At 36.2% G+C, this 72089-nt stretch overlaps 2 protein-coding genes and 1 pseudogene across 2 annotated transcripts; 1 reads left to right on the top strand and 2 right to left on the bottom strand.

The window, feature by feature from the left end:
- Positions 1-2229: 2229 nt before the first annotated feature.
- On the bottom strand, positions 2230-9172 carry LOC126765090 (putative nuclease HARBI1). Its single transcript, XM_050482705.1, has 3 exons — positions 6877-9172; positions 6669-6813; positions 2230-2757 (listed from the first exon to the last, which is right to left on the bottom strand). Exons 1-3 carry the CDS (start codon positions 7042-7044, stop codon positions 2372-2374), a joined length of 699 nt encoding a protein of 232 aa, XP_050338662.1. The 5' UTR covers positions 7045-9172; the 3' UTR covers positions 2230-2371.
- A 13029-nt stretch (positions 9173-22201) lies between these two features.
- On the bottom strand, positions 22202-51417 carry LOC126765166 (uncharacterized). Its single transcript, XM_050482746.1, has 4 exons — positions 50681-51417; positions 50463-50582; positions 49949-50310; positions 22202-22225 (listed from the first exon to the last, which is right to left on the bottom strand). The coding sequence occupies exons 1-4, from the start codon at positions 51147-51149 to the stop codon at positions 22202-22204; spliced, it is 975 nt and encodes a 324-aa protein (XP_050338703.1). The 5' UTR covers positions 51150-51417.
- LOC126765625 (small nucleolar RNA U3) lies at positions 34914-35116 on the top strand (annotated as a pseudogene).
- Positions 51418-72089: the final 20672 nt, after the last annotated feature.

Raw genomic sequence — 72089 nt, 5'->3', positions numbered from 1 at the left:
ATTAGTAAGAAGCGTCCTGGATTTTGGGTTCGTTAGCCCTCAGAATCCAAATAAACTGCAATATAAACTCTATCAGGACAACGACCCCAAACACAAATCGCTCCTTTGCAGGACCTGGCTGCTGTATAACTGCAGCAAAGTGATCGACACTCCTGCCCAGAGTCCTGACCTAAACCCCATCGAAAATTTGTGGTCTTTACTAAAGAAGAAGGTGGCTAAACGGGGACCAACAAATAAAAACGCATTAATAAAAGCAATTAAAGAGGAATGGAAGAAAATACCGGAGTATTATGACATAAACGGTCTTATACATTCCATGCCTCGTCGCCTGAATGCAGTCTTGGATGCCAAGGGACGCCACACCAAATATTAGAACCATAAATGTTATACTTTATAAGTTTTCGTTACAAGATTAACTAATGTTTACATTTTGCAAAGAATTAGTTGACAACCTAATATTTGCATACTTTTTGTTTTTGTTGTTTTCTTGTTATGTTTTATGCTGAAATATGTTTTTTTTAATCATAGTTGTAGCTAATAATCACTGTTATTATAATTTAAAAGCAAAAACTGAAATAAATCCATTTTTTCTTATGAAAAATAAACTTGAAGTTTTATTTCAATGACGTTTTCAATTTTGCAAAGAATTACTTGACAAACTGTATGTGACGCAAGTCAAATATCTGGGACTGACTATGAGAGAAAGAATGTGTTTTACTCCACACTTGGTTAGGGTTAAGGAGCGCATACTGGCAGTCATAGGCAAAGTACGACGCATCTTGAGGAGTGATTGGGGTCTTGGGCGTCACGCGTTCCGTACCATATACCGTAGCTTGTTTGTGGCTTGTGCTACTTATGGAGCTGCTGTATGGTGGGAGACAGTAGTGGCGGTCTCGGGTCGTCAAAAACTCCTCTCGATGTAGCGTTGTATGATGCTTGCATCTCTGCCTGTATGTCGTACTGTTTCGACGGGGGCCTTGCATGTTTTGTTAGGAGCACCCCCTCTTGACCTGGGGGGTTACTCTGTAAGGCATTGCGCAAGTGAAAAAGTTCGTAAATGACAAAAAGCAACTCTGTAAGGCGACAAGCGCATTGGAAATTGCGTTTTGCGCATTTATTTTTACCCCTTCGCAATGGCAGCACTCTTTATTGCGTAAACGACTGTCAAATCTGTGCGTTTAACGTATTTTTGATTCGATATCAAACAGGCAAGCGCCACGGACAAAAAATGTAAGTTTATAAGACATATTTGTAGTTTTAATTAAAAAAAAGATTTATTTAACAGGGAACATTTTAAAAATAAACAAACAAACCCAACACAGTTCGAAATTTTAATCAATTACATGAAAACACATTCGGAACTTTCCAAAGGACAACTGAAAACTGTGGACGCGAAAAATGCTGCAAATAATTTATGGAAAGAGTTGGTATGTGACCTTAATGCTGCGGGGCCACCATCGCGGGATGTTTTAAAATGGAAAAAGGTAAAAAAGATTAATTATAATTGATTTTTAAAACACATATTACTTAATTATTTAAAGGTTTGGTCGGATTATAAAACTCATTTGAAAGCAAAAATGCGTCGGAATAAAATAAGTATTTCTGGAACTGGTGGTGGTCCTCCAAGTCATTGCTCCTTAACACCGTTGGAGGAGCAGGTTAGTGAGCTTCTGGCAATGGAAATATCCGTCAGTGGAATAAGCGGCACCTCAGAATTTGGTGCAGCACAGTTAACACAACCAAGTGGGTCAGACATTACAACCGACGAATTCCGACAGAATGAACCAACGCCAGTGGATGAAATGCCACATTGTTCACATCAGAGAGTCGCTCCGCAAAAGAAAGATAGCCTTTTAAATAAGCAGGTGGATAACCAAATCGCTTATCACAAAGGTTCATTAAAAGTGTTGTCTGAAATTAATGTAAACCTAAAAGTGATTTCAAAATGCATGAAAAAAAACATAAAATGAGTAAAAAAAAATATACATTGGCTGTTGAAAAATTCGAACACAAAAAAAGGATTGATTTGGACAAAACAAAACTAAAATTTGCAACATTAGAACTAAAAAAGCAAATGCTAGAAATTGAACGGCCCGCCCAATAAAAATATTGTATTTTAGTTATTGACACTGAAGTCTGTTACTTATTTTTTAATACTTACTGATAATTATTTATTGAATTAAAAATGTATTTTTTGTTTATGTGATAGTTTTTTCTTTTTATTACATATATAATACTGACATATATAGATATAGTATTTATACACATGTACAAGAGACTAAAGCTTTATATCATTAATGTGGATTTTAATCAAATAAATGTGAAAATATGAAAAATTAAAAAGTTTACTTTATTGAATAGTGTTATATGTTTATAAACTAATCATACTGTTTTTTATTTGATCTCTTAAACGTTTAGCAATATTGGTTTCATTCGCATTTCCTATGGTTTCAGTATAACTAGTATCGACTTCTTCAACTTCTACTGCTATATTTACAGGTGATTCCACATTAAAAAGAGTGCAAATATTATGAAGTGCACAACATACGTTTAAAATTTTCACCACTTTTTCTGGGGCATAATGCAGTTCTCTAGCAGCTAAAAGGCATCGGAACCGCGCTTTTAATACTCCAAATACTCGTTCGATAAGGGATCTGGCTTTTGAAAATTTGTAGTTGTAGTAACTTTCAGCAGAGTTTTCAGCAGCATTTCTATATGGAGTTAAAAGCCATGGCTCAAGCAGATAACCAGAATCGCCTATGAGAAAAAAATTAAGGCTACGTTTATGACTGAGCGGATTCGCGTCGCGCGATGCGATGAAAATCGCTACTAGCGATCAAATACATAAATCCATTCGGAGGTGTTTATCGTGCAGCGATTCAGCGAAAAGCGGTCTCAGCGAAAATGGAGCGACTGCTAGCGACGAAAATCAGCGATCAAAGTTTTTGATTCAGTTGAGCGAATCGCGTTAAACACGATGGATAAATTTATTGAAAAAGTGCGAAATAAAGAATGTTTGTGGAATCTGCGTCATCCAGATTATCATAATAGAAACAAAATCAGAAAAGCTTGGGAAGAAGTAGAAAAAGAATGCGGTTTGGAAGGTAAGTAATAGTATTATTTTATTTTTATGTAATAAACAACCTATACTTAAGTGAATATAACATTTTTTTGAACAAAATATTCCTTCAAAATATTGATTCGTATAGTCGTAGCAGCTTCAGAGCTTCTATTATACTGCCTCTGCCTATTCATATTTATGGGAATAGTTTGCTGAACTTGCATTAAGGTTTGCATACAAACTCCCTCTTTATCAATTATAATATTGTGTAGCAAACAAATAGTTTTAACAAAACATTTGGAGTAAATTTCTGTCTGCTATTTTTATCAATTCTTCATTTGTTTTGCGATTCAAATGTTTGGTAACCAGAGACGTCCAAAGGGCGGCACATACTTCTCTAGTGGAAAAAAGTGTTTTTTGAAAAACACTGCCAGAAATTCCGGATATGTTTGCGATAAGAAAAAGCCAAAGATCGGAATGAATTTTCCCGATTTGCTAAAAACCTGAAAATAAATTTAAGAAAAACGAAATTATTCTTTTTACATGTGTTTCAGCTGGCTCTGGTGCAAAAAAATGGAAAAACTTGAAAGACACCTATCGTAGAGAACATCGTAAGGAAACTGTGGTGGCTTCAGGCAGCGCTGCAATGCCGCATTCAAAATGGACACATTTTAAGGATATGTGTTTTTTTACAAGATATTATGGAATCGCGCTCCATGTCAGGTAACTTGATTAATGAAACAAGTTGTGATGAATTGGTGGAACTTAATGATGAAGATAAATCGGAAACTCCTGAATCCATAAAATTGATGCAGCCTACACCTAAAAAATTAAAGAAAAAACTTACAGAAAGCTCGGCGTTTTTGGAGTTGAAGGAAAAGAAGCTTAAGCTTCTAGAAAAAAGCAGCGATGAGGAGGATGATGATTATCATTTTCTTATGAGTTTCAAAAAGTACATGAAAAATATGGATGAAAAAAAAATAAAATTTCGCATAAAAATGCAGGAGGTTCTGTACGACATTATGTACGGCAGAGATAATCAGGAATCGGCTACGCCAGTTTCTTTTATTAGTTTCCCAAATAATATGTTCGCTGAATTCTTTAGGTCCAATTACTCTTCAAAATCTCCACAAAATGTTCCGCAACAGCACAAGTTATGTCCGATTTCTGTCATTAATGCACCTACCATTTCCGAAGCAGACGTCTTAAATCAGTTAAATATGTTAGAACAATCATACAATTACGGCCCAGATATGATTCCCTCATGCTTTCTTAAGAAATGTGCCAAATATATATACCAACCCCTAACAAAACTATTTAACTCATCTCTTAAGCAAGGCTTATTTCCATCCATATGGAAAAAGTCATTTATAATTCCTTTGCATAAGAGTGGATTTAGGTCATCTATTGAAAACTATAGGGGAATAGCAAAGTTGTCAGCAATGCCTAAACTTTTTGAAGCAATTATAAGAGACGACATAACCTTCCGGATCTCTCCAATAATTTCTTGTTCTCAGCACGGTTTTCGTATAGGAAAATCTACAGTAACTAATTTTCTTGAATTTGTATCAAACGTATCAGCGGGATTTAGGGAGAATAAGAATACTGATGTTATATACACAGATTTTAGTAAAGCTTTTGATAAAGTAAACCATTCAATTCTTTTGAATAAACTTGATCTTCTTGGTTTTCAACCAATATTTCTAAAATGGGTTGCTTCTTATCTTAGTAATAGAATTCAACGAGTCATATTTAAAGATACTTTTTCTGACATAATCAATGTTCCTTCAGGCGTTCCCCCAGGTAGCCATCTTGGTCCAATTCTGTTCTTGTTATTTATTAACGACATATCATCTGTTGTTAAGTTTTCAAAAGTTTTATTATATGCTGACGATGTAAAACTTTTTAAAACGTATACTTCAAACAGTGAAAGATGTCAGTTGCAAACAGACTTAAACAACCTAGTTTCTTGGTGTGATAGAAATGACATGCCATTGAACCTTAAAAAAGTGTAAAACGATGTGCTTTTCACGTAGAGCTGTAGACCCTACCTCATACGCAATACAAAACTTTAGGTTGGAGCAAGTATGCAGTTTTGTTGATCTGGGAGTAACTATGGACCCCAAACTCAATTTTAATCTTCACGTATCTTCCACGGTTTTTAAAGCTAAAGGCGCTCTTAGTTTTGTTAAACGCTGGTCTAAAGAATTTAGAGATCCGCTTACCACAAAAATTCTTTTTACATCTCTGGTGAGGCCTATATTGGAGTATGCTTCTGTGGTTTGGAACCCTAGTAACCAAGTCCATTCGGATAAATTAGAGTCCGTTCAAAAACATTTTTTACTTTTTGCCTTAAATCATTTGCATTGGGATTCCAGTTTAAATCTTCCCCTTTACATTAACCGTTTAAAACTTATAAATCTCCCGACACTCGCTAGTCGTAGGGAGATGCTTGGTATAATATTTCTTGTAAAACTCATGAATGGGTCAGTCTGTAGCCCATCTCTCTTATCTGATATTAATTTTAACGTTCCCGCTCGCCCTACCAGGCAGTTTAGACCCTTGCTTTTAAAATTTTCTAGAACAAATTTTGAGTCAAACGAACCATTCCGCCGTATATGTCATGATTTCAATTTTCATTCCAGCACATTTGATCTAACAGACTCACTCTTTACCATTAAAAAAATTATTTTATCTACTCTTAACAAGTAACATTTAATAATTATAAACTTTAATCTAATTCTTAATTTCTGTTGGAAACGCTTAAGATCGCAACGCTTAAAGCTCTCTTGCCTTTTATTCAAACCGCTCGTTCATTTTTCGGGAGGAGGGTAAATGGGATTATTATTATTAAAAATATTGAAACGCAGGATTCAAACAGGTTCATTTTTCCAAATGCGCAAAAATTTAATTAAGCTAGTTAATATTAATGTGTGTAATATTATATTAAATACATACTTACATATGTAAGTGAACAAATATAAATATTGAAATTGAATAAAAATTTATGGAATGGATACATAATAAATATTGTATATTACTTACCTTTTGGTCAATGCGAGCCTTTCTACAGCATCAATTGGTGTTTTCTGAGTATAGTATTTTTTTCTATATGTTTGAATAGATTATTCAAGATATAATTCAACGTGTCAATTCTCATTCGGTAATACTCCATAAATTTCTCAGGATATTGTAGAAGGCGGGTGTGTAAATGATGGAACTCTCCATGGCTTTTGCGTTCTTTGCAAATTGGATGCACTTGGAATCTTTTCTGTTTACAAAATCTTAAAATCTGCTGACGCACTAAAAGACTACTTTCTGTAAGCAAAATTTTACGAACACGTGCACACATGTTTTTTTTTAATGAAAAGTAAAAGAAACTACGAACGGATTTGACGTTATAAATTTTCAATCGCTTCTGATTTCGCTGTACTGTAAACACTCAATCGCTAGCGATTACGATGGCGAAACCGCTGGTAGCGATAGAGCGATTTTCATCGCATCGCGCGACGCGAATCCGCCCGGTCATAAACGTAGCCTAAGTTAGCAAAATAATTGATGCATATAATAGCTAACAAGTAAAATTAACGAATTTGTATATGCTCACCTAGAATGCGAATTCCTATTTCTCCATTCACATAGTTGGTTTGTAAATATGGGCGCTCGCTTGACAAATTCCACACATGTGAATCATGACACGCCCCAGCAAATCGACCGTTAACGGCTTTGATCATCATCTTATGATCACATATCTAGGTTTTGGAAACAATATTTATAAAAAAAAACAAAGATAAATTAAAAAACAATTGCCTTACCACCATAGCGTTTATACTATGTTTTAATTTCCTATTAAAATATAAATGTTCATTTACTGCCGGTCGTATCATTTGGATGTGAGTACCATCCACCACTCCAATTACTCCTGGAATTCCAGACACTGAGTAAAAGGCTCGTTTCGCTTCATTTTTCTCCTCTGAAGTCATTGTAAAAGTTATGTCTTTTGGACACAGCACTTTCTCAATCGCTTTGTAAACTTCAAACACACAACGGGAAACAGTTTGTTGAGCTAGTCCTGTGTGGTGATCTTGTCCAATTTGCTATTGATACCCTCCCTGCGCCAAAAATTTTAAAGTGGCCGCTAATTTCACAATTTCGGGTATTCCTGTCGACCTGCGTGGAGTTTTTAGCTCACTACTTATGCTGTCCAACACATATTTGAATGATTCCTTACTTAGGCGAAAGTTTTGCACGAAACTATTTACGAGTAAAAGCACAAACAAGTTTAAAAAATTGCATTACACTTTATCATTCAAACTTGCCTTTTTTCACTAAGACTCATCACATTGGACTTGTCTCTAATCATTTTCCGCTCCACTCGTTCATTTCGTTCGTTCGTTTCCTCCCACAACACAACGCAATCCATATTCACATTTTTTTTTTATTTAAAATTACTTATATATATTTATAAAACTCTTCAAATTTAGTTTTATGTTTCTCTGTCATTTTTCTACACTTCTTCACTTTTCTGTTATTGATTTTGTTTTCATTCTCCTTCGTTTCGGTCTGTAATGTCAACTATACTAGAAATTTGTCAACGTGAAAACAGTGCAACACTGTTTACAATGCGAAAGTGTTACAGAGTACCGATTTCCCTTCGCAACGCAATTCACTTTCGCAACGCATTGCTATTCGTAACGCCTTACAGAGTAACCCCCCTGATTGTTATACAGCGTGCTGTTGCTTTCAGGTTAAGAAGGGGTTTGAGTGTTTCCTTGCTGCAGTGTGATTGGATCTCCGATGATGATGTGGAGAGGGAGGGATATCTAGGGAGCAAGAGGCTTCTAGATGATAGGGTTAGGTGTAGGTGGCAAGAACGTTGGGACAATTGTCCCATTGGCCGAGTGACGTACGAGTACATTCGGGATGTTGGGTTTGTTGCGGATAACCCAGACTTCAGTTTTTGTCTGAGTCTGGGTTTTTTGTTTACGGGGCATGGGCCTCTGAATGCATTTTTGCATCAGAGGCACCTATCTGATCGGTCCGGTTGTTTTTGTGGGGCGCGGGTAGAAGATTGGGTGCATGTTATTGCAGAATGCCCGATGTACTCTGACATTAGGGATTTGGGAGGTATGGGGATTAGCTGGACTAATGGGCACTTAGATGTTAGTGGTGTGATCTCCACTAGTCGGAATACCGAATTATTAGGGATGTATGCGCGTGAGGTTTTTAAGCGGCGAAGGCGTTTAACTGTGAATTAGGGTTAGTTTTTGATATGAGTGTTGTGTGTCAGTGGGGTCCAACCTCACCTTCTTTGTTGGCCACCAGTCCAGGGCAGTATGGAAGCTCAACTGGTAGTAGTTTCGGCTACGAGGTCTGACCGGAGACTTAATTCTGGTACCACGGGGAGCAGGAGCCCTTGGAGGTAACTCCAACCTGTTCATGCGGATTGGCCCCTCGGGCAGTATTGTGGTGGTTGTGGTTTGTACCCAAATGCGGGTAGAACTGACGTTTTGTTGGTTCGATGTGGAGTTGCATTGCAACCGGGTGCCGGACCCAAAGCACGGCAGAGGTTTTAGATGGGCCTCGAATCCCACCAAGGTGGTTAGTGTGTCCATTCCACACTGCCAATTGTCCATTCCACACTGCCAAGGGCGCTGATCAACGCTTTGATTTGATCCGTGTACTTTTGAGTACCGTGGAGTAAGGCTGTCGTCAGCAGGTGCCCACGTTAAACATTCCGGTTGTTGTCAACAGTGACGTGGGAGCCAAGTCGCGAGTGCGACGACTGTTTGTTTGACAACAGGAGATATTTCGTCCTGCTATCATTCACTGCCAGACCTATTTGCTTTGCTTCCTTGTCCAGTCTGGGCAAATCAGAACTACTGGCGCGGGTGTTGAGGCCCATGATATCAATATCATCAGTATACGCCAGCAGCTGTACACTCTTATAAAAGATTGTACCTGCTCGATTAAGTTCTGCAGCTTGAATTATTTTTTTCAGCAACAGATTGAAAAAGTCGCACGATAGGGAGGCGCCTTGTGTGAAACTTCGTTTGGTATCGAACGACTCGGAGAGGTCCTTCCCGATCCTGACGTAGCTTTTGGTGTTGCTCAACGTCAGTTCACACAGCAGGATACCAAATTCAGACATTGCTGCATAAAGGCAGCTCCTTTTCGCGTTTTGAAATCGACGAAGAGGTGGTGTGAGTCGATTCTCCTTTGGCAGGTCTTTTCCAAAATTTGGCGCATGGTGAATATCTGGTCGGTTGTTGATTTACAAGCCACACTGATAAGGTCCAATCAGTTTGTTGACGGTGGGCTTTAATCTTTCACATGATACGCTCGATAGACCCTTATATACGATGTTGAGGAGGCTTATCCCACGGTAGTTGGTGCATATTATGGGGTCTCCCGTTTTGTGGATTGGGCAGAGCACACTTAAGATCCAATCGTTGGGCATGCTTTCGTCTGACCATATTTCACAAAGAAGCTGATGCATGCTCCTTATCAGTTCTTCGCCGCCATGTTTGAAAAGCTCGGACGGCAATCTTTCGGCCTCCACCGTTTTGTTTTTCTTCTGACGTGTAATTGCTATTCGAACTCCTTCATGGTCGGGCAATGGAACGTCTGCTCCATCGTCATCGATTGGGGAATCGGGTTCGCCTTCTCCTGGAGTTGTACTTTCATTGCCATTCAGCAGGCTCGAGAAGTGTTCCCCCCATAATTTTAGCATGCTTTGGGCATCGGTTGCTAGATCACCTTTGGAGGTTCTACAAGAGTATGCTCCGGTCCTGAAACTTTCTGTTAGCCACCGCATCACTGAGTCGATGTTAGAACCTCGGAGCGCATGCACATCTAAAACACTGCAGACGTGTCTTCCGTCTATCACAACATGATCGATCTGGTTGGTGCTTTTTCGATTCAGAGACAGTCAGGTGGCTTGATGAATTTTCTTATGCTGGAATTTAGTACTACAGATAATCATATTTCCGGCTCCGGCGAAGTCGATCAGCCTCAACCATATTTGGGGATATTTCGTCGTCCACCCTGGCGTTAAAGTCGCCAAGCACGATTTTGATAACGTGGCGGAGGCAGCTCTCATAGGTGAGCTCCAAGCGCTGATAGAAGGCATCTGTGATCACATCGTCCTTCTCTTCGGTCGGGGCGTGGCCGCAAATCAGCGATATGTTGAAGAACTTCGCTTTGATGTGGACTTTGGCTAGACGTTCATCCAACGGTGTGAATGACAGTACTTGGCGACGGATTCTCTCTCCCACCACGAATCGCACACCAAGTTTGCGCTCCTTTATATGGCCACTGTAGTAAATGATACAAGGACGTACCCGCCTGAGTCCTTATCCCGTCCATCGCATTTCTCGGACGGAGGTGATGTCAGCCTTCACTCTAACGAGGACATCAACCAGCTGAGCATAGGTACCTTTCCAATTAAGGGACCGGACATTCCAGGTGCATGCCCTTAAATCGTGGTCCTTATTTCGTTTGCCATGGTCGTCATCAAAAGGGGGTTCTCTCATCCGAGACTGGTTACGATTTTTCATTGGTAATGTTTTTTACGTGGCTGGTCCCAAACCCAGCGCACAACCCTGCGGAGGGGATGTTTCGCCTTGCCACTTTAGCTCGCCTTCAAACGGATGTTCTTAGGCTACCCAGAGGATACTTGGTCAAAGACCGGAAGTCGTGAGCTATTTGAGCCATATGTAAAAGAATCGTTTCTGGGCACTGCCAAGTGAACGGCGATCAGAGAACTTTCCTCACTAGCGTGAACTTCTACACATGACTCCATCCTTCTAGGCCTAGTTTGATAATTATTACTTTGGTTCGGTTAGTTTTAAATGATTTTGTTATTTCTTCTTCTAATATTTTTCATATCGAAGGTTCGAACGTCTTTGGATTATATTTCTCCTGTGATTGTATAAAATAGCTCTTATCTCGTCTCGTCTAATAATCTATATTGTGAAAATCTATTATACATTTGGAGTATGCTAGCACTTTCGTTCAAATGAGTACGATAACTTCTGTATTTTTTTTTACTGGATTATCCCTAAGATCTACATTTGTAGGTATATTTGTATATTGAGGATTTGGCCTCATCGAATTCGTACAGCTCAATAAGTTTATAACTAGAGCGTAAAAAGAAATCGAAGAGTTCTCTTAAATTACTAACCTTAATATTTCTGCATCGATTGAAGGTTTGAGAGTCCAATTATCAGTAGATGGGGTGTATCTTCCTATATCGCCGCCTATTTTTTCATTTACTACGATTAGTGCAACGAACCCCTCCAAATGGGGCTTATTGTTACATTGGAAAAAACCTTTTTTGATGGCGTTGATCAAAGCGAGGAAATAGTCACTTTTCGACCCGACGAATGGTTTTAAATTACGAAAGTGACTTATAACTTTATTAACACTAAGAACGAGCTGTTGCGAATGCTGGTTGTGTGGCTTTGGCTGTGTATCTGCTCTTGTTGTTGCATTTGCTGCTGTATCTGTTACTGCTGCATGATATTATGATCAGCTCTATTTGGGCAAGCTCAGCTTAATCTATTGTGTTCCGGTTTCTATAGAATCGCTTTTGTCAACTGTTCATAAGTTAATTCAAAATTTTAAATATTTACAATAAATGAATTCAAAAATCGGAGATTGCCTGGAAATTGAAGTGCGGTGAGATGATTGTGTGGCTAAAAGTTTATCAGGAGATGTAAGACAACCTATTACCATTTTTTCTTATTGGACTTTGACCAGCAAAAGGGAATCTGGAAAAGCCACAACCATATTAAGTTTTTACCTGTATTACTTCGGCCTAAAAGTTTACACCGAAATCAATAAATGTTTCATAAGGTAGTTGCAACATAGTTATTTTTACTAACTATTGACTCATGATACGACAAATAAACTTATTCATTATAAGCCAACAATAAAGGCAGTTGGAAACAATGGAGCAAATGTGCGCCGAATTAAAGAAAGAGAGCTTTGTTCAAAACCGAAAATCAGAACTTAAAAGCCAAAAATTTAAATTCTATAAATAATGAAACAAATGCCGAAATTTATGCAACAGATGAGAGAAAGCTTGCACGCGAAACAGATTGGATCTTGAAAAAAGGGCCTAGCAAATAAAGGAAAGCTGAATTATCTCATCAACTTGTGGTTCCAGCTACATCAAAAACCATACAAGAAGTCGCAAGAAATCAAATATAAAAGAAAATCTCACGATCTTCACCAAAAATGATATCGAGCGAGTGTGATTACAAAAAACTTTTAATTTTACGAACAATGAGGCAAAAAAAGGATTTAATATCAAGCTTCTAAATAATAATGATGGTTATAGAAAGTTAACCAAACTTCTATCTACACAGAATTTACCATGGTTTTTTTATGAAAATTAGCAATCTCGACCAATTGAGGTAATCGCCAAACATTTACATAATTCAAATGAGCCAGAGGTTATAATATCAGACCTTTATAAAAAGGGATTCAAAACTATAAACGTAGTCAACAAACTAAAGTGGAAAACGAAAGAGCCGTTAGATATGTATCTTCTTACTTTCAATGCAACAGAAAATATAAAAACCATAATACATTCAGTTGTTGTCACCTCTGCGAATGGTAGGCACCTTGTCGCGGTGCAGGGGCTTAAATTGCAATACATTACGGCATCTTCCAACTGTCATGGGTGATGCTGCAGAGCATCTCTCCTGACAGTTGGCAGAAGCTGCATGTGTGCGGCGACCAAGAGCTACAGCCTCCTTATCCAGGGTGTTATGCGACTCCCGTGCCCATTGGATGATTTGCAGCCAGGAGATAAATTAATAATCTTACCAAAAAAATATGTAAACGGAGGGATTTGTTGCATTATTCAAAACCACTTGCAAAAAATGTGAAACAATGAAAATTTAATAAATTTATGAAATTTAAAGGTATTTGATGAAACGTTTTGTAATGTTAAGCATCATAGTATTATTTTCAATGGAAAATTAATAAACATTTATTGATTAAGAGCCAAACAGCTTAAAACCTTTTATTGGGTATTGAAAGGTCAAAAGTCAGTTGTTTGAACATACAATAAAAAGATTGATATAGTTTCTCTATATATTAATTAACCACTATATAGTAATTTTTATTCGTACTTAATGTTGAGTATTTTAATTTAAATGCCCAAAAAATATTATTTTGTCCAGTCTGGCCATAATGGAAAATGTTATAAAAAACACTAATTTTGAAGCGCTCTCACACTGGAATAAGTTGGGCATCCCTTTATCCTTGCTATTGCTCTGCTACGGCTCTAGCTAAAGCTAGAGCAAAACGAAATACTACGGCTCTAGCTTTTCATACCCTGGTTGGATTTACAGACTATTAAAATTGGAGATTTTTAAAATGCATGTTCTAAACCTTATAGCGAGATTCTGTAACCAGTCTCTAGCCTCTATTTGAGACATTTTGAGGTAAAGTCTCAATTTGTGACTAGTTACTATTCACTAAACAGTCTCTAGCATTAGTCTCAAAATATTGCCTCAAATTTGAGACCTGATAGTTAGCAAGTCACAAAACTAAAAACAACTCTTGTCTGCCATCTTGAATTTACTGGATAGAGATCATCATATATATTAATCGATTGTCGTTTTTTTATATTTTGTAAGCAGCTCAAACACGAAAGGGTTAAAAATAAATCAATTTTACATGAATTTCGGAAATATTATGAAGCAAAGTCAACATTTATTTATATTTTTATTGATAATTATGTTTTTTGACTATGTTATAGAAAATTTAATATTTGTTATAGACATATTTATTTTGATTGAAGTGTAAAAACATCTCTGAATAATGAAATGTAATAGATTTTGTGACTGTCACTTACAGAATAGCAAAATCGTCTCAAGTTTCAAAAATTGTCACTAACTTAAAATCTCAAATTTAGAGACTTGAGACTGTATTACAGTACAAAATCGCACGGTTAATTATGATAGTGAATTTTGACAGTCAGCTGTTTGAAGACTTTTTTGGCGCCACAAAAAATTACCTATATTACCTTAGCCTAAAAGTATTCCAAAAATTTAGATCAATAATTATTTACAAGGCAACTGAGTTATAGGTTGCCAAGTATTGCTTATTTTATATTTATATCTTTAATTGTTTATATGAATATAATTATAAGCAAACTTTAAAATCAATTATGCCAATTATCAAGACACCACCTCCAGGAGCGGGCAAATTAAATAAAACTGCCAAAAAAGAGCGTTCACAATCGAAGAACTAACAAAAAAGCTAGAGGAAATGGAAGAAATGTGTAAAAAACTTTCACTGGAAGTAAATACTTTAAAAGCCGAAAATATAAAGCTTAAGTCCACTGATGTAAAGAAAATTCAGAACTTGGAAAATAATGTTGAATTCTCAACGGATGAGGAAGAACTAGCTAGTGAAACAGAATGGATTCTAAAACAAAGACCAGCCAAAAAACGAAAAGTGGAGTGTTCTCCTGATCTTCAGGAAAAAGCAGATAACGCCATATCAAAACCGCTTAACCCAAAAAATAGTTCGCGGCCTCCACCAATTATGGTGTCTGGAGATGCCACAGGCAGTAGTTATCAACAGCTATATGCTATTGCAAAATCAGAAGCAGAAGAGAACAATTTTACCATTAATGACTTAAAAGAACAAGGACTAAACGCACTGAGTGCTCTCAATCGTCTTCAATGGAAAACTAAAACTCTACATGTTTTTGGTAACATTCGATCCCACGGAGAACATAAAAAAGATTTGCGAAACCAAAACTATATTGAACTCAATTGTTTCTATTGAACCGGTAAAACTGCCTAAGGTGATACCACAATGCAAACATTGCCAGTCATTTGGCCACACACAAAACTATTGTGACAAACAACCAAGATGCGCTAAGTGCGCCGGTAAGCATAAAACATCTGAATGTTCGAAACCAGAGAAACAGCGGCCTAAATGATGTAACTGTGGCGAAGCACATCCAGCCAACTATCGAGGGTGCCTTGTTGCCAAAGAATTACAGAAAATACGAGCTAACACTATTGGTCACAAAAAAGGGGATGGTCTAGCCCAAAAAGTAGAAAGTTCTGTAGACTTTAGAACAAAAAACAATGAACATCAACAACATGAAGGTCCTAAAGTTACAGCTGAAACAACAAAAAAATTTACTTTTGCTCATGTTCTAAAAGCAAATAATAATGATAATGTATCATCTAAAAGCATTTTATCACAGATCTTACAGAAACTCAATAAACAAGACGAATTTAACACTTCCTTACAAAATCACTTATGCAAGCTTGAAAAATATCTTTTTAATACCAAAGATGACTAAATCTTTAAAAAATCTTCTATGGAACTCAAATGGTTTAATCAAACATAAGAATGAAATCTAAATTGTATTAAACTCGGAAAATGTTGACGTATGTATGATATCGGAGACACATTTTACGTCACAAACCTATTTTAAAATTAAAAATTATGAAACTTACCATACAATTCATCCTAGCAATTGCGCCCGTGGCGGAAGCTCAATACTAATTAAAAATACGATTAAACATTTTGAGGAAGAAAACTGATAAGTTTCAAGCTACAACAGTGACTATTTACGGAGTTAAAAGTCCACTCTCACTTACCTCTGTTTACAGTCCTCCAAGGCATCTAATCCAATTTGAAGAGTACCAACACTTAATAAACAGACACAGGTATAGATTCATAATGGGTGGAGATTTTAACGAAAAGAACACGCACTGGGGTTCAAGGTTTATGACTACAAAGGGAAGAGAGCTCTATAAAGCACTGCAGTCAACCGGAAGTTACGCATTCTCGACGAACTTACCATCATATTGGCCAACAGATAATCAAAAGATTCCAGATCTGATAGATTTTTTCATTGTCGGCAAAATATCCCGGAACTATTTGTCGATCAATCAGGGTTATGACCTTAATTCGGATCATTCCCCAATCTATTTAAACCATAGTGAAACCAGTTAGAATCTGAAAGATTACACTTTACAACGAGTATGCAACACGCAGCTTGGAAAAGTACACCGGAATTAAAGAAAATTGCTATAAACTCTCAATATTCTAAAGATATAAGAGAAATAATTAAATTAAAGAGAAAGATTCTTAAGATCTTAATCGGAAAATTAAGAGGTTTAAAAATGATACTTTCGCAAAATATCTTCGGTCCCTAAGCAATGGAAGAAATTCTGACTACTCTCTTTGGAAAAGCTCTAAAAGAATACAAACACTAGAAACTCAAGTATGTCCCATTAAAATAAGTGCTGATAGCTGGGCCAGAGACGATTCAAAAAAAGCAGAAGTATTTTCGGATTATTTAGCCAAAATATTCTCCCCATATGAAACACACGTAGATTATCCTACTGCTTCCAGTCAAGAAAGCGAAGAAATCTCAAGTTGCACAAACAGTGAGCTAAGTGAGGAAATCAAAAATCTGAAAAACAAAAAATTCCGCGGTTACGACCTGATTACTGCCGAGGTCCTAAATCAGCTTCCTCACATAAGTATAGTAAAAATTCCCAACATTATTAGCGCGGCTTTTCATCTTAAATACCTGTCAACTTATTGGAAAATTGCTGAAATTATCATGATTCCAAAGCCAGGAAAACCAGGATATGTTGTATCTTCTTACAGACCCATATCACTTCTACCGATAAAATCGAAGCCTTTTGAGAAAATTCTCATAAAACGTATCAATAAAATCATTGAACAAAAACCATAATTTCAGCGCATCAGTTTGAGTTTCGAGCCAACCATTCTACGATTGATCACATCCACAAGATTATACACATAATTGAAAAAGTCTTTGAGGAAAAAAAATCTGTTCTGCCGTGTTTTTGGATGTTGCAAAAGCGTTCGATAAAGTTTATCACAAAGGACTGCTTTCGAAACTGAAACTGATTTTACCGAAACAGCATTATGACATCATAAAATCGTACCTACTTATCAGATCGCTACTTTCGCGTTAAACAAGGAGACAAATATTCTATTCTTAGGGAAATAAAAGCAGGAGTTCCACAAGGTAGTGTGTTGGGCCCTCTTCTTATATTCTATTCACGCACGACCTGCCAGTAGACTGCAATTATACAACAGCCACATTTGCAGATGATACCGCGTTGCTTGCTGTTGGTAGAAGTGAACACGAGTCCACTACTAATCTCCAAAAAGCTGTAAATAAAGTCGTACAATGGGCAAAGAAATGGCAGATAAAACGGAATGAAGCTAAGTCTGTACACATTGTTTTCACATACAACAAGATACAGCCCTTACCAATTTTCATAGACGGTGTACGAATACCGTACTTTAATTCCGCTAAATACTTAGGAATGACCCTTGGCACTAAGCAGTGCACAACTCTGGGGATGTACTAACGCAAACAATAAGAAAGTCATCCAACAATTTCAAAACAAAGTACTAAGCCTAATTGTCAAAGCGCCTTGGTATTGTAGATGTTCTGATATAGAGCGTGATCTAGGCGTAAACTCGGTTAAAGCCGAAATATTAAAAATTGCAACAGCACATAGTGCAAGATTGCTACAGAATTGTAACTAAGAAGTAGCTATGTTAACTTCTAGAGATGAACCACCAAGACGACTCAAACGCCTCAAACCCAGCGATCTTTCAAATTAGCCAATACTCTCATAGTAGTTTTGTGATTTTGTAATTATATGTTTAAGTCATATTCAAGTTGTTTGTTAGTCCTTTCTTTTATTTGAACTAGTTGCAATGTATAAACATAATAAAAAAAAATTATGTTAGTGAAGAGATTTTAAAATAACATTTTTTGCGCTAATTATATCTATATATAAATGTTTGAATGAGATGTAAAGCCTTGCTATCAATTAACCACTATATAGTAATTTTTATTCGTACTTAATGTTGGGTACTTTAATTTAAATACCCAAAAATTATTATTTTGTCCAGTCTGGCCATAATGGAAAATGTTATAAAACCGCTAATTTTGAAGCGCTCACATACTGGATTAAGTTGGACATCCCTTTATCCCTGCTATTGCTCTGCTACAGCTCTAGCTAAAGTTAGAGTAAAACGAAATACTACGGCTTTAGCTTTTCATACCCTGGTTGGATTTCCAGACTATAAAAATTGGATATTTTTAAAATGCATATTCTAAACCTTAATTATGATAGTGAAGAGATTTCATAATAACTTTTTTTGCGTTAATTATATCTATAAATAAATGTTTGAATGAGATGTAAAGCCTTGCTATCAATATATTCATCTATATATATAAAATTAAGTGGCAAAACTTCCTGTTCGCATACTCCTAGACCGCTTGCCCGATTTCAATGAAATTTTCAGGGGTGATTGGGGTCTGTTTGAAGGGTGCACATAAGAAATTTAATGTGTGTATCATTGCACGTTTTGCAAAAAACAAAAAAAAAATGATACATCCCGCCTATACAAATTCTCTTGAAATAATGGTTTGCCGCAAGATTGGCAGTCCTGTCAAATGCCTTTTACTAATAAACAGAAACAACTGGCGGATGTTTACAATTAATAAAAAACATTGACATCGCATGTTGATCGATTTTGCCTGACATTCGTTCTTTCTATGGATGACTGTCAAGCTAACAAGACATACAGAACGTAAGTGTTCCGAATGCACTGAGTGTATCAAAAAAAAAAGGTTTCAACGTTGTGTGTATTTTTCTCAGATTTCAACGTGATTAACGTCGTTAATTCTGCGTCGCTTGAAAATGCGCGGTGTGTGTAAAAAAAGTGTTTCAACATTGTGTGTTTTTTCCAGATTTAATTCCATCGATTTGCTACAATTATTCGAACCGATTTTGTGTTTTTCTGCTGACCGTGCAACACACACAAAGCAAGTGAGTATTTTTATTGTTTCGTAAGTGCTTCCATGCGGTTCGCAAATTCACTGTTGGTGGGTCTTATTGCATATGCGTGTGTGGGTAAAATACATAGTTTAAGATGTAGTTTTAGGTTAATTTTTCCATTTTTATTTATGTACTTCAAATATGCATATTTTTATTTATATACTTCAAATATGCATACTCTAGCATGACCACCGGGGACAACACTAACTACCTTTTTCGAGTTGTGTGAAAACGATGAATTTGCAAGAACATTGCTATATTCCGAAATACCACAATATTTCACTTGGCATCCATCATAGAAAACATTTCAACGACGAAAGCAAGGGGAGCGTGTTGACGGTTATCCAAATATCCGTAAAACCGATGCCATAAGACGCATTTACACCATCCATACGAACAACGCCGAATGTTTTTATTTGCGTCTGCTATTAGTCAACGTGCGCGGACCAAGATCATTTGATGAATTGAAGACTGTTGATGGTCAGTTGTGTGCGACGTATCGTGAAGCATGTCAGCGATTGCATTTGTTAGAAGAAGGTATGCTTTGGGACACCGCACTTCATGACGCATCACTCACATCTCATCCAAAACAAATACGCGTACTATTCGCCATAATAATATCTACATGCCTTCCGTCAAATCCGCAATAACTGTGGAATAAGTACAAAGACTGCATGACCGAGGACTTATTAACTTGGGTAAAATTTAGAATAGCATCCCCGGATTTCGCGCCGCGCTCCAAAAAAAATAACCATGGCAACCCTTTTCTTATTGTGCAAATGCAGAGAATTGTAACTAAAATAAAATAATTAAAATAAAACTTTATTTACAATAAATATTAAAAAAAATAATATACAGAAACGTTATAGTGAAGTGTTAGTAAGTGAAAAGTGCATAATATAACTGAAAAAGTTACTCACAATATAGAAATTACCAACGTAAAAGTTATCAATTTTTCAACTTTAAATGCAAATATCTTTAAAACTATAAGTCAGCGGCAACTATATATATATATTTATTTTATTCCCGAAATCCGGGGATGCTATTCTAAATCCCAGCCATTCATTTTGTTGGATTCTACTTTCTTGATGCGCCCGGTGGTACAGGGAAAACGTTTCTGATCTCTTTGATTCTTGCTACTATACGGTCACAGCAGAAAATTGCGCTGGCAATTGCTTTGTCAGGCATCGCTGCTACTCTACTTGATGGCGGCTGAACAGCACATTCTGCGTTGAAATTACCGTTGAACATCCAAGTCCTTGAAACACCAACGTGCAACATATCGATGAATTCAACAATGGCAAAAGTTTTGCGAGGAGCTGGAATAGTTCTATGGGATGAGTGCCCAATGGCTAACAAAAAGTCATTAGAAGCATTCAACAGAACAATGCAAGATTTACGCCAAAAGCAACAAATTTTTGGCGGAGCATTAGTCTTATTATCCGGCGATTTTCGGCAAACTTTGACAGTTATTCCTCGATCAACTCCTGCCGACGAAATAAAAGTATGTTTAAAATCGTCAGTTTTGTGGAGACATGTTCAAAGGCTGACTCTTACCATCAACATGCGAGTCCAATTGCAAAATGATCGATCCGCAGCGGCGTTTTCGAAGCAGTTGTTGGACATTGGCGAAGGCAAAATACCAATCGATGATACCGGTTTGATCACATTGCCGAACAACTTTTGTACACTTTTACAATCGAAAGAAGAATTGATTGAAAGTGTATTTCCGAATATTGTTCAACACTATCAACGCCACGATAATTTAAGTGAACGCGCAATATTGCCACCGAAAAATGTACACGCCAACGAAATCAATTTTGCCATTCAAGAAAAACTGCCAGGAGAAGCTACAACATATATGTACATCGATTGATAGCGTTTTAAATCAAGATGAAGTAGTCAATTATCCAGCTGAATTCTTGAATTCTTTGGATCCCCCCGGTCTGCCACCGCATCGTTTGGTCCTGAAAGTCGGTTCACCCATTATACTTCTACGAAATCTGAAGCCACCGACTTTGTGTAATGGCACAAGACTTTCAGTCAAAAAATTGTGGCCAAATTTGACTGAAGCAACAATACTAAATGGCAAGGCAGCAGGTGAAGTTGTACTCTTACCACGCATTCCCATGATTCCAACGGACATGCCGTTTGAATTTAAGCGCTTGCAGTTCCCAGTACGTGCCTTTGCGATGACCATCAACAAATCGCAAGGGCAAACGTTTCAAGTGTGCGGCGTCAATTTGGAAGAACCGTGCTTCTCCCACGGCCAATTGTTCGTCGCATGCTCGAGAGTGGGAACACCAAGGTGCTTATTCATTTACGCGCCAAGTGGAAAAACCAAAAATGTTGTATACCAATATGTTTTATAAATAAGTAACAGTTTTACAACAATAAATAAAACACAAAGTAAAAACCCTTAAGAGTTTTAATCGATTTAGGTGTAGCGAAACGCACAGGGTAACAGCTAGTTTCATTATAATTTGAAAAAATATTTTTCACTGAAAGTATAAATTACTGGTTTTCAAAATCGTACAAAACAAATTAGATCCATCCAACCTCAAAAAAAAATAAATAAATACAGATAATACAGGTGTGATGAAAACTTAAAACACTAAGTCGTATTTAATTTATTCTTTAAAAATTTTAATTAGTAAGTGCGAAAATATTTAATTAAACTTATCAGGAATTAGGGGGATGTATGGAGGGGGACCCCACATTTTACATCTGGGCTAGCTTTTCTCTCTGCTGCCCTGCCGATCTTTTATCAAGTGGTTAAAGTTACGTGGTCAGTATGCATCATTTGGTTAACCATTTGAACAAAAAACATTTGAACATAGTTTTATTTGCTCCATGCACACGGGTGCGTGAAAAATATACAATTCTGACTCTCAATTTTTCGGGTCGAAACCAGCGTATACCTGCTTTTCCCGAAGAACATAGCTTTAGTAAATGCAGTCAGATTTGAACGACTGATTTGAACAAAATTTTGTAAAAATGTCAAACGGTTGCTTTATTTGCAATGAATCTTTGACTGAAAGCTGAATTGTTGTTGTTGATCGTGGGCTAAACACTTTAATGGATTCAAGTACTGAAAAGGGTGATGAGTTTGATGAATATTTAAAGGACAAAACATGTGTAACAGAACGTAAGCAGTACCGTAAAGCATATACCCGGAAGAGCAGCATCGCTGCAGCTAAAAGACAGCGTGAGGCGGAGATAGCTACCACATCTGGGATTAGTCCTCCTCGTACTAGAGCACGAGGTAATGAATCATCTTTTTGTTTTTGTTTGTTGGCAATGAAGCAAATAAAACGGCTAAAATGAAAAAAGCTCACCATCTTCGACGAAGAGTGTCTCAAGTTTCAACCTTTGACTTCAAGAAAACCATCTTGAAGGAAGCTCAGACTTGTTCTGATGAGTTAGCAAGAAGTGTCGTTGCCCGCATGCAGTATGAATATGACTTAGTTGCTACTAAGGATAAGAACCACAGTGATTCTTACACTTCGTTTCTGAAAACCATTAGTGGAGGTAAAATCGGTCGTCCTGAAAGTGATTCTATTACTTCAGCGATGGAAGAAATATTTACATTTATTGAAAGTCATGACGATTGTCAATTTTCAATACAAGAATTGAAAGATATTTGCAAAGAACCATCGATAGATAATAGAGCAATTAAGTCAAAACTAAAGTTAAAGTATGGTAATAGAATCCTTATAACTGAGAAATTGGGAAATTTAACATTCATTTGCTTCATCGACAAACAACATGACGTCCTCAGCAAAACTTGGTATGAGAATAAAAAGTAAATGAAAAGGAAGAGCGGTTAAGAATACTTGAAGCAGCTGCAGCAATCATTCGAGAAGATATTCAGTCGATAGTGTTTGGCACTGATAATTATCCTCCACCTACTCAGATGTTCGAAGATATCAATAGGGATATTCCAGAATCTTTGACTTATTTCTTAGAGCAAATAATTTTGAAAAAAAACTTTGTAAATTGGAACACTTGAAATTAATACGTACATATGTATAAATGTCAGCCACTGTATTGTGGCTGCTGTTCGGCCTAGGTCTTTCAAATCACGGCTACGATTGGGTCTTAGTGTTTTTTCATCGACGGTTTGGATCAAAACGTCTTATTAAAATTTTTTCATCTTTTGGTTTGTATGCATCGTATAATGAAACTATGACCACATTATATTCTACCACCAGAAACTGGATCAATTATTCAATATGCTGCAGGCAGTGCTGACACAATGTACATGCTCTAGACCAGTGTTTCCCAAAGTGGACGATAACGCCCCCTTGTGGGCGCTGCAGCTGTCAAGGGGGCGGTAAGAGACCCAAAAAGAAAATGGGGGCGTTGTGTAGAGGCCTGGGGGAGTTGTTTGTAATTCTATTTAGCTAGGAGGCCTCTTAGACAACGACTACATGAGCTCTCGACTCTCAATAACAACTTGTGAACATCAACTAATATGAATTAAAAGATTGCTCAAACTCGGTTCTATATTTCTCTCCGGGTAGTTCATATATCTGTCCTATTTTATTGAATATAGAAAAAATGAAAATCATGTCAATCGGTCGCTCCGTTTCATAACGGGGCATCTGGACAGGATAGAATTTATAGAATACTAACTGTCAAACGTATTGCTATTGCCATTGCCAAATCTGTATGTGGGCATTTGCTATCATAATATAATCATTTGCGCAAAGGTGTAGGGTAGGTAGGTTCGAGCTGATGTAGCGAATGCTTTGAGCTCTTGAATAATTAATTTTATCACTTGCGAAATGACGTTGGGTAGGTAGCTGATGTAACGCACGTTTTGAGCTTTTGAACTCCTTAAATCTTTTGTGTGGAAAATAAAAAAAGGATAAAGATCCTTTTTTACAAATGTATTTCTGGGAAAAATAAGATAATACGAAAAGGAGAAAGATCCTTTTTTACAAATGTATTTCTAGGAAAAATAAGAATTCATATTTTTGGATTACTATATAATAATTGTGCTTGAGCATTCCTATATAAACAATGTAATATTTATTTTATATTTTTATATTCATTTGTGGTTTTGCGCGCAATAGATGAGCAGTACTTACGCCTCCCTTACACTACTCGCGAAGTTAAACGTATTTCTCAAAGCAAAACAATGCCGGTAGTAAAAAAGAAGAGACGGCAATACTGTGCGGAATACATTAAATTCGGATTCATTGAAAATCCCACAAACCCATCCTCGCCTTTGTGTCTTCTATGTCTAAAAACATTTTCGAAAGAAGCAATACTGCAAGATCATTTTTTTTTTTTTTTATACATAACAGCTCACTGAATACTGCAAGATCATTTGAATAAAATGCATCCAGATAAGAGAGACAAGAATGTAGCATATTTTCAAGACCTAGAGAAGAAGCATAACACACAGCCAAGTGTAGCAAAACTATTTTCGGCGGCTGCTAAGCAAGATGACGACGGACTTCGAGCTTCGTACAATATCTCTTTGTTAATTGCTCAAAAAGGCAAACCACATAACATCGGAGAAGAGTTAATATTGCCAGCAATAAATGAAGTAATAACTACCGTGCTTCATAAACCGGCCGCAGATATTATCCGAAAAATTCCTTTGAGTAATAATTCTGTGCAAAGACGAATTGATGAAATGGCTGAAAACATTGAAGAATCATTGTGCGATCACCTGAGGTCAAGTCAATTCTCAATTCAGCTGGATGAGTCCACTTTACCAACTAATGAAGCATTGTTGTTGCCTTACGTGAGTTTTATTAAAGATGAGAAAATATGTGAAGAACTATTATTTGATAGAAATTTAGAGACCGATACAAAAGGCGAAACCATATTCAATATATTGGAAAAGTTTTGCGATGAGAAAGAAATTCCTTTGAAAAATATTATTTCAGTTGCTACGGATGGCGCTCCGGCTATGACAGGGTGCCATAAAGGCTTCATAGCGTACTTAAAAAATAAAATTCCAGATGTCCTTGGAAACGACTGGCGCGCTGTTGTTAACTCGGCTATAATCGCGTAAGCGGTGTCGACGCCAATTAAGAAGAAGAAGAAGAAGAAGATGTCCTTGGTGTACATTGCGTTATTCATAGACAACATTTAGTTGCTAGAAACTTAAGTGAAAAACTATTTCAATCACTGCAATATATCATCAAAGCAGTCAATAAAATCCGCAACAGCTCTTTGAATGATAGATTATTTCATCAGCTTTGTGTTACTAATGACGAGGATTTCAATCGTTTGTTGTTTCATACTGAAGTTCGTTGGCTATCAAGAGGCAATTGTCTGACTCGATTCTACAACCTGTTTGACTCTGTTATAGAGTTCTTGGAAACTAAAAATACAGAATTTCAAGACAAGCTCATAACATCAAAGAATGATATACATAGCTTACATGACAGACCTGTATAAATTGTTCAACGACATGAATCTCCAACTGCAAGGCGATAAGCTAAATTTAATTAAAACAAAAAACGACGGGCAGACGTGAGTTTCACAATTTTCCGAATTTATCAGTATCATGCAGTAACGACGAATTGTTTGCCTACTGCCAACATTTGGAAAACCTCCACATTGACTTCACCGAACGATACCAGGACATTTTGAGCTTGGAAATACCAGACTGGGTGTTGGATCCGTTTTCAAATGTCAACACAGCAATGTCACCTCAGCTGGAAGAAGAACTTATAGAATTGACAACAAACGAGGAAATAAAAATCAAGTTCAAAAATGGTTACCAAGAATTTTGGCTACAAAAACCGATCTCGCAATTGTACCCTGGATTGTGGTCAATCGTTCAACGATTCTTGATAGCATTCCTATCGTCATATTTGTGTGAACGTGGATTTAGTGCTGTGACAACACTGCTTACTAAAAATAGAAATCGTTTGCTTGTTACCGAACGTGGCGACTTGCGTCTGTTCTTGAGTAAATTGGAACCTGATATTAACAAACGTATTAAACAGCATCAGATTTATCCTTCACATTAGTTTTTATATAAGGATCGATTATTTTAGTTTTATTTTTTTTTAAATATTCTCTGTTTTAATACTATAAAGTTGTGTTTCAATAATCATTCTTATTGGCAGGTGGAGCCCGTAAGAGTTAACTTGAGACCTAAGCGCCGTTGTATGTTACCTACTGCGCTTAGGCTTCAAGTTGCTGGTTATAGTAAAAGTTTCTTTTAGAATTCTCCGTTAATATCCGTTTGGTTGGTCACAATAATTAATTTGAAGTTATAGTGGTTTTTAAATAGGTGAAAAAATGGGGGCGCTAAAAAAATATTTATTCTCAAAGTGGGCGGTAGATAAAATAAGTTTGGTAACCACTGCTCTAGACGGTCATAACACGCTCCACATAATGTGTATCATTCCAATTATAACTCCATAATAACAGCTATAGCCGAGAAACCCATATTACGAATAAACAAAGACCTTTCAGCGAAAGATTTTGCAGCAAAAGTTCACGTACCAATAAAAGTTTATCAAAATGATGGTGCAGTTGGGTATAGTAAAATAGTTGCACAAAATTTCCATTATGACAGTAGGACAGTAGTATCTTTACTGAAAAAAGTTATTATTTTATGGTTGTATGGAAAATGGAAAGATTTACTATTACCTGGTTGGAACGGTTACATTGAACATTTAACGAGTAATATCATGGATTTTTCAAAGTCTAAAATTCTCTTCTTACCATTCATTCATCAACCAGCAAGTAACTACAATACTATCTACACAATTCTACTCTGTACTTTGGAAAATGCAAAACGTTATAATCAAGATGTATGCATTATTACTTTTGATCAGCCTTTGTATGCAAAAGCTCGAGAAATCGTATCACCAGCACATGAAGGATCGAGGTATCGAAGATCGTAGTAAGATTTGGAGGTTTCCATTTGTTCATGTCTTTTTTTTAAAGCGATTGGTCATATTATGCAGTGAAGTGGCATAAAAGATGGCTCGTTTTAATTTATGCCACTAATTCAATAGACAAAATGTTGAATGGCCATGCTTATGCACATTATTCCATCTCACTTTAGCAACAATAATATCAGAAGAACTTGTCATCGATGAAGAGATGCATGCTAATCTACAAGATACTGTAGACCTTATAATAAATAAATCAATTTCGTACGTTGATATTGAGAATGGTGATGAGCTGGCTGAATCATTACTGGAGCAGTTCAATCAAAAATTAAAGGAATATGAACAACGTGGACCAACTGCAAAATTGTGTGCGCAGTATTTTTACATGGCATCAATTGCTAAGGAGTTTATAAGAGCTGAGCGTCTGAGAGATTGAAAAGCTCATTTGAATAGCATTCGAGAAATGCTTCCTTACTTCCACTCATCAGGACATGTTCCTTATGCCAAATCTGAAATTTATATCTACAAGATATGCTACAATTGGAAAACTTGATTGATGATCCTGAGGTTTTCGAGAGATGTACACGGGGATTTTGTACAATTAGACGTTCTGATAAATTGAGTTGTGGAACTTCAACGGATATGGTCATTGAGCAACGATGATGAAGTCAATGAAAACAGATGGAGGTGTTGCTTGAGGAAGAAGTACGCAATGAATTGTAAAATCATTTCAATCATCTTCCGTATGGTTCTGCATTTTAGCAGTTTTGCGAACTGTAATTGTTGGCTGCTTACTATAATATACATACAAAATCTATTCCTTCTTTGGTAAGATTCGGATTTGGCTCAACTAAAACCCCTTTGCGCTTTTTCGGCAATTGTGTTGGTTTGTATGTTTACTGAACTTCCTCTTCCTTCTTATATGATTCAGCATTATTTTCCAAAATGTTGTCGATATCTTCAGCTTCGTCCTCATCTTCAAACGATTTAATCTGGACTTTACTTTCCTACATTTCTCCAAAATGTGAGCCTGCCGGAAGAGATAGATGCAAGTTACCAATTCAGTTGGTTTTTCCTCAATTTTTGAAGGTTTATGAAGTTCTTCAAGTGAATCTTCAGAAGACAGATATATACAAGGTATTACAGATAACAGTTTGGAACTTTTGTACATTTTAAACCTGAGTCAAAACGGTACAAAATTTCTGGCTTTTCTTCTATCGTAAAATCTTCTAACAGCACATCACGCTGAAGAGAACTGTAAGTTATTTCGGGCTCTCCTTCTTGTAATCTTGTTTTACAAAGTTTGAGATTTTGGAAATACTCCGCCATTATTTCAAAATACAAATTTTCAACTTCAAGAAAAATGTTTAAAAAGGATTTTTTTGTGAAAATTATGCTTTTGAAGAAACACAATTTTTAAAAGTTTGATGTCATCAATTTTTATTGCAGTGATTTTGTGGAGATCATCCATTACTTTTCTGAGGAGTTGAATTTTCCTCTGGAATATGAAGATTCCAAGACTGAAATCAAATGTATCTGATTTGTATTTATTTGTCATGTCAGACTTTGTTGGAAAAGTGTTGGACGTGAGCAACACCGTTTCGGATAAATCCGCTTGGGCATCAAGAATTTTGTTCCTTCACAACAGAGAAAAAATCAGTCTTTTGTAGCAGCAGGTTGTATTATTTAGCGCAGTTTATGTTTATGTAAAGAAAATTTGGTATAGTAGTTATATGTTACATACTTGAAATTTTTTGTTGCAAACTTATAGTCTGTAGTTTAACTATAAAATTATTGAGAAAAATGGCAAAGAGGAGAGGATTGGCAGAAATGGAAATTCGCGCAGCTATATCAAATAGTGATGATGAGAGTAGTGATAATAAGGCAGAATGTGCAGTAATTGTTGATGACTTGGAAGATGTAGTGTCTTCTGATAGCGAAGAGGACTGCTGTGAAACTGTTTCTGAAGTGGATGATGAAATGTGTGTATCATATACTGAAGAAGTGGAATCTCTTGTAAATGTTTTTGTTGGTAAAGACGGGACTGAGTGGAGTGAACTTCCAAATATTACAGGGAAGACACCTTCTCACAACATAGTGACAGGAAGCGTAAACAAAGTAATGTTGCCGCCAGGCAAACACATTCAATCTCCATCGGATGGATTTTCCTTATTTTTTAACAATGACGTTCTGAAAATTATTGTTGATTGCACAAATATAAATGCTACTGAACAGCTGCAACAAAAATGGAAGTAAACTGATGAAATTGAGATGCGCGCCTACATAGGCTTACTGACTGATGCAGGAATCCGAAAAAATAGAATAAGTGACTACAAAGAGTTTTGGGATCTCTGACTTATCGCGCTACTTACGATTTGATGAAAAAGCAACAAGAAATTCTCGTAGAGCGGGGGATAAATTTGCTGCTATACGAGATATTTGGGACATCACTATAAAAAACTTCAGAAAACATTATATGCCTGGTTTTAATTTGACAATCGATGAACAGGTCATTCCCTTTCGAGGTCGTGTTTCATTTCGACAATATATGCCTGCAAAGCCAGACAAGTATGGAATGAAAATTTGGTGGATATGCGACAGTGAGACGAGTTATCTATTGCATGGAATACCTTATTTGGGTAAGGAAGGCGCTAATAGACAGACAAATTTGGCGCAGAATGTTGTCAAACAGCTTTGTGAATTCTATGAGGGTACAAATCGAAACATTACTTTTGACAATTTCTTTACCAGTTTTGATTTATAGCTCGATCTTTTATCAAAGCGTCTTACATGTGTTGGAACTCTTCGAAAGAACAAATCATGTATTCCTTCAAATTTTCTGCCTTCCCGGCAACGAGAAGCAGGAAGCAACCTTTTTGGCTTTCGAAAGACCATGACTCTAGTAAGCTTTGTCCCAAAAAAACAAATAAAGCTGTTCTCTTGTTCTCGTCGATGCACCACACTGCCGATATTGACGCAGAGACAAAAAAATCGGAAATAAATTTATATTAAAATGCCACAAAAGGCGGCGTAGATACGTTTGATCAATTGTGCCATGCTTTTACAAGCAAAAGAAAAACTCGCAGATGGCCTGTAGCTCATTTTTACAATTTGATAGACGCCGCTGGTATAGCAACCAAAGTAATTTGGTTGTCCTTATATCCAAAATGGAATGATTCAAAAAAATGCACTCGTCGCAAATTATTTTTCAAAGATTTGTCCCGGGAATTAATTATGCCAAACATCGAAAGTAGAAGTTTAAGCCGATTGTCAAATGCTAATAAAGCAGTTATCACTGACACTATATCAACATCATTATCCCCCAATAAGTGTTTACCGCCTCCATCCAAAACAGTTCGCCGCCGATGTCACTTATGCCCCTACAAAAAATGTAGGGTTTCTATGCAATGTTGCCAAATTTGCACCAAAAATGTTTGCAATGAACACTCGCAAAAGGCTATAATATGCGTGAGTTGTGTGCAAAATTATTAGTAGTTTAATATTAATTATGAATTCATTTCTTTTATATATGTAAGAGCCAATTTATTCACTCTCCATTACAACTTAATGCTCCATTAGAGAGAGTGAAATTGGCCCTAAATATCTTTGCATTTTATATTTGTTGTAATGAATTACTTTAACCATTGAAATAAAACCAATTGAATAATACTTAAGCCGCTTTATTTATACGAGTGACTCTAAGTCACTACGTGGTACTCCACGTCCGCACAAGCACGTGGTACGAATAGGGTTAATATGCGGGAATATACACCCTACGTACACTTATTATTTTTATGATGTTAATATACGGGAATATACACCCGTCTTACCATTTAATTTTGCTTGTATATTAATAACAGGGCTTACTTTATTTTATTTGCCTGTATTTTTTATAATATCAGCGCTTTTTTAAATTTGGCTGCGCTCTTTTTTTTTAGGCTCGATAGGACCAAATATTTAAAATTCAACAAAGTTTTGTCATTCCTCACCACTGGTGGGTGGAAATGAAAAGACCTTCATTGAGCTGAGAATTATTTCATTCTAATTTTATTTTGATGTTTTCATTGCTTATACTTATACAATTTTTATACTCTCGCAACAAAGTTGCTAAGGAGAGTATTATAGTTTTGTTCACATAACGGTTGTTTGTAAGTCCTAAAACTAAAAGAGTCAGATATAGAGTTATATAAATCAAAGTGATCAGGGTGACGAGTAGAGTTGAAATCCGGATGTCTGTCTGTCCGTCCGTCCGTCCGTGCAAGCTGTAACTTGAGTAAAAATTTAGATATCATGATGAAACTTCGTACACGTATTTCTTGGCTCCATAAGAAGGTTAAGTTCGAAGATGGGCAAAATCGGCCCCCCGCCACGCCCACGAAATGGCGAAAACCGAAAACCTATAAAGTGTCATAACTAAGCCATAAATAAGGATCGCATTAAGGAGGGGCATATTTTGACGTAATTTTTTTGGAAAAGTGGGCGTGACCCCGCACCCTACTAAGTTTTTTGTACATATCTCGGAAACTATTACAGCTATGCAACCAAACTCTATAGAGTCGTTTCCTTCAGGCATTTCCATATACAGTTCAAAAATGGAAGAAATCGGATTATAACTACGCCCACCTCACATACAAAGGTTATGTTGAAAATCACTAAAAGTGCGTTAACCGACTAACAAAAAACGTCAGAAACACTAAATTTTACAGAAGAAATGGCAGAAGGAAGCTGCACCCAGGCTTTTTTTGAAAATTGAAAATGGGTGTGGCGTCGCCCACTTATGGACCAAAAACCATATCTCAGGAACTACTCAACCGATTTCAATGAAATTCGGTATATGTATAATATTTTCTTAACACCCTGATGACATGTACGAAATATGGGTGAAATCGGTTCACAACCACGCCTTTTTCCAATATAACGCTATTTTGAGTTCCATCTGATGCCTTCTCTGTATAATATATACATTAGGAAATGAAAATACAATTCAATACTCAAAGTACACAAATTGATCTAATCTAATTAATTTTACAGCAAAATAATAAAATATGTAAATTATTATCACTTTATCATGCGAGAGTATAAAATATTCGGTGACACCCGAACTTAGCCCTTCCTTACTTGTTCTTCTTGCACTTGTCCAAACGAAAGGAAAGTTCCTATCAATGAACAACCATTTCTCTTGGACCAGAGAACCAGAAGATTTGGTCGCATTGGAAGTGTTGATCTACCTGAAACAAAAAAGATTACAAAGAAAAATTAACGTAAAGAAAAGCTTTCAAAACGTCATTCAACATCAACACTTACCAGAAAAGTATCAGCTAGAACACGTGACCATTCAGATTAGCCAGACTCTCATACAGACGACAATAATGTAGGTGCGTCGCACATGGATTCTTCCAAAAACGATGCTGATGATGAATTTTCTCTTCCATCCTCTAAAACCAAACAATACACACTAGTATTAGAACACACTGCTTTAGCTGCCCAAAGATTTGGAGTAAGTGATAGAGCAGCGGCCTTGATTGTTTCATCTGCTTTTCTGGATGCTAAAAAAGCAGGTTTGATAACAGAGGATCAGGCTAGCTTTGTCACTGACAAATGCGAGATTAGTCGGGCAAAAAAAAGTGTTGGAGTTAAGCTCCAAATACCGAAAGTATTGACTCTGTATATGGGCTGTATTTTGACGGCCGCAAAGACAATACACTTACACAAGTCAGCGAAGGTGAAAAGTACTACCGCGACACTGTCAAAGAGGAACATATTTCTCTTATAGCGGATTCTGGTTGTCATTACTTTGGCCACGTCACCTCTCCTTCCGGGTCAGCTGAGGATGAGACGCAAGCTATATGGCAACATTTACAAGACAATTCAGTTGATGTGGAACATCTAGAAGTTGTCGGTGCTGATGGCACCAACACGAACACAGGTTGGAAAGGTGGAATCATTCGGAAACTAGAAGAAAGAATAGGTAGGCCATTACGGTGGGTTGTTTGTCTTCTACATTTCAACGAACTTCCATTTCGTGCTCTTTTCGAACACATAGATGGTGTCTCAAAGAGTCCAAATACATTCTCTGGCGACATAGGTAAACTGCTCCCTGATTGTGAGAAGTTGCCTGTTGTCAAATTTGAAAGTTTTCCATCCTGCCAATTACCTTCTGAGGTAATTAATCCGACCCAACTTAGCACAGACCAAGCTTATCTCTATAAAATATCAGAAGCTGTTATTTCCGGTCAATGTTCCTCAGATTTAGCGTCGATGCATCCAAGTAACATGTGCAAATCTCGCTGGCTCACCTGTGCAAATAGAAGTCTGAGATTATACATTTCTACTGACAAACCAACAAAGGAAATAAAGATTTTGGTCAAGTACATACTTACAGTTTACCCACCTTTGTGGTTCTTAATAAGATTCAACAGTTCAATCAAAGATGGCTCGCGTCATCTCTATGCTGCAATTCAAAGGTTGAGATACTTACCTGCTAAACCGAACATTTTATACTCTTGGGAGGAACCCGAAGAGCAGCCACCTCCACGCGGTGGGTTCTGGGTGACCAATACAGGTTAGCTGAGAGCTGCAACAATTTTCACCTTGCGCTGTGGCGCGCCGCCTTTTCGCTCATATCTCGGGAACAGTGACAAATATCTTTTGTTTTATACATTTAGCCATGAGATGCGTATTTCAGGCGCTAGGTAGACAATTTCACGATTTTAGGCAAATTTCCGAAATTTCAAGGCCGGAGTTGGGGTTGAAGATGCAATCCGATCTCAAAACAAAAAGTTGCATTGGAATCAGGAAGTACTAAGGCAACTTTTCCGCACTATTAGAAATCCCGAATCGAAAAAAGTCCGGAATCGACCCACGCTAATGTGCACTTCTATGTGGTGCGTACCGTTGCCAAGCAGTTCAGGCAGTGCCCGTGAGCTTGAGCAACCTTCTGCCGTTGCAGGGGCTGCATGCTGCGGAAAATGCTACAATGTTGTAGCCGGTGTGGGCGCCGACATAGGGGACTTCGGCTGCGTTGAGGTTCTGCTACGGGTGTTGAGGACGGTGGTAGTGGTCGCGTGTCACTACGAGGAGCGGTAGCAGTGGCGGTTGCCGCTGGAGTTCGATGCGCTGGAGTTGCCACAGGACGCGGCACGGTTATGGTTGACCTTACCGTTGGCGTTGGCACAGTTGGCATATCCACATCCATGGTAATCTGTGTGGGAGGAGGAATGTGGTTAAAAATGTGTGTCATTAAAGTGTGTGTGGCGATCGTGCCACGTTATGTGGCATGAAAGGGTCGTCACGCAGATCGACCATTGCGTTAGGTTCCGAATTTGTTTAAGCGAGTTTTTTATTTCCGGGCTTATTACGCTCGGTTTTCGGTTATTTTATTTGCGTTACGGTAGTATCGGCGGTTTTTTCGTTATTTGCGGTTTCGTCAATGTGTGGAAGAAAACATAGTTTCACGAGCGGTCTTGTTAATATGCCGCTTTGAGTGCGGAGATCAACGACTTGTACATGACCGTCGGAACCGTAGTGTAGTTTTGAAGTTATACTTCTTATACGAGTTCGGAAAAGGTTGCGATAGATTCAGGTTGCGCAACCTTGCTCAATATGAATCTACGCAACCTTGTCTGCGAAGATGTTCGAGCAGCAAGCGAAGCGGTGAAAATCGGCGATCGCTTTTTCGTTTCTTTCGGCACAGCTCGGCTTTTCTACCAACAGCACAATGTTGACATGCGTATGCTGTTGTTGTTTTTGTAGAATAATGTTTCAATTTTTGGTTGGTGACATATTCAATTTAAAATAAATTCTGTTGGGATTCGAACCTACGTGCTCGTCGTCACTTTTGAAGCGCTTACCACCAACACCACCATTGACACTTGAATTGCGTTGTCCTAATTATGGTTTGGTTATGCATAAAAGAAATATACAATGGATCGCCGATTGTTACCTCTTTCCTTGCTGCTGCTGCGCATATGTATGTTTGTATGCTTGTTCATTATTGAAGTTATACTCCTTTTTCTTTCATTTCTGCGAATTCTCAACTATTTTATGTGCCCTTTTATTGAAATACCCTGCGTTGGCCGTTGAAAAATTAAGGCAATACTTTACAGGATTATTTCTGTAGTTAGTCTTCATTTACATTTTTTGGAAATCGACCCGCGATGACGAGGTATATCGTTTTATCTGACAGCGTGAGGTTTAAGAAGTTCATTTCTAATTTTGTCTTGTGGAATATTAGAAATGATGTTTCTTCGAAAATCGTTCGCTTACAACGGATAACACGACTTCTGAGTGGTGATTTTAATGAATGAATTCCTTTTGGTTGAAATGCTCTGCGTTGGCCGTTGAAAAGTTAAGACTACACTTCTCAGGATCATTCATTTCTTCAGAGAAATTAATGACCTTTAGAAATATGCATATTTGCATTATTTCGTTGTCATTTCCATATTCGTAGCAATAGAATTTCTATGGCATAAGTAAAGTAATGGCCGCCGATTGTCACCCCTTGCCGCTGTAGCAGCTTCGCCTGCAAACATGCGTAAATATGTAAGTATGTATGTATACGTATGATCGTGAATACATATCGACGCAGATTTTTGCGAGAAGCACCAGAAAGTTGTGCAATTTATGATTTTTAGCTTTTGCCATCGTCGCGAAAAGACGACTTGTTGGCAAAAGCATGCTCGGGGAGATAATAAATTATAATAAATTTATAAAATGTGAATTTAAGTTTTCTAGATTTCTTTCATACAAAATGATATGCATTTCTTGGAATATCACTAAGAAGTATAACTTCATCCGCGCGTAGGGACTCCACGCACCTTTTTTTTCTATGCGGCCAAGCCGCCATTCGGTGAGGTGTAGACAGTCATCATGGATGATGACACAATCTCCAATCTTTGGCGCCTTTTCTTGACTTTACCACCTGTACCTCTTATGAAGGTCCTTTATATATTCTTCCTTCCATCGGCGGCTGAAATCGTGATGGAGAATTTTTATTTTCTCCCATTGATTTAATAAGGATAGCGACCCCACGCCTGGCTCAGGTGCGGCCAGAATGGGCTCTGAAGTCAGAGGGATCTTGTGAGAGGGTTGTGAGTGGCCGTGAATTGAGAACGGCTTTAATTCGCACTAACAGTGTGGTGAACTGTTCATAATTAAACTTGTAGTTTCCAGCTACTTTTTTGAAGTGGGACTTAAAGCTTGCTTGAGTTAGCAAGCCTGCCATTCGCACTAAGCAAACCTTTCGTGTCCAAGAATGGGTTAAGAACCAAGATTGAACTCCTTTTATCAATGGGTTTTGATTCTCTTGATAATGAGATATCGCGGCTGAAGTAGCGCATTTGAGTGGATGCGATTAGTGCGATCTTTGCCTTTTGGAGTTCTAGGTGCGTTAACGTATCGCATTGGTTAGCTTCTGGGTGAATTCCATTAATCTTATTTTTGAGTCGCTCTACGAATTTTAGCATGTAGGCGATAACTCGAAGGGCACGAGGGAACGATGAAAATCGTTCAAGGATGTTATTATCATCCAATGTTGCATGAAAGCAGTCGATTTTTCGACTTTCTGGGGCAATTATAATGCGCATGGGCGATTTTGGGCAAGAATCGGGAGGTTCTGTTAACCATCGGGGGCCATTCCCCCAGAGGGTGGTGGTGGCAAGGTGCAGCGGCTTGCACCCTCTTGTACCTAAATCGGCAGGATTGTCAGCACTGGCTACGTGTCGCCAAGTGGCTGACCCCACTAGGTCAAGTATTTGTGACTTACGTTTAGAAATGTACGTTTTCCATGCGTGTGGTGGTTTTTCCAACCAGGCTAGAACGATTTCAGAATCGGACCAGAGATGGAATCTGTATTTCTTCATCTTTAAGTGGGTCTGCACCATGGTAACCAATTTTGCGAGTAGTAGGGCGCCACAGAGCTCAAGTCGAGGTAGACTTAGCGTTTTTAGAGGAGCCACCTTAGCTTTAGCTACTAATAAGTGGCTTGTGGTTGCGTTATCGCTTTGTGTGCGCACATATAAAGTGGCACAGTATGCCTTCTCAGAGGCGTCACAGAAGCCGTGTAATTCGACTTTGTGTTCGGGGGAATAGTTTATCCACCGTGGGATTTGTATCTGTGAGATATCGTTTAGACTGCTCGCGAACTGTGACCACTTTTCTAAACGAAGTGGTTTTACTTGTTCGTCCCAGTCGGTCCCATCTAGCCATAATTCTTGCATCAAGATTTTCGCTTGTATCATAATTAGCGAAAGCCATCCTGCGGGGTCGAAAAGTTTCGCCACAGAGGATAGAATTTGGCGTTTTGTAATGGCGGATAATGCAGATATTGACTCGGTAGTGTATGAAAACTGGTCAGATATCGCATTCCATTGAATCCCCAGAGTCTTTGTTGTACTTTCCTTTTCGAATTTAAGGAAAATAGTGTCCAACAAGTTTTCTTTCGGTATGTGTTTTACTATATCTGAATGATTTGCAGTAATCATTTTCAGTGGAAACCCTGCGGTTTTAAGGGCTCTTATAACCTGTGATAAGGATTCGTATGCTTGTGGAAGATTGTGACTTTCAGACAAAATGTCGTCTACATACGTTTGCGTTTTTAACACCTGGGTTGCCAGAGGGAATTCTGACTTGGTGTTTTCTGCCAATTCGTGCAGTGTCCGAAAGGCTAAGTATGGGGCACAGTTGACGCCAAAGGTAACTGTTTTTAACTTAAAGTCGCGTAGTGGACTAGTGGGGGATTTTCTGAAAATAATTCTTTGAAAATCTTGATCGTTTCTATGTACGACTATTTGTCTATACATTTTCTCGACGTCCCCGTTGAAGACGTATTTGAAGATACGCCAATTTAAGATAAGCAGCATTAGGTCTGGCTGAAGCGTGGGTCCCGTAAATAAAATGTCATTTTGGAATTTCCTGAACTAGTGGATTTTGACGCATTGAAGACAACTCTTACCTTTGTGGTTTTTTTGTCTGGCTTTACTACTGCATGATGTGGCAAATAAAACGAGTAGTATTTACTTTGTATGATTTTTTCGCCAGAGCTGACTTCCTCCATATGGTCTAAATGGAGGTATTCTTCTACGGCCCTATCATATTCTGGTTTCAGCTCGCCTTTTTTAAGTAGGTTTTTTTCCATACTTAAAAATTGTTGGATAGCAGAGGTGCGGGAATGACCTAAGGCGAGTGTGCGGGGAAATTCTGGCTTCAGTGGTAGTCGTACGACGTACCGGCCATCATCTGATCGAGTAGTTGTGGTTTTGTAAAAATTCTCACAGTACCGATTTTCAGGGGTTGTGATTGATACGGGGGGGAGTTCTTCTAACTCCCAAAATTTTCTTATTTGCGAATTGAGGTATTCGTTGGAGATTTCCTCAACTTGAGTTGTCATCGTGGCAACTGGTTCCGCAACTAGTCCAGTTAGGACCCACCCGAAAATGGTATTTTGCGCCAGAAGTGTTTTTGTAATTTCCTCAATACCCTCGAGTATTATCTGTGGTATGTGATCGCTGCCTAATAGAATATCTATTTGAGCGGGAGTGTTGCAGTTGGGGTCTGCTAACTTAAGGTGTGAAACCTTTTGCCAATGCTTGCTATTTATATGATATCTTGGAAGCATGTTTGTTAATTGCGGTAAGACAATAGCTTCTGCTTGTATGCGCTTATCCGTTTTGGGGGAAAAGAGGGTAATGGGGCAGATTTTATTTGAGTTTTGAACAACTCTTCCGCCCATTCCCGTAATTTCAAAATTGGCCAGTTTTGTTGGCAACTGTAGCCTGTTTTGTGCTCGAGACGCTATGAAAGATCGTTGTGATCCTTGGTCTATTAGGGCTCTGAGCTTAAACAGTTCTCCTCGATCTTCGATGGAGACGACTGCTGTGGGTAGTAGTACCCTGCTTTGATTTTCGCTGTGTAGCGTTTGAGTTTTCAACGCCTTTGAGCAGCATGGTGCTTCTTGGCAGTTTTCAGAATTTGTTGTTGCAACTAAACCTGTTGTTCTTTTTATGTTTGCGCTGTTTGGGGGTGAGCTGGAAAAATTGGTAATGTGTAAAATCGAATGATGTCGTTTATGGCAATAAACGCAATTAAATTTGCTTTCACAATCTTTAAGCATGTGTGCATGTGATAAGCAGTTTGTGCAAAGTCTTTTTGACTTTACAAAATTGTTTCGGTCAATTATATTTAATTTCTTAAATTTCTCGCAAGATTTAGGTTTATGTCCCCCTGTGCACAGTTCGCATGACGTTTGTTTGTATTGTTCAGATGTGAACGTTTGCTTTTTGAAGAAGCTTCTATTTGAATTGTTGTTGCTACTGGCTTGGGATCTTTGGAAGCTTCTATTAAGGTCGTGGGAAATACCTTTTGGTTTAATTATCTTTTTATCAACTCTTTCTGCGATTTCATACTGGGTAGTTAGGAAATCTTTCATTTGCTGCCACGTGGGGCATTTTTTCCTTGGTGAGAGAGATTGTTCCCATAGCAATAACGATTTTTCTGATAATGCGGCGGTGCATATATTTATCAGAATAGGGTCCCAATTGTCTGTGGGAATATTTTGTGTCGCTAAAACCGACAAACAGTTGGAAACAGTGGATTGAAGTTTCATATATTCTCCACTTGTTTCCTTTTGAATTTTGGGCAAATTCATTAATATTGTTACTTGCTTATCTAGTTCAGCGAATTAAAAGACAGCGACTACACTGGCTAGGTCATGTTGTCCGGATGGACGAAAACACTCCAGCTCTGAAAGTATTCGACGCAGTACCCGCCGGGGAAGCAGAGGAAGAGGAAGACCTCCACTCCGTTGGAAGGACCAAGTGGAGAAGGACCTGGCTTCGCTTGGAATATCCAATTGGCGCCACGTAGCGAAAAGAAGAAACGACTGGCGCGCTGTTGTTAACTCGGCTATAATCGCGTAAGCGGTGTCTACGCCAATTAAGAAGAAGAAGAAGAAGAAGAGCTTATCTACCAGTATTCGTTCGTTTTCGTACCTTGATCTCAGACCTTCCCAAGCCAAATGGAAATTGTCGTCACTTAATGCGAACTGTTTTACGATGACGCCTGCTTGACCTTTTGTTTTGTATCTGAAATGATACAACTTTTGAGCATTTCATAATTTCGGATGGTTTATGTAAACAGCTGTGAACATGTCCCGGAAGGACGGCCATTGTTCATAACCACCATGGAAAATTTCAGTGTCACAAGCGGGCACCTTGAGGTGGATACCCGAACTTGCCTCTTGATTTTGAATTTGTGGCAGCTCTACTCTCGGTGGTGGAGTGGGTGTGACTGCTTTAATTAATTTTAGCTGATCTGCGATCATAATTTTTGTGTCTTCATACTGGTCTAAGCAGTTTTCAAATTTGGCGTAAGCAGAAGATTTAAAGTTTTCTGGTAGATCTGAATCGTCAGTATCTACAATTGCGCCATATGCAGCCTGGAGACGTGTCCAAAAATTTTCAATTGTTTGGCTTTTTATTTCTAGCGCCGATTCAGAATTGTCTTGATTCGGCGAAGAAGCAAATCGATTGCAATATTTTATGAGACAGTCACTCTCAGAAATGAATTTAGAGTATGATATGTCTTTCCCCCTTTTCTGTTTCGTAGCACCTTGCTTCGAGCGTGTAGCTTCTGCAGGTGTACATGAACTTTTTTCGTCAGAAATCATCTTTGGGAATTTTAGTAACTGACTTGGTTTAGAGTCTTTTGAGTCAGAGCTCATTTAAAAAAATGTGACGAATAGAAAACAGAAATTTTCAATAAAAACTTGATTGGTATTATCAAGTTGTAGATGTAATATCGGGTGATTTTTTAAGAGCTTAATAACTTTTTTTTAAAAAAAAACGCATAAAATTTGCAAAATCTCATCGGTTCTTTATTTGAAACGTTAGATTGGTTCATGACATTTACTTTTTGAAGATAATTTCATTTAAATGTTGACCGCGGCTGCGTCTTAGGTGGTCCATTCGGAAAGTCCAATTTTGGGCAACTTTTTCGAGCATTTCGGCCGGAATAGCCCGAATTTCTTCGGAAATGTTGTCTTCCAAAGCTGGAATAGTTGCTGGCTTATTTCTGTAGACTTTAGACTTGACGTAGCCCCACAAAAAATAGTCTAAAGGCGTTAAATCGCATGATCTTGGTGGCCAACTTACGGGTCCATTTCTTGAGATGAATTGTTCTCCGAAGTTTTCCCTCAAAATGGCCATAGAATCGCGAGCTGTGTGGCATGTAGCGCCATCTTGTTGAAACCACATGAGTCAACATTTAAATGAAATTATCTTCAAAAAGTAAATGTCATGAACCAATCTAACGTTTCAAATAAAGAACCGATGAGATTTTGCAAATTTTATGCGTTTTTTTTTTTTTAAAAAAGTTATCAAGCTCTTAAAAAATCACCCGATATTTCGAAAGGAAGACTCTTTTGTAAGTAAGAGTTTCAGAAAATCGATAAACAGATAAATAAAATTAATGTATATTCTGAAATTATTGAATTGAATTTCACCACAGATTGCGTATATGTACAAGTATGTAGATGTAATATTTCGAAAAGAAGACTCTTTTGTAAGTAAGAGTTTCAAAGAAAATCGATAAAATTTTTTTTTTTATACTGAAATTATTGAATTTAATTTCACCACAGATTTCGTGTATACATAAGTATGTATGTATGTTCAGACGAGGACTCTTTTACGTGAAACAGAGTTTTTAATTAAATTAGCAAACCAAAACGCTTTTAATTGCCGCGTATAATCGGGATTTTGTGCAACCGACAACTCTTTTAAGGTGAATAAGAGTTGTTTTATTTTTGCTTCGAATTATGTAATTCAATAGTATTCAATTTAATTTTATTTAATTATTTGTTATTAATCCGCAAAAACAAATAATTTTTTGTATATATCTGTATATGTACGTGTGTATATATATTTATGTATCTTTTATTTTGTTATGTGCAAATGAGAGCTCGTTTTAGAGATCACTGACCTTTGTACATATGCATGTATGTACATATGTATTACGCTTTATTATGTTCTACACAATCCTGCTTGTTTTTGTTGACCAAAAACCAAGGGGTTTTGTGGGATATGTGCTAATGTGGTCTTTGAATGTATTGAATACGCAATCCTGCTTCTTTTTGTTAATCAAAAACCAAGGGGTATTGCGGAATATATGCCAATGTGGACTTTGAAGTAATATGCGTATTTACATATGTGACGATACACGATTGTACAAATTTTCAATTATATTATTATAATAAATTTTTCGCCGTTTAAAAACGTACAGATGCTGCGATCAGTATTGAATTGTTGACGATTTAATTGAAAAAGAAATTTTTATTTTATTCAAGTTGTACCCGGGGTATAAATTTACCATATGCGTTTCTGCGTGTGTATGTATGTACGTATTTATAATGCAACCGTATAGGTATACTCGTACATATGTAAGTAGGTACGCGTGTACATATGTATGTATGTATGCAAACATTATTGTCAATAGTGACAAAAGAAAATCCCAAAAAGGGTAATAAAAAAACGATTGAAAGACGCATGTCATTCGTGATCGTACTATCGTAAAGGAGGCTCGTACAACAAGAAGGTAAGTGAATGATTTTTTTTAATAATTTGCAAATAATTACTTCATTTGTTTTTATAGCATTGGAATTAGCAGCTGCAGCAATATCATCAGAAGCAGCAAATTTAAATTGTTAAGTAAGTATGTGAGAAAAAGTGTGTGTTGTTTGAAATTGGATTGCGCAGTTCAACATAATACGCAAAAATAATTACATACATATGTACATAAGTATGTATTTTATGCGTTTAAGGCGGCCTGCACAATCCAATATAATATGTGAAAACAAATGTTTGCCTTATATTTTAAATAATCAGATAATATTATTCTTTTATTTCAGATATTATTATGATTTTTATTTAATTATTCTTTCTTTTCAGATTTTATCACTATTTTTATTTAATTAATATTGGCTTTCAGAATAAATTCTATTTGTATTTAATATATTTTATTCTTTCAGATAATATTAATCTTTTTTTTCAGATATTATTATCATTTTATACAATTAATCTTTCTTCAATGTAATTATTATTTATTTTCAGGTATTAATACTCTTTATTTTATTTTCAGGTATTTGTCCTTTATAATATTTTTCCACTCTTTTATTTTCAGGTTTTAATAACCTTTATTTTATTTACAGGAATTTGTGTTTTATAATATTTTTCCACTCTTTTATTTTCAGGTTTTAAAAATTCTTTTCTTTATTTAATCTTTTTTCAGATATTAAATATTTTTTAAATCAAATATATTTTTATTTATATAAATTGTAATAAATTTTTTGTAAACATATAAAAAATAAAATAAAATAAAAATTTTGAAAATTAAAAAGTTTAGTTTGAAATTTTAAAAGTAGGAATCAAAAAATGCAACCCTGCATCAGTTATTTAAAAAGAGAAAATGCAACCCTGCATCAGCCGTCGATTGGGGATATTAGAGCAGGACAGATATACTTTTTTATATGACACTGCTGAATGAGCGCAACAAAGATGTCTGATCACATGTATACGTACGTGAGTAGGTAAAATATCTGCCAGGCTTAAGAAACATTCTATATGTTTACCACCATGTTACCCGCTAATTATCTGGTGTTTTACCCGCTCATGGTTGGCAGGGATGAATTTTATTTACTCATATGTATGTATGGCTGGTTTTAACCAGTGTTTAAAAAACTGCAGTCGAATTAGCAGAAGTCGCGATATTGTTGCTCTTCGCTACTTCAACTGCGAGCGTTATCAAAAAGTATGCAAGTGCTTTTGCTTCTGCTTCTGAAAAAATCAGAAGTCGCATGCTTTGACTGGCGCAAAAATCAAACAGCTACGAAAATCAGAAATCAGCATAAGTCGCCGTTATTCGTTTTTCTGCTTTCTGCTTTGCTGTAGCTTTCGATCGTATACATAAGTTGCCGCAGCAGCTATCGACAATTTTTGACAGTCGTCGGCAGTCACAGTCGCGAAAAGTAATGCTTTCGACTTTTTGCTACTTTTGATTTTTGTCGCTGTTGCTTTCGATCAGCAGCGTAAGTCGAAAAAAGCAAGAAGCGTCCGATTCGTGGAAGTCACCGGCAGTCGCCGTCTTGTTCTTTTTGCTCTTTTGCTTTTACTTGCAATTAGAAGTTCGAGGCATTCGACTTATTGTTGCTTTTGATTTTTGATTTTGACGCTGCTGCTTTCAATTCCTTGACTGTTCATTGTCGTTTTTAAGATTATTTGTATTAAGTCTGCAGCAAGAGAAAGACCTAACCAGCTATGGCACCAAGTGTAGTGTGGAATTATTTTCAGAACAAAGTAGCTGAGGGTCTAGCCATATGCAATATATGCAAAAACTCTCTTAAAAACAATAGAGTGTCTAATTTAAAAACGCATCTTACCAAACAGCACAAAATCGATTTGTGCAATCTTGAAAATGTTGAATCGGTATCAACAACTTCGTCGAATAAAATTACACGGAAAAAGAAAATAAAAATTGAAGTTAACAAAAAACAGTTGTTAAGATCGTACATTGGATTAATAACGGAAAATAGCATTCCTTTTAATGTTTTAAATTCACAAAACATGCGAAATATCGTCGATCCAATTTGTGAAGGTCTTAAAAGTGCAGATGGAAAAAAAATGACATTAAATGCAGCAAACTGCAAAAATACATTAGAAATAGTGGCTGACATAACAAATAAACTTAAAAACATACTATTATCTTTAAAAATTGACAGTGCAACACGAATGTCAAGAAATATTTTCGGAATTAGTGCTCAATATATCTATAAGTGCGGCTAAAATAAAATCTGTTATCTTGGGAATGATTGAGTTGAAAGGACAAGGGTCGAGTGGAGCGAAAAATCTTGCAGCTGAGGTGGTGAAAGTGCTTGATATTTATAGTATTAATTTAAATCAAATCGTCTCCATTACTTCTGACAACGGAGCAAATATGGTTAAAACAACCAATATTTTATCATTTGTTTTCGAGGAATATATTGAAAATGACGACGAAGAGTGCACCAACGAGGAATATCTAAACAAAATTGAATGTGTAGAAACCATACCACATGTATTAATAGGCAATATACAAGTTTGTCGTTGTGCTGCACATACAGCGCAACTGGTTGCTATTGATGTGACTAAGTCATTGGACATATTGAAGTCGTTATTGAATTGCAGAAATTTGACAAAATATATAAAAAAACGTCTAACGGGTATCGTGAAATATTTGAACTGAAAAAATTTAAAATGCCACAACTTGATTGTCCAACCAGATGGGGATCTACCTTTACAATGTTAGAAAACTTGATAGAAGCGAAAGACATTTTAAGCAAAATTGAATCCATTAAAAACAAAACACCGGAAGAAAATTTTGATATAAGTTCATCGTTTTGGGAATTTATTGAGACTTATTGCAAAGTGTTTAGCCCCTTGTAAAAAACAATAAAAAAATTTCAAGAGGAACAATTGCATTACAGTAATCTCTACGCCCAATGGCTTAAGCTGAAAATATCTACAGAGAAAATAGTAAGAGAATCAAGTCAGCAATTAACAAAAACGATTGGAAATCAAATTATAAGTTCTATAGAAAAACGAACCGAAATATTGTTAAAAAACAAATTTTTAATTTCGTGCTTGTTTTTGGATCCCCGGTTTCAGCATATATTGTCCTTGCAACAAAAAAATGATGCAATCATTCATTTGAAATACATTTGGGACAGACTATTTAGTTTTTACCCTACTGGCAATATGTGCACAACTCCGAATTCCTCCAAAACTCAAATGGAAAATTATTTTTTTGATGAAGAAGGAACCAGTACTATGGATGTTTATTCCAAAATTGAAAATCTCCAGCTTCCATATCAAAGGCTTGACACTGACGTATTAACTTACTGGAAGGAAAAGCAGTACACAGATCAGGCGTTATACGCCATAAGTAATGTTTGTTATGCTGTGCCACCAACTCAGGTAAAAATGCGAATGACGTAATTAATTGAAGCATTTTTATTCTTTTGATTATTTTATAACAGGTATCAATCGAACGAGCATTCTCCGCGCTCAGACTGGTGCTTACTGACTACCGCAACCGCTTAAGCCAGGATGTTCTTGAGAACATATTATTGGTCAAACTAAATCCCAGTTTTTTGGACCATGCCATCGACACCTTGCCTCTTTTTGAAGATGAATAATTTAAAATTATAATGTTTTTTTTTTAATATATGTACATACACGTTTAATCATTGAAGTTTTTATAAAAATATACATTTGTATGTACTTCTTTTCTCAGCTGCTTGTTTTACTTATGCTGCTAATTGAAAGCAGCAGCGTCAAAATCAAAAATCAAAAGCAACAATAAGTCGAATGCCTCGAACTTCTAATTGCAAGTAAAAGCAAAAGAGCAAAAAGAACAAGACGGCGACTGCCGGTGACTTCCACGAATCGGACGCTTCTTGCTTTTTTCGACTTACGCTGCTGATCGAAAGCAACAGCGACAAAAATCAAAAGTAGCAAAAAGTCGAAAGCATTACTTTTCGCGACTGTGACTGCCGACGACTGTCAAAAATTGTCGATAGCTGCTGCGGCAACTTATGTATACGATCGAAAGCTACAGCAAAGCAGAAAGCAGAAAAACGAATAACGGCGACTTATGCTGATTTCTGATTTTCGTAGCTGTTTGATTTTTGTCTAGGCTTCGACTGCGACTTCTGATTTTTTCAGAAGCAGTAGCAGAAGCAAAATCATATGAACTGAAACTTGCCGCAGTTTTTTAAACGCTGGTCTTAACATATTCTGTTATTTCCTTTCTTTCGTCTGTTTATTATTCGCCGTCGCTTATTTTAAGAAGTCCTGCTTATACTTGATTAAGTATAAGGGGTACCGCTGGAAATTGGTGCAAGTAAATACTTGAAATATTTTTGTTCTTGAAATTATTTTTGTGTTTTCACACAACTGTAAGCATTTAGCGGCAATTTTTTTTTATTGTACGCATTACCAAACTGTTTTGTTTCTTAGCGGTATTTCGGTTTTTACCGGGAAATAGCCGAATACTAAAACAGTTTGGCAACAGTTTGTTTTTTTTTTTCTAACGGTTGGTTAGAAGCGCAAATTTATATGTATGTTTTAAATTGTTGACCTTTGTTTTGTTTTTTATTAAAAAAACCATACATACATATGTATGTATATAATATAAATAATAGGAACGATACAGCTAACTCACTTGTATTTCCACCAGGAGTTTTGGGGACAATTTGAGTGTATGTATGTACGTAGTCTTGAGTGTGCGCGTTTGGCCTCTTCTCCCAGAGTGTGCGTTTTTGGTGTCTCTTCTCCTAGTCCTTTTGTTGAGGTGAATTTCGATGAGATGGTGATGTTGTTTAAAAAATTTTTTAGTTTTGTATTACTTCGCGCCCGTTTTTTGGTGGTTATTTATGTATGATGTATATTTTTTGTTGTTTGAACCGGTTCGCGCCCGATATGTCATTTATTGCTTTATTTCGCGCCCGCTCTTTTTATTATATGTATGTATGTATATGTATTTTTAGTTTGCACTTTCGTTTTTGGTTTTTTTTTCTTCTTCTGGAAGGCAAATGTTTTGCCTAGTTTCGCACTTATGTGTATGTGTGTATATGTATGTATGTATGTCGCCACTGCACTACACTTTTTTTTCACTGTTTTAACTGCACTTTTGTCCCAGCACAATTTGTTTGTTTTTTTTTTGTGGAATTTTATTAGATTTTTTTTGTTTTTCCAAGTTTGTTCACTTGGCGTATGTTAAAAATATGCACTTATTTGTCACTCAGCACAATTTTTTTTTTTTATTTATTTTTTTTTGTATTTTTCCATAGTGCCTTTCACTATGGTTCGAAGGACCAATGTTTACTTACTTCGATTTAGCCACTCACCTTAGAACTCGGCACTGGTGTACCAGAGAACTACAACGAGTAATAAATTTTTGTTAAAACTTAAGTACTGATCCGTTACTCTGTCTGATTCTGTCAGTTCAGTTCATGTACACGAAGCGCACTGTTGGTCTTCAAATCAGCGATAAAGAAAAACTTTGAATCACTAGCGATCAGCTTCTACTTGATTTGTTTATGAACGTTCGTATCAGCAGAAGATACCCAAAGTGATGCAAACTCATGCTTCAATGATTAAAATGATCGACAGAGTTTGGTTTGTATATCATCCCCTAAACACTGATTTACTAGTGCACTATGCACTATGTTTGTATATACATTAGGGTGTCCGTTATTTACCAAGTTGATTATTTTTGACGAGACGTCCCCTAAAATTTTAGTTTTCCATCTAAAAAAAAATATCAGACCATAAAAAGCCCTTAATTTTCATAATAAACCTTGCCCCAAACACGATACATTTCCCATTGAAATTACATGGGATTTTGCCACTTTTTACAAATATTTTTTTTCACTGGAACTGTCTCGTTTATAGGACTAAAAAAGTCATATTCTTATACAGAATTGAATGCTCTACAAAAAACGTCTGGACAATTTTTCGATATACTCACCACTTTAAAAGTTATTCAAGGTTAAAGTTAACTTTTGGGTAACTTCTGGGTAACTTCTGGGTAATTTCTGGAATTTTCGAACTTTTACGGCAAATTGAATTTTTTTTTGTAAAATTCAATTGCTTATTCTAACAAATATATTATGCTTATAGTTTTAAGATAAAAAATAAGAAAAATTTGCAAATCAAATCAAATTTAAACCATTTGAGTACTCAGATTTCCTTTATTAAACATTCCTTAGTTACATTTGAATACTTTTTTTTATACTCGTATACAACTTGAATTACATATTGTTTTTCTTCTTCACTTCTTGCTAAAATATTAACATATTCTTCGGCTAATTTTACAGCCCTCTCTGCTGAATCATTAACAACTCGCAATTTTTTTACAATTTCCAAGCCTCTCACATATTCTGGATCCTCTAACCACTCAGTACAACTTAATTGCAAAAATCTAGTATCAATATTAAATCTTTCGAAAAATTTTAAAGAATTTGAATTTATAAAATAATCAATAGTTTTATTTGTGAACCATTTAAAATCTTCCACATTAAAGATGAAACGTTTAGGAATCTCAAACTGTTCGCCTTTACTGACTTTTAAAGCCTTAACCATTTTTTTCTTGACGCTGAGAGATATATTTTTATCGAAAAATGATAAGGCCGCTGCTTCAGGACTCAAGTACCATAAATGGTTTCGAAATTTTTGAAGAATGGCATTAGACAAATCTTTATCTATCATTCTATAATTGTAAACAGATTTTATAAATTTAATATCTTGATCTGGTGCAGCTGCAGCTAAAGGAGCAGAGTACCAATAAGGTACGTAAATAAAAACAATAAATAATGAAATCTCGTACAAACTTTTTTCATCTTCAGCGCTTAATTTAATACTGTTCCGAAAGATGTATATTTTTAAACTGTAAATGGCTTTCGCCATCCATCGAGCATGATGAAAAGCCCCCGGTTTGTAAAATTTCGTTTTCTCAACTTCCATAGTGCCTAAAAATATTTTGCTTAATTCTAGTAGTTCTTTGTAGTCATCACGAGGTGAACTAGTTTTAAGCAATTCATCGATTTTCGAACTTGTTTCCGGTATTTTATCTTTTAACATTTTTTTTATTCCGTTTTTTTGTAGAGGTTTATAATCTGTTTTGTCAATAGAATTCCACTGGCTTTGAAAATTCTTAAACAGTGCTACATTAGGTCCGGTTGTACCTGGCATTTTTGTGGAGTAAACACTAGATAACACCAATTCATAGATATGATGCCTACAAGGAAGGTATAATAAGTCAGTCTCCATTTTACTTTCAAGAATCACAGCAGCTCCTTTTCTGAAGCCGAAATTCGAATTCGTGGTATCGCAGCAGAGTGCTTTGACAGCCTTATTCAATCCCCACTCGCAAATCGTGTTATATATTTCCTCAGCTTGTGTAAAACCATGTCCATCTGACAATGCAGGCACTCCGAGCAATTTTTCCTGCCCATTAAAACTAATTATAATAGGAAGTCGTTCAATGCGCTCTGAAGTCATACTATCAGGAATCAATTTTCCATCCCAATGAATCACTCCACTATCAACTACACTTTCACCAAACAAAATTTTAATATTTTCAGCCATTTTTTTTCTAATTTTTGACCGTAACCCATGATAAGAACTTTTATTCAAGATAAGAACATGAGGATTCAATCCTAGAGCTGGTGCCAAAGCTGAAACAAGTCGAACCGATCCTCGATAAGAAATTTTACAGCTGTCAAAGGCAGCAACAACATCATCAGTAAAAATACTGGTAGTTCCTCGGATATTTTTTGGCTTGTAATATCTTCCAGTTCCCTCAAACTCTGACACTAATGTTGACTGTGAGTTGCTCACAGTTTCGCCACTGGATTTCATGAAATCCGGAGTTCCTGACGAGCACAGTGCATCGATATCTAAGCAGAAGTAAAACGATTTTAGTGTCATGGTTTTACATTTTCTGAATACCTTACAATGGCTTTATATTTTGTTAACACTTCAGAATGTTATATTTTAACAAAAATCAAAATGGTGATTTAAAGAGAATGAAATAAAATTTTTAGCTTACCAGATGTCTGATCATTTCCACTTTTTGAAATAGGATCTGTCGTAAAAGTGTCAGCTTGAGTTACAACTTTGTTTTCATCACCAACTTGATTGTTATTTTCAGGTGATAAAAGAACCTCAGCTACAATTATATATTTAATCAAAAATTAATACATTAGAATAAATAATTTTAAAATAGTCAATTAATGAAACTAATTATTTAATTGTGATTCAAATTACCAATTTCATTTGTTGTTTCATTAATTTTTGCGGCTGTGAGATGAAAAATCCGTTGAGATCGTTGATCAATCAAAAATTGTTTCTTTTCCTCACCAATTAATTCAAAAACGTTACCATGAGCTATATCAAATAATTGGTTGAGTGTACTGGAAAAATTTTTCTCTTTGGTTTCTTTAGGTCGGTGGACGTGTTTTTGAGCATTCCTGTACTCTTTATGGAGAGTTTTCAATTTTAATTTACAACGTGAAATAATTTGCGTTGGAATCTCCGCTATATTCCAAATCTCTCTAACTTCACTTATAACACTTACAACGCTGTCATCGATTGATTTTTTGAGATTTCTTGAGTGATGATATAAGAGTTGCAAAACCTGTTTATTCGTTGGTAATTTTTTTTTATTGAGAGAACTCATCCTTTTTCCAATCATAAATAGATTACTCCTCAGATTCATCGATTGATTGTCACTCATTTTTAAAAATAAGTGTAAATTGATAATGGTTAATACACTGCTCAAATTTTTACTTTATTTCGATGGTTAATGTGAATGGAGGTTTTAAGTTTTTATTTATGGAGTACTCTCCAGGTACCATCCAATTCATTTGAAGGACAACTAAGCACAATTCTATGTTTAACTCAATCTTATATAGAAAAATAATATGCAAGCGAACTGGCGAAAATAATAATGTTGTTATTGCATACGGGACAATGGTCTGACCAAAGAACAGTATAATCGTATGATGTGGCAAGCTAAAACGCATCACCTGATAATCGTGCTTCTAGTGGTTTTTGTATACTGCACAATGGTCTGACCCAAACAACGGTAGAAATGCCGAAACGAAAATGAGTCACCTGATCATGGTGATGCCAGATAGGGCAGCGTGTACCTGGATAATGGTGATGCCAAATTGCACAGTATAACTCATATAACTCATATAAATTAAATGAATTTATTATTAATCGTTAACAACATGTGCTTAATTACTCTTCATGTTTCAAAGTTTTTTGCCGAAACATCAAAGAAATTATATTTTTTAGAATAAACAATTGAATTTTACAAAAAAAAATTCAATTTGCCGTAAAAGTTCGAAAATTCCAGAAATTACCCAGAAGTTACCCAGAAGTTACCCAAAAGTTAACTTTAACCTTGAATAACTTTTAAAGTGGTGAGTATATCGAAAAATTGTCCAGACGTTTTTTGTAGAGCATTCAATTCTGTATAAGAATATCACTTTTTTAGTCCTATAAACGAGACAGTTCCAGAGAAAAAAAAATATTTGTAAAAAGTGGCAAAATCCCATGTAATTTCAATGGGAAATGTATCGTGTTTGGGGCAAGGTTTATTATGAAAATTAAGGGCTTTTTATGGTCTGATATTTTTTTTTAGATGGAAAACTAAAATTTTTGGGGGCGTCTCGTCAAAAATATCCAAATTGGTAAATAACGGACACCCTAATATACATGTATGTATGTTTTTTTTTTGTTTTTACGAGGAGGAAGCATCGAAAGCCTGGACCCCATGTCAGTGTGGAACTTCAATCCGAACTAAACCTCCTACCGTCATGTAGCGTTCCCCCCGGTACCACCGTCAAGTATTACGTCGGGAGGATGGTTGAGTGACACTCATGCGTACGTGATGGTCAAAATGCATTCAGTTACAAGTTGCATTTACTTGGCCCCAGCTCTGTTGGTCTGATAACGCCCTCGTACATTGTTCGTCGCCAACCCTTCCCGTAACGTCAATGTTTGTGTGTTAGAGTCGTGGTTGTCCGTTACATTTAACAGCTCTCTTCTCCGCCGCTGTTCGCTGGCATTTTGGGATTTCATAACACTGGCTACAACTTCGCAAGCAGCTTTCCATTTCTCTACCGATTCGACCATTTGGCTTACGAAGTTATCGGGAGTTGGGTCTACACCGAACGCATTTTTTAAGTGTTTCCTCTCATAATTATATTTTGGGCGATAGAAAAATGTGTGTTCCACATTTTCGACGGTATCGCTTCCGCAATAATCACATGTGTCGTTATTTTCGTTCCCGAATCGTCTCAAATATGCTTTGAAGCAGCCATGTCCTGTGCGAATTTGAGTTAGGTGCTCTCGGCTAGGTTCAGTTCATTAGTTTCAAGCCAATCGCTTATTATCTCTATTGTTCTGTTGGTTATCGAAACTATATCGTCTATGAGTTTTTCTATAACCACAACAGCGATATCGTCTGCGAACCCAATAATATGAACGTTTTTGAGTACTTTCAGTCGCAGTACTCCATCTACGTGACGTTCCATAGTAGCACCTCAAGAACAGATCCTTGGGGTACTCCACCAGAGACTTTATATTTTTTAGAGCCTTCGCTTGTGTTATAGCTCAAAGTTCTATCCTCGAAATAGCTTACTATTATGTTGTAAAGGTATAGAGGCACGGAGAAGCTTTTTAGTGCACTCAGTATACTGTGCCAGGATGCCGAGTTAAAGACATTCTTTACATCCAGGGTTACAACCATACAGTACTGTATTGTGCCTCCTTTCCATCTTTTCCCACTTATAGCCCGTTCAGCCAGGGTCTTTACTAGATTTACAGCTGCAATTGTGGATCTTGCCTTTCAGAATCCGAATTGGTTGGGTAATAACCCACCGGCATCGTTGATTGCCTTATTTAGCCGTTGGTATATGATCCGATCCAGAATCTTTCCAGCGGAGTCTAACATGCAAAGGGGCCGGAAGTGGGACGGTTCGGTCATTGGTTTGTTAGGTTTCGGCAATAATATCAGGTTTTGTCTTTTCAATATGGTGGGAAAGCGGCCTACCTGGATGCATGTATTATACATAGTTCGAATGGGGTCTATGTTTTTAGCAATCCCTGTTTTTAGCACTATATTCGGAATTCCATCTGGGCCCGTCGCTTTAGATGGGTTTAACCGTTTGCATGCTTCTCGGACTTCTTCATTCGAAACAGCCGGAATAACCTGGCTTTGTGGTACTCTCACGATCTCCTGATGGAGTGGGGGTGGAATAGGAAAGAGCACCGAAACTATTCTCTCAATCGTTGAGGGGGAGGTTGGCATTTGCCCGCCAGTGCGGAGTTTTCCCATTACCGTTTAATAAGCGAGTCCCCAAGCGTTGTTTTCAACATCGTCGCACAGTTTAAGGAAACATTCCTGCTTGCTAGTAATTTCCTTTTGTCCTTAAAGTGTTTTTGGAGAGTGGTGTATTCAGGTGTACCACGTGACCTTTGGTATAATCGCCTTGCTTGCTGGCATTCTTTGCGTAATCTGGCGATCGTGTCATTCCTCCAATACACTGGGGAATGGTGTTAGTGTCGCATGCACTCTTAATACAGCTCATAATCGAGGAAGCAGCTTTGTTAGCCGACAACAAATTGTCGGTAAGAGTAGTTGGTCTGAAGACTTCTTCAAAAAGGTGTGGGTGTAGGGTTGGTAAACGCTGTCGTTCGTGTGTGGTATTTATTTCGAATATGATTGCATAGTGACCGCTAAAAGTGTAATGATCACTAATTTCCCAGTGAGATTTGCGAACCAAGCTCGAGTGTACAAACGTTAGGTCTATCACCGATTGTCGGCCACCTTTGTTAAATGTGCATTGGTTGCCAGCATTTAACAGCTCCAGATCAAGAGAGGCAAAAGCTTCTAGTAAGCTTTTCCTCTGCTGTTGGTTCTTTTGCATCCTCACTCGATAGCCCAGGCATTAAAGTCACCAGCTATTGTAACTTTCGTTTTGCATCTGGCATCGGGCACTAGGTTGTCGATAATACGACGATATTCTTCGTCGTTGACGCTAGGGGGTAAGTAGCAGCTATATATGTATACCCTACAAGAACGATGATAATCAAATGATCAATCATATGACATTCACTAGTGACACAATTTTCTGTCACTGGCTCAGTGCAAGTTTCTATCACATTTTTAAGGGCAATATGAAAAAGTTGACAAAAACTTTTGTATATATGTGATATTGCATTTCTTTCTTACATACTAGGTTTAACAACCTGAACAACATATAGCTATACTGCTCACTCCAACGGTATTTAGAATAAAAATTTGTGTCATTAATGATATAAATCTCTGTCATGAATGTCTGTTATGCTTGATGCCAACATCCTGCATGTGTGACTATCACATATGATGTAAATATCATGCAGTTGTGACAATTATATGTGATGTGAAATTCAGGCATGTGTGACTATCACATATGATGTAAATATCATGCAGTTGTGACAATCATATGTGATGTAAGCATATGTAAAAATTATGCATTTATTAATTTAATGTAATTTATTTTATTTAGAAAAAATTAAATTAATTTTAATTCATATAATATTAATTAATTCATTGTACAAAAAGTAAAAAAAATGAATGTAAAATTAAAGCTTCATATTTTGGGTTTAGTTGATCGTACTTTAAATTTAATTATTGTTTCCTGTTTTTTTGTAAATAAGTGCGCTGCTTTAACCTATGATGGCTGAGCAGTATTGCTCGCTTTATATTTTGCTCGAAACTCCTACACCCTTGTTGTTGAAACACATCTAAATTAAAAGAAAAATATATATTAGTAAACATTTTAAGTAAACATTAAGTTGCAATTATGTATGTATATGTATGTACTTCTTAAAATGGTATCAACCAGCGCCAACTTGCATAGAGATTTCTTGCTCCACCTGCCATACCAATTGTAACCTTCCAAGAGCTCATCCGAGAAAACCTTAGGCATTACGTCAGCCACATTATCACTGGCGCCTTTAAGTTTGTGAAGGAATGTAGTCTTAAAAGAAGTAAAAGTATTGTAACTAGTAGTAAACTTATTATATTTTATTTTTTAGGTTACCATTGTTTGGGCATAGTCCTGGCTTTGCAGTCTATCCTCCACTTCCGCAACTATTGCTTGCGACTCCATCGGAAAAGTGCTAGCGACGTCGTCCAGCTCTTTATCAGTCACTTCGCCGGTCATGCGGCACACTGACTGCTCAACTCGTTTTAAAAGAACTTTGCATACTCAGCCTTTTCGACAATCTAAGAAATAAATTTAGACGAAAAGATATAAATAAAGTCTTAGATTTACTTTTATTACTGAGTGTACATACAATATTGTAAAACACTTACTTTCGACTCCATCTCATTCAGTTTTTCAAATATTGCAGTTTGGTTGTGAACCAGTGACGATTGCCCTTCACTAAGCGTTTTTTGGTTCTGCAAAGTTATAAATACATACATTTTCCTCCAATTTTTCCAGCCTTTCCTGAATATTCTTTTGGCTCGCAATGATCGTTTTTAACGCTTCAAGTATATCTTAAATTTAAAAAGTTAATATATAGTATATTTTATTAGAAGCTTGATATTCCCACTGAATATTGGCGCCGCTCAATCCTCTCAACGATTGGAATCTCTACTAAAAAATTAATAATTTTTAATATATTAATACTTATTTCGATGAGTATTTTCCTTTTAACTTACCACCTTCATCTTGCGTCTCGAATATGTTACTCATTTGTATATATAATAATTATATTATTATTATATTATATTTTATTAATTATATTAGGTTAACATCATAAAAATATACAGTATTGTTAAAATGTCGTTCAACATATTGCATTTGGAGTTTGTTGCTTAACATATGAACAATACTGTATATTTTTTATGATGTTTTATATTTGTTATTATGTTTTTTATTATATTGCATTTATATACAGTTTTGGTTATATTAGTAAAACCAAAATTGTATATTAAATTTGAAAGTTGTGGAATTGAAAGTGGAATGTGCAAATCAGTGGTTAATGGGAAAATGTGTTAAAAAGATGGTGTAAAAGTGGTATTAGCAAATATTTCTCTTCGATAGGAATAGAAAAGTATTTGAAATCAATGTCTTCGATAGGAACTGTTACCATTTCTTCATCTAACTCACTTGCGACTACAATTCCTAGGCCACTTGACGATTCTACAGGTTCATTAAAGTAGTTTTCAGTCTTTCTGAAAACTTTGCAGACAATTTGATACGACTGTTGAGACTTTATGACATTAAATACCTTCATTGGTTCTGTCAACTCACTAAAACAAAAACTATCTTTCTGCTTGTTGGGATTTAAATCAAATGATGCAAATTTTGGCACATTCTCTGAATTTGATTCAATACCCTGTTTTTCATGAAGTCTAAGATATATTTGCTGTAGAGTTTTATTGGGTTTATTTACAATTTTTTTTTTATATTCTGCATATAGTTTTCGAAACGATACGCTGAAAAAGAATCTAATGGTCCAAACTGTTTTACGCAATCTGCCAAGTGAAGTAGTCCATGAATATTAAAGCTAACCATTTCATCACCATATAAAATTCCAAAAATATTGAGGAAATCTGTTAGCATTTGTTGGGCAATATCGGCTTCGATTCGGTGAGATTTTTCATTTGACAAAAGTCGAATACTACTATGTAGCAGCAGGAAGTGATAGTATTGATCGGTACTGATACAATCTTTAAGAACGAATATACCAGAATAAAGCAAAAACTGCCTAAACTCAGTCGATTTCCAATTATGAATCTCATCTAAACTTCTAGATATGCGGCCAAACTCTGATGGGATAAATTTAGAGACATAGTCAAGCTTTTCGTTAATAATAGTATGATTGGCCTTTTTTGTTGCAAGTTTAAGTAATTTCTTTGTTACTCCTAAGTCGACTAAGTGCATACTATCAAGGGGAAACTGAGAAACCATCCCAAAATCTGATTCTTCCAAAATGCTCTTTTTGAATTTGAAATCTTCCAAATGATGCGCAGGATTTGAACGTAACATAAACGTTGTATCCGATCTTAAGAAACCGACTTTTTTTTTTGAAAATTTACTCTATTTTTTTGGTAAGTACCTTCCTGGCAGCATTTTGGACAACCATTTTTCCTGTTGTGTGATATAACACCTGTTACAAAAGCCCTCGCTGGGGAGTCACAAACAAAAAGACGAATGTTAAATTTCAAAACATTTAAATCCATCTTTAATGCCGGTTGCCCTTAGCGACACGACCTCGGAAATTCGGACATGAATTGATCTATGTTACTTGACTTCTTGAACCCGGAATAGCATGTTATCATAAACGGATAATAAAATTTTATTTCACTTGCTTGCACTTGTTTACACTTGTTTGCGCTTTTTTTCTTCTTCTTCCACTATATATTCGCGTTTAATAAGAATAAATAACGGCTGATATATGTACATACAGTGTATGTCCAGAGAACATATACACTGTGTGTATATCAGCTATTTCAGTTTTGCACGTGTAATCATAGCCCGAAAGAAAATAATCGGAATCGTCTCTTTCTTACTTGTGGATAGGTATACAATAATTTCTGAAGTCTATGCATTTGTGTTAGTGAGAAAATTGCTATTGTGTTAGTTTCTATCATTCAATTCTTGTAGGGTAAGAACCCATTTACATTACCATATTATTATAACTAATACTAACTTAGTTTTAAGAGAAATTAGAGTAAGAGAACAAGAAGATATTAGAAGAGTAATTAGGATTAAGCTTTAAAATAAGATAGGATAAGTGTAAATGAAACAAAAATAAATATTTAGTTCTTTAGCAGACACTAACGAAAGCGTTTGTTTAATTCCGAGAACGTGATTGGCGACGAGGAAAAAGTACCACTGAAGAAAATACTGAAAAAGTACAGCGTGGTTGATTTTTTTTTTTTGTAAGAACGCAACTCCTTAAAATAATTAAAAACAAAAAATATAGATATGTGAGAAGCATTTATAATTAGCCGTTGAGCAAAAATTTAATTTTTTAAATCAAACAATCAAACAATTTTCGTAAATCGGGCTGAGCAAAACAATTTAAGCACTAAATAAGCAAAGGAGTAGTATATTATAAAATAATAGCAATTACAAAATAAAAAAACATATTAATAATAAAATAAATATAAAAGCCGAACTAATAAAGAAAAGTATAAAACGCGCACATTTGAAAATAAGAGGATTAGAGGAACTCATCGAAAACTACAAACAACTAGCTGGCTGCAACGGTCATTGTGTCCTCTGTGAAGGTGAAATAGTCGCGGTTAAAAGCGGATGACTATGAATTTGGGACCTCTGTGAAGGTGAAAGGAACTTTAAATCTCTTTGAAACGGTGCCTATATTATCTAAGACGCTTCAAACGGGACACACAACGACTAAAGTTATCAATGCAGCAGAGAAAATATAAAGCAAAAGAGAGCAATTAACTGGAGCTTAATGCAGCAGAAACAAACGTCCAGCAAGGCAGCAAGAGTAACAGCAAGAACACAGGATTTACAAACATATACATAAAGTATAATATATTTTACTTTATTTATTAGTACCTTCTCTCGTTTCTTCTTTTAACAATTATTAGTTTCCCTTTTACACACACTTAAGTTGAATTAAACATTTAGCTATGGAAGCGTTAAAATAAGTAGATTTAACCTAGTTTTAACTTGCATACAAAATATTGAAAGTTTCGACGGCAATGATATTAATCAGTTGCCAGATTTTATAGATCAGGTTGAAAATATTCTTCCATCTTTTCTAGAATTAGATAAAACTAATCAAAATATACTTTTTGGGTATATTAAAAACAAATGTGTTGGCAAAACTAGGGAAGCCATTCACAGGCACTCTAACGTAAATTCGTGGCATATTTTGAAAGAAATTTTAACAAAAAATTTTGGCGAAAAATACAGTAGTAATGACTTAATGGACGAATTAAAAACTTGCAGATTACATGGAACAATTGAAAATTATTATTTTAAAATAAATAAACTGGCAAACAGAATACATAATAGAAATTTAACTCATGGCGACACTACTTATACGACTGAAGAAGTAAAGAGAATTTCACTTAAAACTTTTAGGGACCATCTTCCTGAACCAACACGTACTATGATATTCGCCAGAGATCCTGAAACATTAGAAGACGCATTTAAAATTATATTAGACGCAAAACATCAAAATTATACACAGTTTGGACCTGCAAAAAGAGACTATTTGAATACAAATATAAGAACTAACTTTAGCAATAATTCTAATAACCAAAATAGTTCCTTTCAAAGGAAATCGTTTAATTTTACAAATATGAGTAATAAACATTATCAGCATTTTGAGACCCAACAAAATTTGCCATATCAAAATCCACATTATTCTAATACAAATTATAATCCATGTAATGATAACCTAGGAAATTCAAATTTTACTAGTCAAACGAAGCGGACAAATTACTCACAAGACACAAATAGAAATAAACCGAATTCCAATAATAATAATTATGTTTACCAATTTAGACAGCCGATTTTAGGAAGTCAAAACGCACCTAATATGAGAAACAATAATCAACAAGATGAACCAATGGAAATAGGAAATTCGAACGTAAATTTTCCAATAGTGGGCAATCAAAACTTCCATATATAATAATTAATAATCCTATAAAAAAATTAAAATTTATAATTGATACTGGTGCTGAATTCAGCATAATTAACCCTGGTATATGTCTTCCGAATTTGAAGCAAAATGTAAACGTAGTAGCAAAAGCATTAGGTAGAGAGATAATAATTACAAAACTTTGCAAATTTCTCATATTTCGTGAACTTAATATCAAAGATTATAATTGCGAATTTTTAGAATACGCGTTCAATGAAAACTTTGATGGGCTTATAGGTAATAATATCTTACAAAATTTAAACTGCATAATAAATATACCTTGTAGACAATTAATTACAAGTAATACTGAAATATCAATGTGTTTATCTAAAGAGGAAGAAAATTATAATGAATTAGCTTATAAAGATAGCTGCTTTTATAATTGCGAAATTGAAAACCCTGATATATTATCTCAAATCCAAACAGATCATCTCGAAAAATATGAAAAGGAAAAATTAACTAATATAATTAAAAAGTATAAACATGTATTTTACAACAAGAACAATAATTTAACTTTTACCAATGAAATAAAGCATAGAATTCCAACGAAGCATGATATGCCAGTGTATTCCAAATTATATATGTAGGTACCCTGAGGTACATAAAGCATTGAAAATATGTTAAAACAAAACATAATTAGGCATTCAAATAGTCCATATAATAGCCCAAAATGGATCGTTCCAAAAAAATTAGATTCTTCCAATGAACAAAAATGGCGTATAGTAATTGAATATCGAAAGTTAAACGATATTACAGTTGAAGACAGATTTCATATTCCAAATATTGACGATATATTCGACAAACTAGGAAAGTGTTTATATTTCCCTACTCTTGATTTAGCCAAGGGATTTCACCAGGTAGAAGTACATCCCGATGACATTTCAAAAACAGCTTTTTCTACAGCCACTGGGCATTATGAGTTTGTGCGTATGCCATTTGGCCTTCGTAATGCGCCGACTACTTTCCAACGTCTGATTAACCATGTATTGAAAGAATACATTGGTTCAATCTGCTTAGTTTATTTAGATGACGTTCTGATTTTTTCATCTAGTATAGAAGAACATTTAGAAGCAATAGACAAAATTTTGAAACGTTTGGGTCAAGCCAATTTGAAATTACAAGTTGACAAGTGCACATTCCTTTCAAAAGAAACTGAGTTTTTGGGCCATTTAGTAACTGCTGAAGGCATTAAACCAAACCCTAAGAACCCATAGAAAAAATACTATTACCTAAAACACAAAAAGAAATAAAATAATTTTTGGGTATAACTGGGTTTTACAGACGTTTTATTAAGGATTACTCCAAAATAGCTCACCATCTCATTAAATACCTCAAACAAGGAATAAAAGTTAATACTTGTGATAAAGATTATATAGCGGCTTTTGAAAAATTAAAAATGTTGCTTAAAAATGATCCTATTCTTATTCATCCTGATTTTAATAAAACTTTTACGCTCGTTACTGATGCGAGTAATTTTGCATTAGGAGCCGCACTTATGCAAGGAAATAAAGCTGTTTCTTTTGCCAGCCGTACTCTAAACGGTCACGAAAAAAATTACAGCACAATTGAAAAAGAGTTATTAGCCAAAGTGTGGGCAATCAAATATTTTCGCCCATATCTTTTCGGTCGTAGGTTTGTAATCAAAACAGACCACCGTCCATTAGTTTGGCTTCACAATATAAAAGAACCAAATGCTAAAATCCAAAGATGGAAAATTAAGCTAAATGAGTTCGATTTTGATATTAGTTATATAAAAGGAAAAGAAAACGTAAACGCAGACGGCCTAAGTAGGTTAAATTATGAATCATTAAATAGCGAAGTAGTAATTAATCTAAATGAATTATTCGATGAAGATGTTAACACAGTGCATAGCGCAGAAAGCGATAGTACTGACTACATTAAAATAACCGAACAACCCATTAACTTATTTAAAAATCAATTATTAATTCAAAATTTAAATACGAATTCTTGTTCAACAAAAATTATGTTCAAAACTAAAATTCGACACTGCTTAAAAGTAACAAATAATGATGCCCTTTTGGATTTCCTGCGAGAAAAACTACCTGCGAAAGGACTTGCAGTAGTTTATTGCCAAAATATTGAATTATACAAAGAATTTCAATCTTTGTACATTAAATATTTTGCGAGAAACAAAAGCTTAAAGGTGTTAAAAGCACATTCAATCTTAGAAGACATAATTGATAGAGAAAAGCTTTTACAATTAATACAAACTACGCACATTAAAAATAATCATAGAGGTATTAATGAAGTTTATGAAGAATTGAGAAGAGTTTACTACTACCCTAAGTTTCAGAAAGAAATACAAAAATACATTAACAGTTGCGAAATATGTAAACTTGCGAAATTTGATAGCAACCAAATAAAGCATAGCTTTAACATTACATCTACACCAGAAAGGCACAATGATATCGTTCATTTTGATATATGGTATCCACAACGCGGCACGATGTATCATACAAGCATAGATAAACTTACGAAATACGCAACTGCTTACAACCTGGAAGACAGGACCTGGGTATCAATACTGAAGGCACTCAAGCAGAGAATACAATATTTAGGTAAACCAAAGTTAGTAGTTTTCGACAATGAAAGTGTAAACACAATGGCTACGACAGACTGCAAACTACATCTGTCAAATATTAAAATACACACGTTCTTATGGGCAGTGTTATTTTGACAGCTGCACGACTACACGACTGCAGGCCGACAGTTGTCGTTCTCGCTAACTTCAATATCCTCCTATTTTTGCCAACGACAGTACGACGACAGTAGAGTTGACAGTAGAATGGAAGATAGAAAGAGGAGGTAGAGTGGTGATGCCACTAATACGTAAAATGTAAAATTATTCACAGCTCTAACAAACTTGATGCTATTTTACAAATAAAAGCATAAAATAGCTATATTATAGCTCTATTATATCATTTGTAATAACAAGTGATAATTTAAAGCAAAAATATTTACTTATTTACTTATTTTTTGCATAAAAAATTTCACTTTGAACAAAATATTAAAATTTCATTGAAGTGAAAGGTTATTAGTATGGCCACAACGAAATTGTGTACATGCAAAATGGACAACTGCGTTGTTTTGTGTACATGCCGGCCATTGTGTTGTTGTTGCTTCTCAAAATGTACATGTAGTAAGATGAACAACGACGTTTTCAGTTCACTGTCGTGCCGCTGCAGTCTGTCGTAGCCATTGTGTTTACACTTTGAGCTAGATACTGCTGTAGTTAGGGAATTTTTAAAGGACCAACAGATAAACTTCCACACAACAACAGTTTATTTGAAAACTGGTAATGCGGACGTAGAAAGATTATATGGTACTCTAAACGAACACATTCGACTTTTCAATGCAGATCCTAATGATAAAGATGATATCATGGAAAATGTATATAAAGCAATAGCATACAACAACACTATTCATGGTACTACCAAATATCGACCAATAGATCTTTTAAATATGTAATATAATTTCACAAGAAGATATATCTAAACTTACCAAAATAGTACATGAGAGAAAATCTAAGAGAATAAATGTGTTAAACCAAAAAACTAATAGGGTAGAAACGGACAGTTTTGCAAACAACATTGTAAATAATAATAGAGCAAGCAAATCAAAACCCAAATATAAAAAATTTATAAATTTTAAGCAAGAAGGAAATTACCTAGTACCAAATAATAAACAATTTAAAAAAATATATAAAACACAAGTAAAACGAAATATATAAATAAAAATTTAGATAAACATTAAAGTTATTTAAATATTGGATATTTTATTTTTGAATACGCAGGGACTGCTTATTCTGGCCGCGGAGGAGTAATGTAAGCCTCCATATCGTCTATATAATATATAGTAATGTAAGAACCCATTTACATATCCATTTACATATCCATTTACATTACCATATTATAACGAATACTACCTTAGTTTTAAAAGAAATTAGAGTAAGAGAACAAGAAGATATTAGAAGAGTAATTAGGATTAAGCTTTAAAATAAGATAGGATAAGTGTAAATGATACAAAAATAAATATGTAGTTCTTTAGCAGACACTAACGAAAGCGTTTGTTTAATTCCGAGAACGTGATTATATACACAAAATGCAGATCCATAGAGATCCTCCACACACTGGTGTTTAACATCGAAGGGGTTTTGAATGTAAGGAATACGCTCTTGAAGTACTCCAGGAATTTTTGGATCACTCAAAAATGTGTGTGTACTTGTATATTTCTGAATCGTATCGAGTCTATAGGCGTTGAATCTGATATACTACGTTAGGCAAAAAGCCTTTTCATTGGCAAAAACTGTAAGGCAAAATCGGCGGGACAACTACTGGCTGCAGGAGAGTTTGGCAGGATCCGGCTTCAAAAACCTACATTTATATTGGGAAAGTTGTGGATGGATGTGAAATTAATAACGGAATTGGTGTGGAGACACCTTCTTCTTTACTGGCGTAGACACCGGTTAAGCAATTATAGCGATTGGAGATTCCAAGCAAAGCTAGGTCCTTCTCCACCTGATCTTTCCAGCGGAGTGGAGGTTTTATTATTCCTCTGCTTCCTCCGGCAGGTACAGCGCCGAATAATTTCAGAGCTGGAGTGTTTGGCGAACTATATAATATTGTACTTGCAACTCAAAGTTTCTCAACATCGCATGTTTATTGGATAAACTCTGTACCACAAATATTACAGTTTCGCGAAAACTGTCGCACCTTTTCAAAGAAAGGCCGAAGAGGCATCCTGGTGACATTGATCCTGACCCTCCTGGTGGTCTGAAAAAAAAATCAAAAGAAATTCTTAATCAGTAAGGATGCTGTTATAGTCCCTACCTCAGGGAACACGAAAAAAATTTTTTTTGAAAAATTGGCGACTGCCTGAAAATAAAAATCATTTTTTACGTTTTTTTTTTGAAATTCCTGAATTTTTTTAAAATGTTAAAAACAAAAATTTTGACACGATGCTTATAGGCACGATAAAGGATTATATAAAGAAGGTTCACACAAAATTTCAAGTAAATCGGTTGTATAGAACTTGAGATAATGCCGGTACCGTGTGGAATAAAGTAGTTTCGAGAAAAACGCGTTAAAAAAACTCGATACGACCGACCGGGCTAGGTACTGCGTCACTAAAGTAACTGCAGCTTTTATTTTTAAAAATCCTTTAGAGGATATGATCTTAAGGGTCTAAGCTTTAAATATATTTAAAAAAATCGAATTTTTCAAAATTCTAGAGTAGAATACCCCCTTAACTTTTATCGATAAATTTTCAAAATTCACCATAGTGCAACATATAGAACAACTTCGAGAATCGTAACAGAACCATCAGTTTTGCAACTTGTGAATTTTTAGCCACATACCAGAATTGTACTTTGTGACAATGAACCATCTTCGAGCGTACTGTTTGAAAGACTAAAGCTCACCGTAATCGAACTGATGAGACCTTATTAGTGTGGCTTAAGACCTGGAAAATCAATAGCTGTCCAGATATTCAACATGCACCAAATTTTGGACAAGACCGTGAAAAGAGAATCGACCCGCACCACCTCTTCCTCCATTTTAAAACTGCTTTTGAGAGCAGCCTGAATTTGGTATCCCCGCAAAACTAATACGGCTGTGTAAATTGCAATTGAGCAATACCAAAAACTTCGTCAGGGTCGGGAAGGACCTCTCCAAGCCGTTCGATATCAAACCAGGTCTCAGACAAGGCGACTTCCTTTCGTGCGACTTCTTCAATATATTCTCGGGGAAAATAAGTCGAGCTGCAAAACTAAACAAATAGTCGTCGCACTCGCGACGAAATCCAACGCAGGGGCTACTTCGGACTGAGTAGGCAATTGAGAAGTAAAGTCCTCTCTCGACGAACTAAAACCAAACACTATAAGTCACTAATTATTACCGTCCTGCTATATGGTGCTGAGGCATGGACGATGACAACGTCTGATGAGTCCTCGCAACGAAATTTCGGTGCACTGTTGTTAACTCGGCTATAACTGCTTAAGCGGTGTCTATGCCTGTAAAGAAGAAGATATCTCCACACCAATTCCGTTATTAATTTTCAAGTCGGCCTTTAAATGCCTAATGTGTTGTGCGCAGCCATCATACCTTTACGCCATCCACAACTTTGCCAATGGAAATGTTAGTTTTTAAGCCGGCTCCTGCCAAACTGACATTAAGCCCAAAGATTTTATATATAAGCTCTACTGCAGCCAGTAGTTGTCTCGCCGATTTTGCCTCCCAGTTTTTACCAATGAAAAGGTTTTTTGCCTAACGTAGAATATCAGATTCAACGAATATAGACTCGATACGATTCAGAAAATATACTTACACATTTTTGAGTGAGTCAAAAATTCCTGGAGTACTCCAAGAGCTTACATTCAAGAGCCCATCCGATGTTAAACACCAATGTTTGGAGGATTGCTATGGATCTGCCTTTTGTGTAAATCTATATAAATAAAAATGAATACCAAAAATGTATGTACGCGCATAACTCAATAAAGCCTGGACCAATTTGGCCAATTCTTTTTCTTAAATGTTTGTTGAAGTTCAAGGATGGTTTTTACGGCGAGAAAAATTCGAATAGTTTCCGGAAAACCCCTAAAAACAGCCCTTTTCTTTTCCCCATACAAACGTTACAATAAATATGAATGTTTGTTTGTTAGTAACACTAAGAGAACGGTTGAACCAATCTTAATGAAATTTTCAAAGGTTGTTTGTTGTGGTTCGGGAAAGGTTTAGAAACAAAATACCTTATACTTTTCATAAGGAGAAGTCGGAAAATTGGACAATTCCAAAAGGTAACATTTTCCATACACATTTTTTTCAATTTTTGTTTGTTTTGTTTTTCAATATTTTGATTTGTAAATTATTTGAATCGTTCAATTGCGGTCGCTTACTTTTTTATTCCGGCTATCCAAAGGAAAAATTATTGAAAATTATTCAGTGAAAACTTTTTGTATGTTTGAGACGATGTGATCAATTACAGATAGAAATTTGTTACGAAGCCACGAAGAGGTGGCACTAATATTGGTCAGCGTTCTTTTTGCCATCAACGTATGGCAGCCCAAAGAAAGGCAAGAAGTACTCCCAAAATGAGATGACATACGTGCGGAATTATGGATCGCGGTCAATCAGCTAGCGATCGTAACGATATCACAGCACGACTTTTTAAACAATAGCTGCGATGTTTGATGGTCTTTATCTTGAAGCAACCTATGGTATATATGATGCTGCTAGATGCTGAATGTGTTCTGTTGAGTAGCAAAAAAGAGGTTTGCCGCACGCACACATTCTTCTTTGGATGCGGATGGTGATTACACCAGATCAAATTGATGAAATCATTTCAGCGGAAATTCCTGATTCAGAGATAGATTTAGAATTATACGAAGTGGTGAAAACCAATATGACTCATGGACCTTGCGAACCTTACAATCCCACTTTGGTTTGTATGTTTGACAATAAATGCACGAAACACTACTCATGTGCTTTTCTTTCGGAAACGGGAATGGGAAATGATAGATATTAACTGTATCGGCGTCACTCACCAGACGACAATGGCAGAACATTTAGCATTTAGAGGCGTGAATATCGACGTTAACAACACATCGAAGTTGACAACACATGGGTCGTACCATATTCGCCCCTTTTGTTTAATTCACATTCAAAACTCATGTCAATGTTGAATATTGCAGATTGGTGTAATCGATCAAATACGTTTGCAAGTACGTCACCAAAGAAAGCAACATAGCGGTTATTGGCCTTGAACGATATGAGATCAGCAGTATCAAATGGGTCGATATGTGAACTGCAATAAAGCGCTTTGTAGGATATTTACTTTTGCAATTCATGAAAGTTTTCCGACTGTTTTGCGTCTCGCGGTTCAACTTCATTTAAGTCATCGCGTATTGTGAATGGTACAGTGTGTGCAACATTTTGAGAAGCATGCCAGCAGTAGCATTTGCTGAAACATGATAATCACTGGAAACAGACGAAGGACAATGCGATAGTACTTCGCATGCCACTGAAGTTCGCATACTTTTCGCGAAGATCATTTCGACATATCAGCCTTTAAATTCGCGTTAATTATGGGATACGAAAAAATGACATTGCCGATGACATTTTACATTGTATTCGCTAAGAATTGGAAATGGGCAAATTTCGGTTGATACTTCCAGTGGTTTGATATCAATTTCACCTCCCTTTCTTCAACGGAAGATGAACTCATCACGAATGTTTATCCGAACATTGGCCAAATTATCGTAACTGCGATAGCTTGAGTGCACGAGCAATTTTAGCTGCCAAAATTACCGATGTTAGTGATTTAAACTGGAAGATTCAAAGTCAAGTTCCGGGAGGTTTGCGCTCATATAAATCGATCGATCGTCTTGACAAGGAAGACGAAACCGTAAATTATCCAGTGGAATTTCCAAACACCATACCAAGCCTGCCCCAGCATCATTTGCGTCTTAAAGTTGGATCTGTCATTATTATGTTTCACAATCTTCATGCGCCGAAACTGCGTAATGGAACCCGAATGATTATGACGTAGTTATCGAATACAAGGGACAGCCGTTTCAGTTCAAAGGTATTCAATTTCCAGGGAAAATTGCCCATGCGTTGACAATCAACAGGACACAAGGAAATCGGGAAATGCTATGTTTTTCACACGGCCAGATATATGTGGTGTGTTGAAAACCCATCTTCTCTATATATTTACGCACCAGAACAGAAATCAAAAAAATGTGTTTATTAAGTTGCGCTACATAAAAAAAATGTAGAAAAATCGTAAATAAATCATTTTCGACAGAATATAATTTCAACTTTTTTTCATTTCAAAACACATTAGTTATAAATAAGAATAAACACTTTTTTGGTTTTAACACAAATGGTTTATTTCAAATGGAAATGGACTTGTTTCCATGAGTACCAGCTTAATACTAAATTATACATATTTTAGCCTTAAAATTCACCAAAATATACTCCCTGAAGCCAGCCGCTGCCAGCTGCACTGCAGTTTCCTGTTTTTACCGGCGTAAGAATGCTACTCAGGCCACGCGCAACTTTTGCCTTAACATTGATGAACATTCTTATAATAACTTCTACTGACTTATGCCACACGCAACCTTGCTGTAACATTAGACTGTTAAACAGTCTTATGATAACTCCTCTCCTAATAAGTGGGGTACGTCCGCGGACTCTCTTGTTGGCGGCTGCGTGACGTTTTGCACTACTCTTGCTATTGCTGCTAGCCTTCTTCGTTTTCTAGCGGAGGTCATTAGGATCAGAGACATAGTAGAGTACGGTGTCGTAAGTAAGGTAAACTCATTATATCGTCGTGCCCGGTTATATTTATTTGGGTGTAGATCGTTCCATTAACGTTAGCTTCACCCGAAAATGTTACTAGGTAAGTACTTCTTTTTAGTGAAACAGTAGCGTTCCTGCATAAATTTATAGTTGTCCCAGCACAATCATCCAGGGAGTAGATATCTTTGCCGCAGACCGCTACAGCGTTATTTCGAAGGGATAGCATTTTATAGTATAGTTTTCCTAATACAGATAAGCTTATGGCTAGGAAACTTAACTAGGAAATGGGAAAGGTTATTGTCATGAAATCCTTTAAACTTAGAAACTAATAACAAATCAGTTACGGTGACCTTGTTGAGGGATTCGATCTTCAAAATTTAATCTATTTCATCGTTATCAAAAATAATCGGGCTTAATAACCCTAGTTGTACCAGTGCGATTGATAAAATTATATTATCAAGATAATTGATAATGGAGCTATTTCTGGCCAAGGGAATGTCAAAAAGTGCACGGTATCTATTTCCTTTATTTTTGTTGTATTCAAAATTTTATTTACTGTATTAATTCACTCGTTAACTTGCTCTTTTAATTGGTAATTGATTGCTAATTGCCTATTGTTATTGTCCTTAAGCTTATCAAGTTCTATCGTTACCTTTTGAAAGTCGTTAAAATTATGCGTACCTGCTACTACCTTGAGAACAGTTCCTAAGATGTTCAAGCTTCGTTGATGTCTTGTTGGTCCAGTTGCTGTTCGGAGGTGCTTGTAAATTCGTTTGATGTCGGCCATCATCAATTTTGTCATGTGACTGTGTGGGTAAACTTGCAGGACAAAACGGGATCCACGCGTCAATTCGGCATAGGCCGTGAGATTTGTTGTGTGTCTGATGTAACCGTATGAATCCCATAGGACCATGTCACCATCCGCAATCGGTAAATAGTCCGAGTCAGAGTCCACAATTTTGTCGTTGCCAAAGAGAGCGCAAGGATTGGCAGTCTAGGTACAGAAAGGCGGGTGGTGATGAGGGGAGAACTTAATAGTTGTTAGCTTAAACTAACGCAGATTATCCTTATGAACTATCCTACCATTTACCCTAACCGTGGAGCTCAAATATTCTTGGACCACACCTTCGGTGTACAAGAAAATGAAGTTATTCCCTAGGCGTTTATTTGACTTGATGAGAACTGTTTCGCCCACACCGAATGTTCTTTCTGCCCGTTTCTTGTTATGAATTCTTGGTGTTGCCTTTTGTTGGTTTTGCCTACTCGGTTTTTTCTACCTGCGAATGGAAGACATTCACTGGTTTTTCGCCTGTAACTGAGTGAGTGCTCTTATTGCATTCGATTGTGGCGAGTAAAATGAGGTCCGTTGTGTCCTCAATCCCCTTTTCCAATTTCAGGCATCTAGCGATTTCTCCAATACTGTGAAATCTCTCCACCTGTTCATTAGAGGTACTGTGAAGAGGAGGTACATTTACAATATCAATGCTGAAGAAGTCTCTAAGACGAGCCCTTATCGTGTTTGAATTAAGCGATTTCTAATTATTGCAGTATATGTATATGTAGTTCCGGTTCCAGTGAGCAGGTTAACCGGATGCAAAATTCGTGGTTTAATGCCGATTATGGTACTGGAAGGGATTGGTTGCACAACAGGAAATATAGATAGTTTATCCACGCAGGTAAGATAGTATGTCGAATTTGTGGAGAAGATGTCTATGTGAAGAGTTTCCCCGGGAAAAGTTGGAATGAGGGTTTCCCCTATAGGATGCTTAACTGGGTGACTTGCGAATTTGGCTTTTGCGCAGATATGGCAATTTACTGCTACTTCCCTGACCTTCCTTTCCATTATAGGGAAAAAGTAATCTTGCAGTATTTGCTTAACTTCTCTCCGAATTTTAATACTAGGTCTGACGGATTTACTGATATGGTAAAATGTCGGCCAAAGTCACTGGGTCAACACATTCGTCATCTGGGAGCTTGTGAAGTAATGATCCGATTCCGACAATTTTTCACACCATGAGAGCGTCAGGATAATATTATGTCAAGTAGTTGCTATGTTATAGGATTTCGCCTAAAGGTAGGCGGTACCATGCTCTTTGTTCAATTTTGTCACCAGCTTCTGTAAGATCCTTCTATATCATATATGATGAAAATTATATACGTGTGGCGCTTTAATTCAGTGAGTTATCAGACTTTTATTCTAGGTATTACAAACTTAGTTGCAAACTTAATAAATCCTGTTCAGGGTATAATATAGTTCTATATATTTGATCACATTTGTCCCTCTTTATTATCGCCTTCAAAATAGGGCCCTTCCTGAGAAGCACGGTGAGCTCTGTTATGCTCCTGTGCGATTATTTCCATATGATCAAACGTTAAAACTTAAATAAGATTCTTTAGATCCTTACCACCGGTGGGGGGAAAACAAAGACCTTATTCAAGTTAGAAATCTTTTATTCTAATTTTATTTTTAAATTTGTAAACCTCATATACTATTTTTGAGTTCTTAGTTATCTAATTATGGGGTTGTTTTCAACTATACAATGCAATACATGTGTGTGTGTTATCACATTCCCTGCCAACCACGGCTACCCTCTTGTGTCAAATATTTCAATCCAACTACACATTTTTTCCGTATGTGTTAGTGACACCAACGCACATTTTCG

The sequence above is a fragment of the Bactrocera neohumeralis genome, unplaced genomic scaffold, assembly GCF_024586455.1.
Source record: "Bactrocera neohumeralis isolate Rockhampton unplaced genomic scaffold, APGP_CSIRO_Bneo_wtdbg2-racon-allhic-juicebox.fasta_v2 cluster10, whole genome shotgun sequence".
Taxonomy (NCBI): domain Eukaryota; kingdom Metazoa; phylum Arthropoda; class Insecta; order Diptera; family Tephritidae; genus Bactrocera; species Bactrocera neohumeralis.
This window is presented reverse-complemented; position numbering and strand designations above follow the sequence as displayed.

Bases quoted from the DNA above. Each gene is read 5' to 3' on its own strand.
- LOC126765090 (XM_050482705.1), bottom strand. From the start codon at position 7,044: ATGACTTCAGAGGAGAAAAATGAAGCGAAACGAGCCTTTTACTCAGTG. The intron at 6,814-6,876 runs GTAAGGCAATTG...TCCAAAACCTAG, and splicing joins ATAGTATAAACGCTATGGTG to ATATGTGATCATAAGATGAT. The intron at 2,758-6,668 runs GTGAGCATATAC...TTTTTCTCATAG, and splicing joins AATAGGAATTCGCATTCTAG to GCGATTCTGGTTATCTGCTT.
- LOC126765166 (XM_050482746.1), bottom strand. From the start codon at position 51,149: ATGAGTGACAATCAATCGATGAATCTGAGGAGTAATCTATTTATGATT. The intron at 50,583-50,680 runs GTAATTTGAATC...ATATAATTGTAG, and splicing joins TGAAACAACAAATGAAATTG to CTGAGGTTCTTTTATCACCT. The intron at 22,226-49,948 runs GTGATTCATTGG...AAAAACAAAAAG, and splicing joins AAAGTGTAGTTGATAGTGGA to ATGATTCATTACCTCGTGCT.